Source organism: Pungitius pungitius, chromosome 16 (assembly GCF_949316345.1).
Source record: "Pungitius pungitius chromosome 16, fPunPun2.1, whole genome shotgun sequence".
NCBI lineage: Eukaryota > Metazoa > Chordata > Actinopteri > Perciformes > Gasterosteidae > Pungitius > Pungitius pungitius.
The window spans coordinates 16,682,926-16,753,725 of record NC_084915.1 but is presented as its reverse complement, the minus strand read 5'-3'; the positions used below and the strand labels follow the sequence as shown (position 1 = coordinate 16,753,725).

The 70,800-nt window shown below is 45.1% G+C and overlaps 4 protein-coding genes across 5 annotated transcripts; 1 reads left to right on the top strand and 3 right to left on the bottom strand.

The window, feature by feature from the left end:
- The first annotated feature begins 41,045 nt into the window (after positions 1-41,045).
- Positions 41,046-47,041, top strand: LOC119215673 (histone deacetylase complex subunit SAP30L). 2 transcript variants are annotated; one of them, XM_037468014.2, is made up of 5 exons: positions 41,046-41,849; positions 43,051-43,068; positions 44,313-44,435; positions 44,543-44,641; positions 45,158-47,041. In XM_037468014.2, the coding sequence occupies exons 1-5, from the start codon at positions 41,664-41,666 to the stop codon at positions 45,284-45,286; spliced, it is 555 nt and encodes a 184-aa protein (XP_037323911.1). In that variant the 5' UTR covers positions 41,046-41,663; the 3' UTR covers positions 45,287-47,041. The 2 variants fall into 2 exon arrangements, with proteins under 2 accessions (XP_037323911.1, XP_037323912.1); XM_037468015.2 differs by lacking the exon at positions 43,051-43,068 and having other exon boundaries at positions 41,051-41,849; positions 45,158-47,040.
- Positions 47,042-50,133: 3,092 nt separating this feature from the next.
- LOC119219932 (cytochrome P450 2K4-like) lies at positions 50,134-54,484 on the bottom strand. Its single transcript, XM_062558050.1, has 9 exons — positions 54,363-54,484; positions 53,474-53,636; positions 53,103-53,258; positions 52,857-53,017; positions 52,496-52,675; positions 52,248-52,389; positions 51,568-51,752; positions 51,184-51,325; positions 50,134-51,106 (listed from the first exon to the last, which is right to left on the bottom strand). Exons 3-9 carry the CDS (start codon positions 53,215-53,217, stop codon positions 50,904-50,906), a joined length of 1,128 nt encoding a protein of 375 aa, XP_062414034.1. The 5' UTR covers positions 53,218-53,258; positions 53,474-53,636; positions 54,363-54,484; the 3' UTR covers positions 50,134-50,903.
- A 3,512-nt stretch (positions 54,485-57,996) lies between these two features.
- On the bottom strand, positions 57,997-61,890 carry LOC119215213 (cytochrome P450 2K1-like). Its single transcript, XM_062558049.1, has 9 exons — positions 61,655-61,890; positions 60,921-61,083; positions 60,552-60,707; positions 60,307-60,467; positions 59,956-60,135; positions 59,710-59,851; positions 59,078-59,262; positions 58,694-58,835; positions 57,997-58,616 (listed from the first exon to the last, which is right to left on the bottom strand). Exons 1-9 carry the CDS (start codon positions 61,844-61,846, stop codon positions 58,417-58,419), a joined length of 1,521 nt encoding a protein of 506 aa, XP_062414033.1. The 5' UTR covers positions 61,847-61,890; the 3' UTR covers positions 57,997-58,416.
- Positions 61,891-64,720: 2,830 nt separating this feature from the next.
- On the bottom strand, positions 64,721-68,386 carry LOC119215215 (heart- and neural crest derivatives-expressed protein 1-like). The gene is made up of 2 exons (XM_037467177.2): positions 67,322-68,386; positions 64,721-66,412 (listed from the first exon to the last, which is right to left on the bottom strand). The coding sequence occupies exons 1-2, from the start codon at positions 67,799-67,801 to the stop codon at positions 66,317-66,319; spliced, it is 576 nt and encodes a 191-aa protein (XP_037323074.1). The 5' UTR covers positions 67,802-68,386; the 3' UTR covers positions 64,721-66,316.
- Positions 68,387-70,800: the final 2,414 nt, after the last annotated feature.

The following is a 70,800-nucleotide window of genomic DNA, read 5'->3' as shown; positions in this document are numbered from 1 at the left end:
TTTCATAGGCATGCCGGTTCCCCTTTTTGCGTCATGCCAGGATAATAATCTCCAGATTCACCGGAGGACGTCAGATTGAAGCCATTTAAAGCTAAAAAGTATTATTTGGAACAATAAATAAAAAATAAACCATCGGAGTGAGGGACGAGCAGATGGCTGAGCAGAGGTGATGAGAAGAGAGATAATAATGGACAGCAGGGAAAATGAGATGTGGGCGGGTGTGGGTGTGGGGGGGGGTGGGTGAAGAGGGTCGCACTATGGCAATCCTCATAATCCGTCCACAGTGCTGCCCAGGTATTAGCCAGACCCAGCCTGGGTTGAGTTTATTCTGGCTTGAGTTGAGGATGTCAAAGCTTTATAAGCAGACTTTTTCACAGATAAATAATGATCAGAAAACACAAGAGGAGGAAGAGGCCTCCAAAAAAAAACATTTTCTCTCTTATTTTCTTCTCGGAAGGCAGGACGTGATATCAAGGCTGATCTCATCAAAACACCACTCTCATTACTTGTGAAAATCCATTATTCGGGACTGGATGTTCACAGTTTATTTCATTAATGTAGTTGTTCATAATGATGAATCAAAAGGCCAGAGCTGACACACCGGGATGTGATCTAAAAGGGGATTATTTCATCTTTGTTCTGTGTCCTATATGTTTCTTATACATAGAGGCTATGAATGGCTCTTTTTATAAAAGAAACCTACCTTATAAAGTAGGGACTAAGAGTGTATTAAGAGCAACATGCCAAAAGACAGACAGACCAGAGAAAGTAACGACTTTTCCATTACATGTATTTAACCGAGGGAGAGGACTCTCATTAGGAGGGACGATCAAAGACAGTGAGCGTCCCGGGGAACAAAAAAGACATGTAAAAAGAAGACAAAGCAGAGGAGACGTGAAGGCAAAACCGAGGCTTCTTGATGAAAGCCAGAAGTGACAGTTGGATTATTAGGGGGAAAGATGGCGGCCACAGGTGGCGATCAGAGAGGGACACAGACATCCGAGCACATTTCAGCGTGGATGGAGACAAAGTAGGAAACGAGTGAATCTGCTCCAGGAATAAAAGAGGCTCTTTTTTTTTTTATTCCCTCAGCGGGGCTCGATTCGGAGGCACCGCTCATATCTCATTTCTGGGGACGACTCCTCACATCTGCATCAGGACGCAGCCGCGCCGCCGCGCCGCCGCGCCGATGCGAACTGACAGCGTGACAGCGACACGCGTGGGCGGAGCCACGGTAACGCGGGATGTCACATTCGTTTCTTGTAGCTTTGCGACCGCTCGTGTTTCAAATGCATTTCACCAGGTGAACGACGGGAGGTTTGGTCACGCCGCGCGGGGCAGTGGAGTAAAAGCTCGGCGTAGGCCGCGTGCCTCTGAATGCTTTTCCTGGGCCATGAATCAATGTTACTTAAGATCTCAGGGAAGGGATGTGAAAAGAAGAACAGGATTCAAGTTCCGAGATCAATGGCAATTTACTGAAAATAAATTTGCTGCAGGAAAAAATCATCGCCTTTATTCTGAAGGCCTCCTGATATCTGACACCCCAATAGGCCATGTTAGCGCGCTAACATTAGCATTTAGCTCAAAGCTGAGTCGTCTTTTAGTCTTGGGGGAGGACGGGTTCTCTGTGCCTGATTGCCACTGTGTGTGTGTGGGGTGGGGGGGGGGGGGGGGGGGATGATCACAGCGAGGGGGCGCAGCGAGGAGCCGACTGTCAGAAGGGTCGTGACCCTTTGTTTTCGTGGGACCGTCGGGGTGAAAGCCGCGCTGGTCGGACGATGATGCAAAAATATAAATATACACGTCTCATCTGCTTGGATCGCGAGCTGGGGGTGGCAGGGGGAGAGGGTGGGGGGGGGGAGGAGCTTCTACCCATCACCAATTGGGGCAGGAAACAGTCATTGAAATCAGTGTGTTGGATGGACACTGGCAGGACAATTACAGGACAAACCTAAGCAAAATTGCAATCAAGCCACTACATAGTCTGCTCCTCCCCCCCCCCCCCCCCCCCCCCCCCCCCCCCACACACCCGGACTCACACCCTGTTTCCGACCCTGCCTGGCCCGGTTCTAACCGCCGGTAACGTCTTTTGATGCTGACTCTGTTCTGGAAAGTTCCCAATAAAGGCCAAAAGGCCCCGGAATGTTGTGCCTTGCATTCGGGTCCAATGTGATAATTAGAAAATTATGTTCCTATTAATCAAACGTATTAGAGATCATAATTATATGACATCATCAAAGTACCCCCCACAGCCTCAGTTGACACCATCGAGCTCCTTGATCGGTCCCAGCGCTTTGTTGTACCTGTTGTTGCCATGGCTACAGGGCAAATCTCTCATCTGGAGCCTGATGATTTCACAAAGTAATGTGGAAAAGACTTCAATCCCCCGGCGGAGAAGGTAAACGAAACGCTGCCGTTGTCATGGTGACACAGCAGCCATGGAATCGGCTTGATGGCAGTCATCCCTCGTTAAATATCCGTATCATGTCTTTTTTTCAAATCTTAGAGATGTAACAAGAATGCTAAAACTTTCTAAAACCACTAACTTATACAAACCCTCGGGTCTTCGGGGGGGGGGTGAGAATAAGGCACAGCTGTTCACATGAATCTAATCTCTGATGTCACCGAGGGGGGGGGTCACACACTGCAGCTGTGACGAGGTAGGTGAAGACGCCGTTTGTAAGGATGTTTGTGATTCTGCATCTAACTTGATTATCCGAGCGAGGTTTACGAGGACCAGAAGAAGAAGAAGAAGAAGAAGAAGGAGAAGGAGATGTTCACAGTAAAGACCTTTGTCCCCTATTTGCGGCAAATTCAATTTCCCACGTCCTCCCTGAGCGGATCCCGGCCGGCCTTCCCTCCCGTTTTATTCACTCGTTTCCTCCCCGCCGCTGACCGAACATCCTCATCAGCCTCATGAGCAAATAACAGCGGCGATTGGGGGGGGGGGGGGGGGGGTTGGGCCGAGGCGGCGGCTGATGCCTGCGAGGACGTGCGGCTCAGTGACAAGTGGATTTTCAGGAGACGGAAGGTCGTCTCCTGAGCTGGAGGCAAAGCCGACGGCAAAACAAAAGAAACCTCCTCAGCACGGGTTTAGAGCAAATGTGATTTATATTTAATAAGAAATAAGACATTTCTACTCAAACGTAAAAGAATTGAGCAAACAGTCGCAGAATCATCAGCAGCTCTATCATAAAGTATCGGCTCTCAAAGATACGAGTGCTTTAATAATTAATTAAATCCAGTGTCCCGTTTGAACTTCAGTCTGTGACTTTGAGGGGTTTTCTGTGTGTGCAGAGTGATTTTTAGAAAGACGCAGAGTGGAAGCATCTCACGGTGAGGACGTTCATGACGTTTGATCGCTAAGTTGGAGCCACCGACAGCAGTTCAATATTGACGTTATTGGCAAATATTCACTCCGCTGAACAAAAATCCAAACCCAAAAATTTTAATCCGTTCAGGGATCCATATCATGACAATTTCAGATCTAGCTTGAATGTCCAGGGCTCCTGAACCTTTCCGTGGCCGGTATGTGCTCCGGATCCACGAGTATAGGAAGACATGTCTGAATACTTTATGAGTCACAGAGAGAGAGAGAGGGGGGAGGGACAAAGGGGGGGGGGAGTGGAGGGACTGATGGAACGAAGGGACTCGAGAGAAGTAGAGAGGAGGAAAGACGGGATGCGAGGACAGAGGGAGGCGGTGAGAAGAAGAAGAAGAAGAAGAAGAAGAAGAAAAATAAATAAAAGAGAGATCGCCCGAAGTCATATTGATGGATTTGAAACATTTTTTATTCGGCATGTGCCGTGGGAGGACAGGGGCCACGTGGTGCCCAAGTGCAAACCCGAAAGAGCTTTAAATTGAGCCGCTATCCGTTGCTCATCGAAGTCAAGTGATGCAGACACCCCCGCGCTGTGTGTGTGTGTGTGTGTGTGTGTGTGTGTGTGTGTGTGTGACCTTGTGAGTCATGTGATCGAGTTTTTTTTTGCTGCACTTTCTGTGTTCAAACAGTTCAAAGTGGTCTCTCTGTGTCTCTCGCGGGCCGAAACCGTCCTCTTCACCGTGGAAACCGCATTAAGCTGCAATATGAACTATCACACAGAGGGAAATCTGAATAAAATGAACTCATGAATAGAAAATATCTCACGAGTTTCTTCTCCCCACTTCCCTGGAGTTTTCAGCATGAAAGCTGAGGAAACTCCAGCCGGGGAGAGAAAGTACGAGGGTGATAATCAGATAGCTGCCGACTGTCTGATTGGTTTGATATTCAGCTTTAATCACGGAGAATGCCAAATTCATTATTTATATATTATTTCATTCTTTCCTTTGTAGTCATGGCCTGAGAAATATTGAACTTTGGGAGCTGTGTAATTAACGGATTGCACTGCTGTGCTCTGGATTCTGGAGAGAGAGAGAGAGGGAGAGAGAGAGAGAGGGATACCAACCGATCTTTCAAAAAAATACCACGGTGGGTTTTGCCTCCAAATCTCACGAACAGAAACTGAACTTAGAACTGGGGAGACCCGACAGATGTTTCGAAACACCCCCCCCATGACAGCGTCTCAAATTTAGACATTTTATTTGTGTCACATTACAAAAGAAAGTTGTGCCGTGATGCGCGTGTTACAGGACTGACATTTTCCTCTTGACCTCATGGGACGACTTGGGAATCCAAAACACCCGACCAGGTGATGGACAATGCGTTTATGATTGTGGCCAATTTTAAACAAAACATAACAAGTGGTTATGTTAAATTGATAAAAATCCATTTATTTGCAAAAAGAAGCCTGATGGTTTAGAAGTGTGTGATAAAATGGCTGCAGGAATCCAAGATGGTGACTTCCAAAAGGAAAAAACTCAAGGCTTCAAAATGTCAATCTAAAAAAAACAAAGGGTGACATGATGGAGATTTCATCTACTTCTCATGTACAGTCAATGGTTAACACACCTGGTTATTGATAATTATCCATGAAAGCCAAATGAACATGTGACCTCGACTGGATGCCAGGTGGACTTCTAATGAAGAAGACCTGACCCACGTGGTTGGACATCCAGGGTGGAGGAGGAGCCGATGAACCTGGTCAGTAGACCAGGAACATGGTAGATTGATGTATTGGACCCTCATATTCTATCGACCACTGAAAAAAAGTCCTATAAAGGTATGCGCACTTCGGATCTACTGAGAGCGACGGTCGTACAACATCTCAACTGAACCGTCTTGCCGCCCCCCCCCCCCGCCCGGAGGCGATGGCAAGAGCTAATCCTGGCGGCTGTGATGCCCCCATCATCTAAGCCTGGCTCAGTCAGAGCCGTTTGTGTGGCTCTGGTCACTCTGCCAGCCGCCTCCCAGATTGATGCATAAGCTGCCCTCCGGAACACGGACAGTCATTGTGGATATTAACGGGCGAGGGTTTTTCTGTTGTGTCTTTATGTCCCTCACAGCTGCCGGTAGGTCCTGAACCAGACGGTCCATTATCCTCCAATCAACTCCTGTTGTTGTACGGCAGCAGTGAGTTCTGTCAATGATGTGCTTATACTTTCTCCTGAATGTTCCATCCGCGCACCGTTTTTTTTCTCCGATGTTTATTGATAACGTCTAGAACCACAAATGACTTAGTTAAGGATCCATTGTCGTTGAGAGGCAATCAAAATGCTCCCGATCTCGAATCGCGTACCTTTATGGACCATCAAATACTGTGTTTGTTGATGCAAAACAACCTGACAATTAAAAAAAAAAAAAAATGTGCCGCTGTTGGATTGGCTGAGCACGCGCTTCCTGTTCAGCTGGGATTTGATTAATGGCTCCGTGCAAAACTATTCATAGGGTTTAGTTTTTTTCTGGATTACGTTAAATTACAATGTCCCTTTTGAGACGGAGATATTACGATTCTCAAGCAAAGCTTAACATCTGCCCGCTCTGACCCGCTTCTGACAACTATCCAGCTGTGGTGTGCATCCACCGAAGGATCAGTATTGCATCTTGTTATTCTGAGGCATTTCGGGGGGGTGGATGGGGGGATTATGGGCTAGTCATGTTTAAACATTGTGCTTCCGGCAGCATAATCCTCCAAGAAATATGTGAGATGACCACCACATCGGTCGCGGTGCATCACTCCCGATGTGTGAGCGCCATCAGCCTTCAACAGGCAAGAGCCAGTATGACTTATGCAAGGACAAACATGCAACATTAACCAATCGTGTGTGTGTGTGTGTGTGTGTGTGTGTTGGTGGCGAGACGGCGTTGTCGTCCACCAGATTATTACGTTTGCTGCTCCGGGCTGTTTTTTTCCAGAGGAGGTCGGTCCGTGGCGTCCCGGAGGCGTCTGTTGTGTTCAGGGCCTGCGTTAAATCAGACGGCACGAGGCGGTCCATTTCTCACGCTTTATGCAACGACTAACGTTAGATTACCAACCAGATGGGAGATTTTCGACGTTCACGAGATACGAGGAAAACACGGCGTCTTCACCTGGCTCCATGGGAAACGAACCGCAGTCACCGCCCATAACACAACCCAAACGTGTTTTGACCCACAGAACACACAAACCTTTTTTTTCTTTTATCTTAGAAGACAAGTAAAAGTGAAGCGAGCTTTGATGGGGAATCTTCCAGAGAAAAGAAGAGACAATGAGGCATTTAAACTTTGGTTTTGGGCCTCCGCGGTTTCCTTCTGGCCTTCTATTTTCCTGCTTCCTGCCTTCTCTCCCACGGCGCCGCGCCAAAACGGCCCGTTGACATATTGTGCGTGGGCGCGCGGGTGGGCCGAACCCCCCCCCCCCCCCCCCAAACCCAATGCGGCGCTGAAGAGAGAACCTCTGTAATTGGAGCTGATTGGCCCTCGATTAGTTTTGGGATTTGGCGCTTTCCTCTGAAGTTCGCCGCTCGGGTTTTTTCCAACGCGGCGCCCTGAGTAATGAGGCCCGAAACGTGAGCCGCGGAAATCGATAAGGAGACAAGTAGTTACTTTCTCTTCTTATTACAGTGAAAAGTCTGGCTGCTTTGATCAGCACTTTCACAACAACAACAACAAACAAACAAAAAAAGACTGTTAGGGAATAATGAATCACAGGGGGGTGCGTTCTGCAGCTGCTACTTAATGTCAGCAGAGCCGCCGTTAAAATGCTGCAATATGAATAAAACACGGACAATAACGTTAGAAAATGGATCTTAATGCATGAAAAATGAACTGTACTTCCACTGGAAGCAACGTGAAATATAACACGTAGACGGTGGCAGCGCAGTTTACTTGTATTAATCATGTTTTGTGATGCAGTCACATTATTATTATTATTAAGTTTAACATAAAAAAAGCTGTGTGTGAGTCTGTGAGTGTGTCAACACGTGTGCATTGTATATATTTTCACGACCGTGCAACATAGTAACAAAACAAGGTGTGCACGTACGAGAAAGAGACGCTGGGACGCCAAAGGACAAACCGTCTCTGTCTTTGTCCCTTTTTGTCTCAAGGACCTCAGTCTGGAATCAAATGAATTAGAAAATGCCGCATTGGATTTTCAGTCACTCAGTTTCTGCAGCAACTAATTACTTTCCCAAGTGCTCAAACTTGTATAATTTGTTACTAGGGAGGAGTAAGACAGCGGATACAGCGGTTATATCAAAACAAGAGGATCATATTCAAGGTTGTTTCCATGAAAAATATAATATAAGTTTGTCTTGTCTTCTTTCTAAAGACTTTAAAATATTCTCCATGATTCCTGAAAAATACAATAAAAACACACTTTAGTTACGTGTCTAATCATATATTATACCTACCTAAATCTAAAACCTAAAATAAACAAAAACTACACTTAATCAGTGGCGGCTTATGGAATCGGCACACGGCCTCGGTGTAAAGACGCTCCTTCATGTCCTTTATGTCCTTTACGTCCTTTATGTGCAGAAAACAAAGGTTCTTTGTGTGGGGACCTGGGTGATTACCTGCTTTACAGAGAGGGGCTGTCCTACCAGCTCAGGGGTCTGATCCTGTGCTGCTTCACCATCATCCAATCACGGCGAGGACGGAGACGAAAGGCACGCGGGAAGCCTTTGGATGCACAAATCTTACAGTCAAGACAGGTTATTGGTGCTTTGGGTTTCTGTGGAAGACGCGAATCTGCCGGATGGGGAAGATGATTAAGAGCGTAATGACAAAGGGTAGAAAGGAGGCCAATATTAAAATGCTGCGGCAGTTTCTTTCTCTTTGGAACTTCAAAGTGGGAAAAGAGACAAAAAGGAGGGGACGAAAATAGAGGGGAATCATTGGAGAAAAAAAAAAAACCAAAATGCACTTCAAGCACCTTGAAGTCTGGGAGTAATATGAGTTGTTGTCACAGGGAACGCATTCTGCAGATTGATAAGTGCGAGAAAAGACGAGAGGAAGAGATCTGGACCTTGGGCTTTGATCTTTAGTGAGGCACTACTTGTTAGACTTAAACATCAAAGCCACAAAGTGAGAGGATCTTTCAACGTGAGCCGCTGCCGCACAAAAACCGCCGGCTGAGTGACTCGCACACATCTTCAAAATTGGAAAATGGGGACATCCTTTGTAGTTTGTTTGGAGACAACAAGACGCTTTCAGGACCAGAGGTGTTCATTAGTGGAGCAGACGGAGAGCTCCGGATACTCAGCAATCCACTCCGAGGAGTGACAGCTCATGGGAGATTTATTCCTTTAATATATTTAGGAAAAGAATTAAGTAGAGATTTTAGTCCTTTGTGGAAACTTTTGAGGAGTGATCATAGGTCTCCCTGACAAGGACGTTGGTGCGTTTTAAAGCATCCACCTGCTATTTCCTTCTACCTGTGTTCAGAAAAAGGGAAAAAAAGAAGCCCACATTTTGAAATAAAATAAAAAAAACCTCTTCGTTATTATTGCAAATATTTGCTGGGATAAAAAAATCAATTTGTAGAGGTCCGATGGAATTGCAGAGAACGGTCGTGAACCTCTTGAAATGTCATGTTTTCATCATGTTTTCCACCTTTCTTTTCGTTACATCATCTCGCTCGGTCCTTTTCTCCTGCAGTGATTAATTGATGCCACCGCCGGATATTTACACGCACCCTTCACCAAAAACATTAGTTTAGTTTATTTTACCATTATCTTCAAAACCGAATCTTTGAAGATTACTCGTGAAATACTCTGTCAAACGGGCTTTGGAAGACAAAGACAAAGTGCCCAAGACAACACCAGGTTATATAGTTAGCCAATTGTTTTCAAAGATTTACTGAAAATATGTTAGCAACATTTCTTTTCTGGGAATGAGACACTTTGCCTTGGTGGGAATGGGATGGTAATGTTTTTATTTCTTCTCTTTTGGTTTGAATATGAATAAAATGGCAGAGGAAATGCTCACAGTAGCTTAGGAGAAAATCTATACTCCATCCCAGCAGTGAACTGGGACTGCGCAGGATTTCTAATTAGGTCAATGATTGGCAGGTGATGGCATTCAGTCCATAAATAATACGTGGCAAGCATTCTTCTCCAATAAAATGACTCAGACTGCTTTTGAGTTCTCCAAAACCGTGTTCAAATCAGATCCCTGGGACCACCTGAGGCTCCGAAGAGAGTCGGGCTGGTGCAGCGATGCTAATTGGACCTTGTCTGCCTCCCATCACCGAGCCGTCTTCTCTGAGGTGATCAAGGTCTCAGTCACAGCGGGCTTGTGGCGTAGCGGTTGGTGATAATGATGCTTGCATTCGTGGGAGTCAGAGTTCACACAGAAGAACCTGCGTCAGAAGAAGCGCAGAAGGCCGTTTGTTTAGGAGATTATCAGTCAGTTACACTTTCTCACGTTCCTTCATGAGTTAAGAGTTGCAAAATTGTGCGAAATGTGCCGCAGATGTCGGCGCCGTTTTATCCTCGGTGTCTTTTAGCCGCTGTGCTAGCAGAGCGATGCTAGCAGTGCTATGCTGCTATGCTACCAGTGCAGTGCAGGTCTGTCCACCGCTTTCATCCGGACTGTAATATCTTAACAGGTGCTGCATGGATTCCCACGCAGGCCTGAATGGACACGGACAGTCGGGACGGTGAACATTGGCCCCCGTGTTCATGCAGCTCCAACTAGCCGACGGCTGTGACAACAGCTGTCGAGGGGCTGAGGGCTTTTAAAGTCTTAAATGCACCTACTACGACCCCCCCTCCCCCCCCTGGGGGAGGAAGTGGATGTGAAAAGGAAAGGTACATGAGTATAAAGACCAAAAAAGACAAAAGTTAAGAAAAAACTGCGAAGCAGCATGCAGTTAATTGAACAATTGAAGAGGACACGTGTGTGTGTGTGTGTGTGTGTGTGTGTGTGTGTGTGTGTGTTTGTGTGTGTGTGTGTGTGTGTGTGTGTGTGTGTGTGTGTGTGTGTGTGTGTGTGTGTGTGTGTGATTTTTTGCTGTTTCCTCAGTCTTTGTCACATAGCGAGCGTGGGTCAGGTAACCTGTTCAGCTACATCGCTAGCTTGGTTGCTACATGAAAGCCTCGCGCGGTCTCATGCACGCGCTAAATATCCCTGCACAGGGGGGCTTCCCGGGCTACGTGCTAAAATACGGCGATTAAAAAAAAAAAAAAAAGATACCAGCGACGAAGAAGAGACGAGCACAAGACGTATCTGAGGAAAGAAGAGGCACGGCATCCAGCTGTGTTTGAGTCCTAACAGCTGTTTCTTAAATCCTCTAGACGCCTCTCATTAACCCCCGCAGTCGTCCTACGCTTTCCTTTACATCCATTAGGACCTCTTTGCGTCACCTTCCCTTTGAGGCCCAGGCACCGATGAGAGAGACGGATCAGGCAGGTATCAGAATAAATGAAGGGAAGGGAAGGAGAAGAAGAGCATGCTGACCAACGGCTCCGGGCGAAGAACTACAGTAGCCGTTTGAACCCGTGACCCAGAATAATCCCTTCAGCCGCCTGAGTGCGTGAAGATGGAGCTTTAGTTTTTTTTTCTCCCCCTCAACACAGATCTCATATCAGTGGCTGGTGTTATCACGGAGCACAGTTCGTCTTCGGGGCCCCAGCCGCTCATTGATTTTCATGGCGTTTTAAAGCGAACGCCTTGAAGTCCCTCCTTTAAAGTTTTGTGTAATTAAAAGATTTGCAGCGGTTGCCGAGCGACGGGCTTTGCTGCCAGAATAGAAGACGTTTACGGGGGAAAAAAATTCAATACAACTGTATGGGGCATGACATTTCATACAACTCATCCGAATGAATAATATAAAAGCTTAAAGTAAAGCACAAGATGACGCAGTCTTTGTCTAAGATCCAGATATAACTGCTCGATAGTTTTTTTTAAAGGTAAACATACCTCCACTGCTTCTATAAAAACGTTGAACCTCTTCTCAATCGAATCCCTTCAAGGGGCATTTTGTCAGACAGATCCACTGTGGATTTCCCTTTGTTAGGAATAATCTGCAGCTGTTCCGCATGCAGATGCTTCGGTGCAGGCTCCCCGGGTTGGATTCCCGGACAGAAACCACCCCCCCCCCCCCCCCCCCCCTTTTCCAGATGGCAGTGTTCATCAAAGCGAGGTCGGTCTGTTTGACTTCACATGATGCACATCGGAGATTTTAGTGGGTCAATAATTATTAATCATTTCCCCTTTTGCATTCATCTGACGCGAGTTCCCGTTGTCCTCGCTGCCTGAGGTTCCTACAAAAGCAAATTAGCACATGTGAGTGAGTATATAATTACCAACGCATTTACACATTTGAACAATACTCCACGAGGGGAAGCTCGGCGATTATTTGTCACATCGCGATAGACTCAACGGGGCCTGTGGGGTTCACGTGAGAGAAGCCTTCAAGGAGGAGGGCAACGTACTGCGGCTCAATGGGGCCATCAGTCACCACTGAGGTGTGTTTCCCTGCTAACATCCTCAGTGATGCGTTACCGGTGTTTTGACCCGTCGACGCGGCACCTGTGTGACGGAGAGGACAGGTGCGTGGTCCAGCAGGTGTCGATCTGAGCCGTGTCATATCGCAGAGAAGGAAAGGCAGGGACACTTGAGAATCACCGACCTGTACGATGCGGGTAATAGTTTCCAATCAGCTGAACCCTCCCAGGTGGTGAATAAAGCACCTGTGTGCCGCCGTCGGAAAAAAAAAAACACGAGAGCTCGTAAATCTGAAAAAAAAAAAGAAAAAAAGAAAAAATCCCTCCCCTGAAATTAGAATCTATTCACCAAAGAATAGAAGCATATTTTTTTTTTTCTCTGATTGGCAGAGTTGAACACGGGGCTCCGCACTGCACCACAGGCTGCATGTTTACGCCTGGTATCGCAGCCGCCACACACACACACACACACACACACACACACACACACACACACGCACACACACACACACACGCACACACACACACACAGGCCTTCCAATTGTCTTTAGAAAAAAAAGAACCACTGTTGTTTACTCCACATTTTTCAACCTGCGCCCCCGTGGGCTTGAACACACGCAGGTGTTGTCATTTACACACAGGTGCAGACCTGCTGGGCCCACGAAACGTCTCAGAAACAAACGGAAGCAGGATGTGATCAATGATCAGAGGCTTATGGGGAAAGCCTCTGAACACCGGTGCTGTGATTGGTTGGGAGCAGATATCTATGAAAAAGGCCTTATCTAAATGAATCAAAGGAAGGGGAAATCTTCTCTGCTTTATTGGATCATTCTAGGGATGAAATGGAGGGCGAAGCCCGGGATGGGATCGAAACCCAGTCATTCAAACAGCAGTTAACGCCGAGATAATGTTAAACGAGTCATGTCTCACGACCACGTTGAATGGAGGCGGCGCGATGGGGGGATTTCTTAGCTGTGAAGTTCACGCAGGGTCTATTAGTTTGCTCATACGCTTTGGAATTTAACTTCAGAGAAAAGTTGAACAAACTTTTTTTCCAGAATGGCTGCATCATTGTACACATCTCATTGTTTTATCATCATTTGACTAATTGATAAGTCTGATTTGGGACTTCCTATCGAGCTACCTGGCTAGAATCATAAAAAAGATTCAACACATATCTACCACTCTGCAAGTGGCAGCTAAAAACGGCTTCTTCCTATTACTGGAGAGGAGGATTATACAAAACACACCGCTGAGTGATGTGGGAAGTCGGAGTGCCCCCCCCCCCCCCCCCGAGTGTATTCATGGCTGTTTGTTTGTTGCCTGTTTTGCTCTCACATTGAAATTCATCCATCTCTCTCAGTGTTTAGCACAGCGCTGTGAAACGCATCATCGTGCGATGACATAAAGTGTAGTTCATTCACCTCGAATCCTGACCTGAAGCATCCGCGTTTTTTGATTTTATTTTACTCGGCTGCGTCGTCAGTAACTCTGACCCGACGTAAAGATCTCATAAGCACGGCGTTTTGAAAATGTGGTCGATCACTATTACTTGCTTACTGCTTGTTTAGGTGCAATTTGTCTTTGGATGAAAAATAGAGAAAACAGTGACATCTAAATGCACCCAAAAAGGAAATTGTGGAATCCCACCACAAAAGTGTCCTTCTTTGGAAAAAAAAACACGATCCTCCTGCCTTTGATTAAATAAACTCCCCCCTGCCCTGCCGTGCACCTTTTTCACATCCCTGATTACCAGCGGTGATGCACTGAGGCAAACAAAAAAAAAAGCACTCAGAGGAAAATAATTCATTTTGTGCGGGGGAATTTACAAGAGGAGGCTCTTGAGGCGCGGGCAGGCCTTTGAAGATACCCTTTGGAGAACACTCTCATCAGTGGGGATGCATTCACAGTTTACAGGCGCCAATCAACGCTCGCACAACAAGGCTCTCGCACCCCCACGTGCAGCTGATGTGCAGCTCCTGTGCCGTGCAGTCAAATGGCCCTGGTTTCAATTCTTTTTTTTTTTTCTCAGTGCCCTTCTGCTCTTCGAACCTCGCATTGACCTGGAGCTGGGGGGGGGCGTGGGGAACTGCGCCCTCGTGCACGTAGCCCGGCTCCACCGGTGTTTTCGTTCCAGCGCATTGAGGATTATCAACTTTGACCTCCAAACATCAGATGGCGACCTCACAAGCTTTTTCGAGAGAATCCCTGCGGACAGGTTAGATCTTTTTGAAAACCAGAACAATGTGCAACGACCAGATCACATTTGGACCTGTAACGTAAACGGATAGTTCATGATTCAAATTAGCTTGCATTGCAGATTTTATATATATATATATATATATATATATATATTTGGTGGGGGGGGAGAGAAAGGGAAGTAAAAGCTTCACCTGCTTCACTGGCTGCAGAACAGGACGTGCCGAATTGGAGGTCACAGGGTGATGAGGTCTGCGTTGTTGGAAAAATGTAAATGAGGGCAAATTGCAGACAAATCAGTGGCTGAAAAAAACACTGCGCGGTTGGTATTACGTCATCGGCTTTTTTTTACCAAACTAAGCGACTTTGTTATTTTGATTCATTTTGAGGGTGAGATGAATTTCAAACGGATCGACAATTGCATGTGAAGAATAGAAAGAAAAAAACAAAATGTTTACTTTTGCAGTATAATCAGAAACTAGAGGGCGCTATAGAGACATTTCTTTAAACCTAAATGTGAGACTAAAAAATGATCAAATTTTTTAACAGTCCGGATATCCATGCAAAATTTTACAACTTTTTGAATATGATAAAGGCCCCAAAAAGGCCCGCAGTTTGTGAGAATAATCATAATAATTCCTTGAAATACAATAGGTTCCTCTACGACTAGTTGTAGCGTGGACCCTAATAAATGTCAGATTTCAATACACATTGCTGTCTGCCTGTTGGCTTGTTTGTGTTCTCCTGCTCTCCATTTAATCATACATATATATATATATATATGTACCGTTGAGTTTATCATTGTTGCTAAACGTCCATATTTTTAACCTACATTTCGATTTGTACTTCTGTCCACCATGACAGAACATGAAAATGAATGTGAGCCCCTCTTTATCCAAAGCACCGTAGAAAACCAGAAGTGCACCCATTTCTAGCATTAGTGGTCACAGTGGGAACCCACCCCGCCCCCCCGACCCCCCCGGCAGCCTGAATGGCCGTTGGATGTCTGAGGAGGTAATTTTCTGGCTCCTTTGGTGTCGGCGATTCGGTTTCCCCACCCGACGATTTCCTCCACATTGCATCTGAAAACACCTCGCTGTCATCATTTCAACCCCCAGGTATTTTGTGGGACATAAGTTTCTTTAAATGTTTCCCAGGGATAGTGGAATCACACTTTTCAAACCGCTCGCACGCTTCACTGCGTCCATTTCCCAAATGGACGCAAACGATGGTCTGTCCCCCCCCAGCTCGGGAGCCAAAGCGACTCCTGCTGTTCATTCCAATGAGGGAAAAAACGGATCATGGAATTCTTCAAGTCAAACATTTAGAACGGGCCTTTGTGACGTGTTTCATGTCCAACGGGAACCAGCACAGCCACATGGGAACTGCACATCACGCTTTCTTTATCTAAGAGCTCACATCAGCCAGAGGGGAATCCAAAGGAATCACTACGGTTCTTTTCTCTTTTTTTTTTTTTTACCCGCTGGGTGCTGTGGAAAATACAATATAGTACAGGAAGCATTAAAGGCCAGATGCTTTGCTTTGGCAGCTTGACAGCGGCACTCAAGTCCTTTGGCAATAAATCCATCGGCGCGGCGTAGTGTTTTTTAATAAGTTTGGGCTTTATGAATCCCACCATCAGTTGTATTTGTGAAATACCAATTGTATTTACACAGATGGATGGATAGTTTTAATTCCAGTGCCTCTGCAGCAGCAGCAGCAGCTTTTTTTTTTTTTTAAATCGGTAGCAACAAGGTAATAATTCAGTCTGGGAGCTCACGGGCTCCGACAGATCCTTTGATTTTCACCCGGTTTCATTTCCCCTTGTTCATTTTCCAATTAACCAGTCCAAAGTCCACCTGCACTGTGGGACAACGGTTGTAAATTATTTCTACTTTCTCCCCAATATATCACAGCCAATGAAGGCTGAGAGACGGGGTGGATAATTCACCCACCTTAAGTAATACAATTGATGAAAATCCAATACTCTCAAGCACCTCATCTCATTTTCAGATCTCAACACAAACATCCTACAGTCAATAGAATAACAACAACCAGTGATTACTAAACAGGATTAGGTGGCAAATAAAGACCGGATTGGGCTTTGCAAAGTAAGAGCGGACTCTGTGACCTGGAATGGACATTCGTGCAGTGGAGGCGTGAGGTCATCGAACAGATAGAGCACCAAATCACACATGTGCGAACAGAATACTGCACCAGGATGGGTTAGTGTTCGGGTAGAGGTCGTGTGGAATGACCCCGAGGGGAGGAAAAGGTGCATCGCTGGCGTGGGACGCCTCTGCCTTCAAGGTCACAATAGTTTGAAACATGATGAAATCCCTTCCAAAAATATCCTCACTTCAATTCAATCTGTCTCTTTGACTGGAAACGCATGTCAGAAGACATGACTCAGTTTGATTTTTTTTAAAGGTCACAATGAAGCAAGAAACCTCCCTCTCAGTCAACCCCACTTTGACTTTTATTGTATCGTACTGCTGCGATGTTTGGGTGGAGGACACCTGTCTGCGTATGTTAACGTGAAAGAACGACTGGAGGTACTCTGCAAACGCTGCGGCGCAACATCAATGGAGATTTTAAGCTGACGTGCTTAAAAGGACGCACATTTTTCTAACCCAAGCCGAATCAGCTGCTGTCGCGTCAAACTGAGAGAAACACATTTCCCGACAAAACGCGATCGCTGAGGCAATTTCCTTTTGAAAACGATTCACTCGTCTCCTCCTTTTATGTTGAGTTCCCACTGCTTTCAGTTCTGTTTTATTAATAGAAGACAGAAGCCCGTGTATGAGTGTGTGTTGTTGTTGTTGTTGTTGTTAAGTGCACGCGACGTGTCTCTGACTGCTGCGCGTCCCGCAGAGGAGACACGTTGGCGCCTTTATTCGCGGCGCTTTGGACGCTGAGCGTTCGTGTCTCCACGCAACAACACATCCATCGCCTTCCCGCCGTCCTGCTTTCAGCTCCTATCTGACCGGAGAGAGAGGACCGGCTATGAAACAAACCCTGCTTCTTCGTCCCCACCCCCCCCCCCCCCCCCCCAGACGTTCTCGTGGATCGGCTTTTATTACGGAGTTCTTTCAAGTTTTGTTGCACTTCTTCAACCCTTTGTTTTCCCATCTTTAAGCCCCCCTGAGACCAACTTTACGATATATCGGACTCCACAAGAACAGAATTCTTTCGCCCCCACCCCCAGGAAACTCAAGTAAATTCACAGAGTCAAGAGGTGGGAGCATGAAACTGTTCACCACAGGCCAAGTGTTACCTTATATTTAACAGAAAGAAGAACTATGTCCTCTGAAGTATTGCACGTTGTCCGTAGAAGGAAAATCGTTTGTAGGGAAGAAGGCAATAACTGTTGCTTGATTGGCTGTAATCTTTAAGTCCTCTTGACTGAAAACAAAATGGAAGGTACGTGCAATAGAATGTAGACGCGGGTGCCCAGATTACGCCTGGAAAAGAATAATGAATGTTTACTAGAGCAGTCGACATTTAAAAATGCTTTCCGTAGCTATGGCCGACATGAGTAATGTCCGAGAACTAAAACTGTTTGAAAAAGCCATTTCCAAGGCCCCACCGAGACTAGTCAACCCTTTCTGGTCACAAAATGCTGTGAGCACAATTCTCCACCTTGTGCTGGAGATAAGCTCTCCTTGCTGTACAGCATCATGCCTGCAAGTGAGGTGTCAAATGTGATTTTTGCAAGAGCAAAAAATTCTCATCATTTTGATGGGGCCTGGGTATCAAAAAATGCAATTTGTAAGATCAAAAGAACGTCTTAATGTGTCCCATTCTGGAGAAGGAAAACATTCTGTTCATCGCCCTCCCATTACGGAGGATACCGGATGTCTGGCACGGATATCAAAAGAGGGATAAATGACTTTACACGCATCAAGAAGAGGCAGAGCCAAACAAACACAGACACGTGACACCTCCATCGCTGGAGGATGAGAGCATCCCTCAGGTGCAAGGGGAGGTCATGCTTGTTTCACCAGTACAAGCTCTGGTCAAAGCTGCAGCAAATGCTGTAATGGCCACGTGGGGAAGCGCACTAGAGTTGGGGTCACTAATATGTCGAGAGGCACTTTATCAGACGAAACGCTCAATCTGGAAGACTCTCAAATCTCTCATTGTCTCGGTCTCTAATAACAATGTTAACAACAATAATTATCCAGATCTTTTCCCAGTCCTGTGAAACCAAAGACCTGTTTGATGTTGAAATGTCAGCCATCGCTGTATGAACCGATCTGACTGTTCCAGCCCCTCGATGAATTTACCCTTTAGGCTCTGGTTTGGTCTCCACCGACTCTTTAACTGCTACGAAATGTAATATTCGGCATTTTAGATTCTTCTTCCGAATTGTGGACGGATGGACATTGTGTCGGGACACATCGATGCACCGGCCTTGCGTTTACCTCTTGTCAATGTGGACTTGTCTTCCTGGGAAACTTTCACCAACTATCCCCTCGTCTCTCAAAAATCTATCTCGGGCTCATTGCAGAAAAGGAAATGGCCAGATATTCGCGAGGGGCATTTGGGGTAAATGCAGCCGAAGACCCTGATGGGATCCGATGATCATGGTCAAGTGGAATTGCTCCATCCCGGGCGCTGAGCGTCCTTCTGACCACCAGACCCTCCACGCCAGACTCAACCCACGTCACTGGCAAGAGACGAGTGGTCAGATCTCACTTTCTGCCTGCGTCGCTTTAGTCGCTTCGGTGGATCGCAGTTGCTTTTGCGCCGTGGAATCCGTCCGTTTTGCAAGTTGAGTGCATTCAAGGCTTTTAAATCTGCGGCTCACAGGCGGCGCTTCAGGCACCAACTGTGCGCATAATAACACATTAAAGTTTCATCAGGAGAAGCTAATTTTCAAGAGGAGAAAAATTTCTTTGACAAGTTGGATGGTTTTGGGACATTAAATGGAAACAGGGCGAACATATTAAAACGCCATGCTGTATGCACACGTCCCCATGCGCCGCCGTTACAATAACAAAAGTGACATGTTCGTCCGTGCAGATTACTTGAGTCGCTGTCTTGGCTACACGCACAGAATGCCGAAATGCATGAAGGGAAGGATTCTTGTGCATTAACCAAGAAAACAAATGGGGGGGGGGGGGGGAACAAATCCCGGCTATTTTTTTCCGACAAACTAAAAAGCAGTCAATCAGTTTCCCTTTGTTCTCACAGACATTAGCCGTCGCCTTGTGAGCGACCTTTGAACTCGTCAGCCTGTTGTTTCACCTTAAGCCTCCTTAAGGTCACATGCAAGTAGAGATGATTAATTCATCAATTAACTTCATTAACAAGCAAAGACATTTCTTGTGTCAACTTTGCTCTCTAGTTGTTATATATATATATAGATCTACGTATATATCTATATATATATTTTTAGGGGGATGGCAGCTAGAGAATGAGATGATTTAATAAACTACAACACATCCATCTGGTGTGGAAGGTTTTCACCTCTGGAAGGGCACCTCTGCAGCGTACAATGTCTGTGATTTTTGACTTAACATATTTGCACTGATTTTTAATGACCTTTTTTGACTTTATATTTGAAAATGTCTGAACCAGCAAATTTAGATTTATATATATTTTACGACATTACATATTTGGACGTGGTTGGTTCCTATGCCAAAGGAGCAAATCAGGGAACTATTCAAGGTTTTTTCCAGCTCTTATCATGGCGACCACTTCGAATCCAGCCTTAATTCAAACATTTTTGACCGGATATTTTTTTACCCTTTTTTTCCCATGACATTTTTCAAACAAACATACTTGTACTTTTTGAATAACTTTAAAAAAAAATTTTTTTACAATCAGACTGTCAGGGAGGCTAGGGCCACAAGGACCTGGAATCAAAAGCAGACTTGACACGAGGTAGTTAGAAGCAATTCTTGTCTTTAATCCAGGCGGAGGTTCGGTACACGGGTAATCAGGCAGAGGAGGCAGATAAATCCAAGTCGGCAGGCAAAGGGTTACGGGTGGACAGAAAAGGTTCAAAACACGGGAAGGCACACTGGAGGATATCGCTGGTAAGCTCATGGGAGACAAGAGACAAACTGGCACAGAGCCATGTGTCGGCAAGGGCTAAATACACAGGGGAATGAGACACAGGTGTAATCAATAAGGGTGGGGCTTTGTAATCACGGGGGCGGCGGCATACAGGTAGGCGGTGTCTGAAATGAGAGAGAAGGGTGATTGACAGAAGATACACAGGAATCACTTTGTGGCCAAAATCCCCAGTCTGGGTGTTACACAGACGTGTATGAAAAAAGTAAAAACAAGCTCCCTCTCGACTGCACACGAACAAAGAAGCCACTTTGTTGTTGTTCCATGAGTCCTCCTCTGGAGTGGAGAACAATAGTGCCGCCCACTGCTGGCCACGTTCATTGTGAGGTTGAGAATATTCAATTTACTGTAATTAATGGGACGACCAGAGACTCACTTGTGAAAACAAAAAAAAAAACATGAATATGTCAAATTGATCCCGCTCAAGTTTGTTTTCCCTTGAGAATCACAGCATCCACGCGGTCTCTCCTAAAAAGTCCACTCTAACTCTAATGACGCGTTTCCACCGAGCGGTACGGTACGGTACGGGTCGGGTCGGTACCCTTTTATTTGTGTCTCCACTGAGAAAAGTACCAAAGATCCGCACCGTACCGTACCACTTTTTGGGTACCCTTCCATTGGGGTACCTGGCACAGTTGTTTGGTACCAAAGGGTGGAGCTAGACTCGCTGCAGAACGTTGATTGGTTGAAAGAGTGTCGTCATTTGCGGGGAAAGACAACACACGAAGCGCCGTTTTTAAACTACAACACCGTTGCAACAATGTCGCCGCGCAGCATTTACTTTAACAGCCACATATGGAGATGGCAAGAACAGGATCGGCTGCATGTCTCCATTGTTGTTTGCGGTTAGCTTTCAGTTTTCGCGCGATCGAATGACGTCAATCTACTTTCCGTCCAATACCGCGCCTATCAAGTGACGTTACTACTACTTTCTGGAATACACCACGCCTATCAAGTAAGGGTACTGTTGGCGGTGGAAACGCTCGCCAAATCATGGTTAACAAACCCGACCCGTACCGACCCGGACCCGTACCGTACCGTACTGCTCGGTGGAAACGCGCCATAACTGGCCTCGCTGTGTAACCGTGTGGATCGGAGGTCTTCTAAAGGGAAGGCCTGGCACACGGAGCTAAAGGATATGACCCCGGAAAAAAACGTCCGCCCGGGTCCCCCCCTGTGACTTGCGCACCCGCCACGGCCACGATTTTCCATTAGCGTGTGACAGCGGGGGCCGTTTATAGCCCCAAAGCCCTGTGGAGAAGCAGGTTAGCTGTAATTATTCAGCTGATGGCTTGTGAGCGGGTGCGGGGCCTGTCACACCTCTCCCGGCTCCCCCCTCTCCCCCCGGACTGAAGGGATCAGAAGCCAGGAGGAGCATTTTGGATATTAGTCAAGCGTCTCCCCGGAGGGAGGCAGAGAGAAGAGGCGTGTTAGCGCTCATGGATTACATACCCTCCGTGCGCATTTAATTCGGCCCCCGGACCCAAAGGCCTGGGGTGTGTGCGATAACCAGCCCGACCTTATCTCTCAACCCATGTGTTTGACTAATGGCGCTGAACTAGTTCGCTCTTAATCTGTTTGGAAATGTATTTTCCGGTAACGGACGGATGGAAGCGCACTTTGAGAACGGAACATCTCTTTTTTTTTTTCTTCTTCTTTTTTCTTCTGTTGGATTCACGACAGGCTGCAATTTACTTTCTATTTAATTTCACTCGGCAGGCTCCTACGTGTCGTTACATTTCATTCCTGTCTTTTTTTTTTCTCTCTCTCTCATCTCTTCTACTCTCTTTCTACATCTCACATTATTATTAGAGAACTGGCTTCACCTTGTTGGCTGATAATATCATGTAGGTGAACAGCTCTGCGATTCAGAAATAATGGGGTTGTCACTTAAGGTGCTCAGGGGCGGCACAGTGGCAGGCTTTTTAAAATAACGGTGAAATAAACAGAAGGGCTATCTTTTACTTTTACTGAGCACACAGCATGTGGGCCCGGGGGTTCCTGATTGGTGGTCTACAGTGGGATACCTGCTCCATTGAGAAACAAGGACACCTGCACCATTGTTCGTTAAGCATCAATGAGGAATTATTGTTATTTCTTAAATTGTGTAGTTGTGCACGTTGATGTGTGATGTACTGAAAGAATGACAGAGAGCCACTGAGCTTTGCAAGGTACACTGTATAGAAAAATAGGATTAATACAAAAAAAACTGGTTTTACAGGTATTTCTAGACCAAAAAGAAGGGTGAACACCTTCTCAACCCGTTGGAACAGTCAGAAAATCAGCAGAATTCAAAGAATGTAAAAGGTGCTGGAGACCAATACAACGCTTCTCTGTGGATTCTCCCCTCAGCTTGGAGTCATTTCTTTTCGCAATCGTGTCTTTAAATCCCGCGGCCCCCCCCCCCCCCCCCCTCTCTCTCTCTCTCCGCCGGGGCATCGTTTCATGGTCGCGTTCCTCGGCTCTCGTGTTCCTCTCTCTTCTCTTTATGTCCCGGCTTCAGTTCTGGCTGATGTCGTCGCTGCCAAGCTGCACAAAGTGTGCGATAGCTTCTGCTTTGTTCCCCTCCGCTTCTCCCTTTGGGGCTTGGAATTACATCTTGTGTGCTGTTCTATCAAATCGAAAAGCCCCCCCGCCCCCCCGCCTGTGCCCGCGAATCTGTCTCAGGCCGCGGCGTAACTAAGACAAATTCTCCTGAATTTACTTTTCTTCCATGAAGTATCTACAATTCTCTCTCTCTCTTGCTGCAGAGGATCGGCCTTCCGACGTCCCCCCCCCCCCCCCCCCGCAGAGAGTCGAGCTGGTAAATTATGATGAGTGACGCCGAGGCGCTTCTCGCTCTCCTCCATTAGTGGCTTTTTGAACGACTGCCTCTGGTCTACTTGTACCAAATCAAAAAAAAAGCCCCGACAAGGACAGCTGCCAGAGGGCCCCGTGTGATTTGCGGCTCCCCCCCCCCCCCTCTGGCAGCGAATGCAGATCGCAAAACCATGACAGAGATTAAGCTACAATTCATCTTTAGATTACGGCAATTAAACTGTCAGGGCTCACAGCTGCAGTATTTCAACTGTGGAGACCTGCGGCTCCTCAGTGCTGCGTTGTGACTTTAAACATCCTGACGGTGACATCTGGAACAAAACAGGCCTCCATTAGAACAACACAAATTCTACGCCGCGTGTGTGCGTCTGTGTGCGTGTGTGTGTGTGCGTGTGCAGGGTTTTTCTGGGTCGTTGAATGGGACCCGGGTTGACTGCCAGGGTTCTGACTCCAGTAAAGGCGTGGGGCCCGCGGGCCGAAGTCAGCTGCCCGTGCACCGTGGGTCCCTCTGACTAACGGCGTCGGTGTAAACGCCCCACGGGTCTAAAAAGAAGCGCTACCTGCAGCGTCCCGAAGGCGGCAGCTGGCACCCATCTCGCTTATGGACCACTTATAAATTATTAGTGGAAGTGTCAGTCCGCCAGCTGGTTGCAGGTCAGGTGCCGGTGGGGTAAAGCGTTTGTGGCGGTCCGAGTTGGGAGGTATACAGTCACATATCTGCAATGAAAAACGTTCCAACAAGTGTGTTTCTACTCACAAAACATTTGTCCTCTCCCCCAATGAGCTGCCTCCACGACAACCGTTCCAGGACGGCGCCGATCCATCCTTTGAAAAAAATTGAAATGACTAAGCGCCGGGTTGTGAAGCGCTTCGGGTTAATGAGTGAAAAGCGGCCGGACGCGGCTGATGCCTGGTGGTGATGCGACACCCCGCGTGTCGCATCACCATCACTGCCGCCAGCAGCCTCTCTTCGGGGGGGGGGGGGGACACACCGCCGACGGCTCCTTTAAGCACAGACAATTTCACACATGAGAGATTTACACCCCTGAGCAACGAGGGGGGGGGGGGGGGGGGGGGGAGATCCATCCATCTGAAGCCTTTGAGGTGTAAAGGAGTGAAATAACACACGCGGGCTGTCAGCCTCTGAGGTAAGGACGCGTGTCTGGGAATACCGATGGCGGCAACCTCGGAGGCACGGATGAAAACGCGGGGTCCAGCAGAGGCCTCGGGTACAAACGCACACGAGCAAACACACAATAAACAAGAACAACAGAGATGATGATGATGGTGATGATGATGTGGGTAATGGTTATAAAGAACAATGCAAATAAATTGCACTCAAGTAATACTTTTTTTATGATGATTTTACGAGCTTGCGGCCACTTCTCCTTGACACAAAACTCAAATTAAATTCCTTTTATTATTATCCAATTAGCCCAAAATCACAAAGTTGCCTCGGGCGGCTGAACAAATTTAGAAAACAGGTGCAGCAAAGACGGATGACTGCACATCCCAAACCCATTTGGACCAAAACGTTACAGTTATGAGAGTATTTGTCATCGTTCTTTAGGCGAAAGAAGACACGGGATGTCCCACGTGCATCGGTACGGAAACATCGTGATTTTGGGCTATTCCAAAGAATTGAATTGAATTGAATCAAACGGGTAGTTTCATGAGAACAGTTGAGTTTTATTTTAAAAACACACTGGAGACATGTAGTGAACCGGCGCATCTTTCCTTGCATGTGAGAACGTCTCGGCTCCATTGTGATCCAAGGCAAAAGATGATTTTATACTGTGAGAATGCCTGAGAGTGCATTCAAACACCAACAAAGAGCTCCAAGTCTCTCTGTAGCTTTTAGGCTGAAAGCTTTTTTAATGATCCGGCGATGTAAGCGTCCTGAAGAATGCCGTTACTTACAGAGGTTTTCACAATCACTTCCACTAAAGCGAAGCGAAGAAAATCTCTCACCATCAGTGGCTCGGGTCCAATCACTTTTTCTAAATCGCATGCGATTACGACAATTACACTGCTAAAACATTGGAGGAAGAAAAAAAAAAAGGACAAATTGACTTTGAGTTCTTATTGCTGAGCTCCAAAGATTGCTATATTAGCGAGAAAAATGAAAAAAAGATGGACGGCATAGTCCTTTTGTTCAGACCACAGGGCCTTTGGAAAGAGTGGAACGTGATGGAGTGAGGATATAAAAAAATAAATGCCGATGGTCCCACGAGGACGAAAGGACGTAAACGTGAACTTGCTTCCAGCTGAGCATCGCTAACAAGAGTCAAACGAGTTGAGCCTAAAACATAAAGCGTCCAGTCTCATGAAGTCATGACCACACGCGCAGCTCCTCAGTCAGATGATGCTGTTGTTGTGTTTCTTCTGCCCGGAAGATGCAGCGAGACACTTTTAGAACGAGGATTCTTTCTGGGCTTACAAACGAAGATAGCTCTGGAAGGCAACCCGGTCCGCGGCTGGCTGGGGGGTGTACGGGGGGGGGGGGGGGGGGGGAGACTATGGAGAGGAGCGGAATACCAAATTTAGATGTGAAGGCTCGCTTGATATGTAAATGGGACCCACTGTATGAATGTTTCATTCAGGCTTGGCTGAGGTAGAATGTGCTCGCAGAGTGCCAACAGAGCATGAAATATACATCAGAACTTTTGTGTGTGTGTGTGTGTGTGTGTGTGTGTGTACTGTAAGTTAATGAGTACGGGGTGGCGTGTTTTTTTTCCCACGTACCCTCTGACTTTCTTCTCCGCGATCCCTTGTTCCCTAAAAAACGTCTCACTTTACAGCCTTAATGGCAACCGGTATACATGTAAGCTACCAGGCTGAGGGGGGTGGGGGGGGGTGGGGGGGAGACGGAAGAAATACGTTTATAAATGACGTAAAGCAGAGAAACGCGGCCGATTGGAGAAGGTCAAAGTGGATTTATTTGTCACGTCGGTGTAAAACGACCAGAAACCGGCGCGTCTCGCTTGCTTTTGAAGGACATCGAGGTCAAAGGGCGCGTTGCGTCGTAAACACAGAGGGGGGGGGGGGGGGACACGCTACATCCATTTAAAAAAAAAAAAAAAAAAGACAAAATGCCAATTACGCCGCCAATTACTGACAAAGTGCTTTTAACTTATACAGCCGCTGTTAAAGGGTCTCCAAAAGAAGTTTGTATTCTAAATGCAGAGTTCTCCGTGTGAAGGGGAAAATAAAGCCAGAGATGAATAATGCAGACGACTGCATCCCTGCAGAGCTGTGAACATTGGTTTTATCGGCACGCTGCCCACCCGTCACGTCACCGAAGACATTAATTCAACTTGGCTCATCTGCAGCTCAGTGAACAAGCTAATCAGCCTGCAAGGAGTCCAGAAAAAAAACATCAAAAAATACACCATAAAAGTTCATTTTTGCCCAATTTAAATCGGCCTTTTAGTTCATTAGAGCTGGGAGGAAAAAATGCTTCCGTTTGACTCGGCCTGGTGAGCTTCAGCTCCGACACTGTTTGCCTGCAGAGCATCGTGTTCCGGCGCAGCGTGACGTCACCGCCTGCGGCGCTGCCATGACATCTCTGAGCTGCCAATCAGCAGCTAACAACCACTTGTCGCACCGGGAGGAGCCAGCCGGCGGAGCAGACGGGGCTGTTTGTGTTCGGTCCCCGGCCCCCCCCCCCCGGTCGGGGTTCTCAAAGAGGGAAGGGAGCCGCGCACAAGGCACCCTGCAGCTAAAAAAGTCCAGAGGATTCCCTGAGAGCTGGGGGGGGGGGGTAATAAATACGCAGATGAAAGCCACAGCTCTACGTACGATTACTTTTTCTCATCATTATTCTCACGTGCGTTAATGAATACAGCGTTTGTGGATGCGCGTGACTGCGCTCCATCGGCTTCGCTTGCAGAGGAGCCGATGGAGCGCGCGCGGATGTCGGAACCACTCATGCGCAGTGACAACATGTGTCATAACGTCAGCATGAAAGAGTGTGTTCGTGTAGGGACGTAGGACACTCGAGCTGATTGCTGCGCCTTTTTTTACGTGTCCTGGATCTTCAATTCTGCATCACGAACGAACTCAAAAACACACAAATAACAACGGAATGGCTTTTCGATCCCACTCGAGCAGGATCTCCGGGCCTTTCGTCCTCCGACCTCCTCTCGCCACTCGGGTCTAGTTCCTGTGGTGTCGGGTCATCAGAGTTTAGGCTACAAAAAGAAAACACACTGGAGCGACGGTCACTCCGTATCGTTAAGTGACGCAGCTTGTGGAATATGCCGCAGGAACAGAAGACACAAGACTCTTATTTGCTGACCAGATTGCAGGAATTCTTTTCAGCTGTGAAACGCAGCGGGTCAGAAGGCGGCAGAGAAGTTTGCATTGCACCTACTGAGAAAAGAAAAATGTATTCCATCTCATTACCTTTCATTCGTTTTTTTTTTGTTTTTTTTTCTCTTTTGATGGATTTGCACCAGTGCCTCCTGCAAATGAATCTCCACGCTGTGCAGCTAAATGAGCCTCTGAATATTTCATTAACGATTTACGCCACACACGGCCCTCAATGATGTCTGCAGAAGAGGAGGAATAATAGAAGAAAAAAAAAGCAAAGGTATCCTTGCGGAAAGAAATAATGACTTTCTAAATGCAGACTCACAGAGGACCGATATAAGGTTCTGGGGCTGCTGCGTCGAAACCTCGCGTTACAGGCAGTAAAGGAGTAAAGGAAAAGTGGAGGCGAGGCATAATGCAACCACACCGAAAAAAAGAAAGAAAAAAAAAACCCCTGTTCCACTCAAAAGACAATCAGGCGGAGCCCTCAACAAGCAACACGCCGCTGCTTCTGTTCATTAAAACACACACGCAGTCCCTTCAGAATAAAACCCCCCTCCTTCCTTCACAGGAAACAACAATTTGGTTATGAGTTGAGGGAAAAGTTTTTCATTGTCCAGATTCTGGACGCCCTCAGAGGGAAACCAGCATAATTCCCCCCTGGGTTAGACTTGATATGCTGTGCATGGGGGGGGGGGGCTCTCCTCATCCATCATACTCGGAAAAACATATTAGCTTATGTTTTTTGACTCGTGCCTCAGGATGAATTATTCAATGAGCTCTTCATTATCTCGACTGGACCCGTGCGTTGGAGGACGCTCCGAGACTTAAGCTCTTCTTCCTTTCGCTGGGGGGGGGGCGAAGCTCTCAGGTTAATTGAATTGTGGTTTTTAGGAGGGTTTAGTGTTCTCCAGCTGCTCTCGTCTGCCGTGATTCACTCAGAGGCCGAGGAGCCGATCGGGACCACGCCGGGGGGGGGGGGGGGGGGGGGGAACCACAGAATCAAATGTGCAGCCATTATGCAACGATATGATGTATCCATTGTTATTTCTTCATAAAACGTCCCTAAAGAACAATGCACAGTACCAACCAAAAGTTTCTCATTGGATTGAATGGGAAAGTGTCCAAACTTTTGACTAATACAAACAATATAGAATATATTTCAGGCTTAATCCCTCATGTTGACAAAGGTTATACAATACGGACGTAAAGCATCGTCATGTGTGAAAAAGCATGAATCCAAACGTTGTTGTGCAGCTCGATGGATGTGTTTCTGTGCCAGATTGAATCCATTTAAAACCACGTTCCATTCTCATGAGCCGAGCTTGGAGCTGATAGAACACGGTGAGGGACATACCATGCTGCTGTCTGAGGTCATTCAGCAAACGAGGCAACATGTCGGGACACAATGGAATGAAATTGTCACTGCGCCGCGTCGCGTCGCTGTCTCCCTTCGCCTCCGCGGCAGCAACGTCACTCAGACGGAACGAGAAGGAAAATCCTTTGTGACTCCAATTTGGTTTGCATTGATAAAAGGTCATTTCACTGGGAACCAACGGCAGACTGATTCACACAATAAGGATTGATTCTGGCCCTGATTTCCTGCTGCTGCTGCTGCTGCTGCTGCGGCGCTCCTGCTCCGCCAAAGTAATGATTTACTGTTCGTACACCGCGGGCCGTACTTCTCAGAAGTCCCAAACAATATTTGACGATCCTTCGGTGTGTGTGTCTCCTGAAGGACGTACGAAGAAACCCAAAATAATGGCAAAACAGTCTTGTATTTTAACACTGTTTGGTTTGTCAAAACTGCCGGAGAGCCGCGTCTTCTCAGTCCTCCGCGTGGTGTCTCTTCAGAGCTACGATTCACGCCATATAATCACTGTTCCTGATGAAATGGATGAGGTATTTTCAAAATAAACTTCTGTCTTCGCAGGAAACAACTCAGTTAGATTTAGGCAACAAAAAGAGGGAAAGATTGTTGTTCGAAGCTTCGTGTCCACATCTGTTCCCCTTTAAAAAGGAACCTGACAATTAAGTCAAAAAGTGACATTTGCAAATGGAGACGTTGGTGATTTAGGGTAATTATAAAATGTCAGACAGGATCTTTGCAGGCATTTAACTGTCCGGCGAAGGACCTGTGATTCTTTGTTAAATATATGCACTGTGGGCAAAGCAATGAAGGAGTCGTTTAATAGCTTTTTAAAATCTAATTTGTGAACCTATGAGAACGTTGTTTGCTTTACACTGACGGATGGAGAATGCGATACCCAGATCCATAATGGGATACGAACTGATATTTACTTGAAATGTCTTTAATGTGTCAGTGAATTCAAACAAGTCCAAGTCGCCGTTCCCCGCGAGTCTCAAATGACGCCACTTTGTCTCATTCATTTCACGGAAAAAGGCTTTTTATTTGTTGTTCAGGGACTCAGCGTCAATGACTGAAGCTGCGAGTCATTCCTTTAAACAAAAACAAACCCTCCACTGCTCCGTTATAATCCCCCCCCCCCCCCTGGGTTGAAGATTCAAAGCTGCTTTTTCTTCTCTTAAATGTCATTAAAGAAATGGTGCAGGCGGATCTGGAGGGGATTTGAACAAATGCTTCACTTCCTTTTCCTCGTTCTCTGTCTTTCTGTCAAACCTTTGGGATCCAGCTCACCTCACCCTCTCACCTCACCCAGCTCACCTCACCCTCTCACCTCACCCTCTCACCTCACCCAGCTCACCCTCTCACCTCACCCTCTCACCTCACCCAGCTCACCTCACCCTCTTACCTCACCCAGCTCACTTCACCCTCCCACCTCACCCTCTCACCTCACCCTCTCACCTCACCCAGCCCACCTCACCCAGCTCACTTCACCCTCCCACCTCACCCTCTCACCTCACCCAGCTCACTTCACCCTCCCACCTCACCCTCTCAACTCACCCAGCCCACCTCACCCAGCTCACTTCACCCTCCCACTTCACCCTCCCACCTCACCCTCCCACCTCACCCTCTCCCAAGTTAGTAGAGGGAGCGAATCATTCCCGAGACATCTCCTGACCTGCGACCCCCCCCACCCCCCCACCCCTCCACCTCCTCCTCCTCCTCCACCCTCTACCCCGGACACATCTACTAACTTTACAAAGAAAGACTTATTCTCTCATTGCTCTGCTGTCTCATCAGCTGGCAGCAGCAGAAAAAGACGTAATAAATAACTCGAGTGTCTGGAGATGGAAGGATTTTGCATCGCGAAACGAGAGGATTCCTTCATAAGACTTTTGTAGTGCAAACTAACGGAAGAACAGAAGATTCTATTGCTAATTCTGTAAAGGGAGTCATGGTTTTTCTCTCTTATTTTCCCAAATATAATTCTGTGCTAAACGAGGTGTATGATCATAAAATATCGAGTCAGAGACAGATAAATAGCATACATTTTGAAAAAACAGGCATCTTCAGATTGATCCGTAACCTTGGAAATGAAGAATGGGAGAAGAGGTTGTTGATGAGTGGAGAAGGGATCTAATTCTAATATTGCCAGAACAAACACCTGCGTATCGGCATGTGGCTCTAAATAGAAACCCTCCTGCTCCTGTGATGTCGCTTCCCTTTTAGCAGCAGGTCAGTGTGATGTTGCAGTACCACCCTCTGCTGGTCATCTGTCTTCACCAGATGTTCTCAAGCTGGAGACTAGATGCCTGAAGGACACCATCACTCCCAGCTGGCAGGTTCTTCGGGGCTCAGAACCGCCCCCCCACCCCCCACGGAGATGCACTCTGGAGTAAAAGATGATGTCACCAAGAAAAGAGAATTTAAGGGACTTCCTTAAGCTCTTTTTACTTTTTGGGCCTTTTATTTAGGAGCCGACTCAGTCAGCCCGTCCTTCCATTTGGGGGCCGTTTTTCTTTTCTTATTAGTTCTGTATAACAACAAAACAAAGTTGACCCACCAGTAGTTGTCACAGGAGGAAGTTGCAGAAGCAACAATGTGGGAACATTGCGTCCCTGCAGTGACCAACAGTGATGGCAGGGGGAGTCCGATTAAGGGAGATTTGACATCAGCCCCCTCCACATCGACCGGCACCTGCAGTGAGAAGTAAACAGGGGTCTGGGAGTCAGGTGGCTCACCAACGCACGAGTGGCTGATGCTATCGGGGGGGGGGGGGGGGGGGATACGATACTTGCCTGACGTCGTGCCGAAAATATCTTGAAATGTAGAGACTCTCGAGAATGACATTAATTTGTATCTGATGACAATTTAATGTGGCCAATTTCCTGACACACACTTTATTTAATGGCTGTAGTTATACCCACTGGGAGGGGAGGGTGGGGGGGTGGGGGGGGTAATGTGGCCTGAAAAGCATGTGAGTGCCTGAGGGGCCCATGTTACACAGCGAGTTGACATTTTTGGGTTACAAGATTGGCACGGAACACAAAATCACAGGAAGGTGTACGCATGCTGCATTCTCTGTGGAAATCATCATCATTGCGCAATACATTTCACGATGTGTGATTTAATGCCAGTGAAAGTTTAAGTTTGAGAAGAACAACAGGTTTGGTAAAAGTGAAAGCAGGGGGATGTTATTTGGGCAGCCGATGATGGAATATAATGATATGGGTGTGTGTGTGTGTGTGTGTGTGTGTGTGTGTGTGGGTCTGATGATAATTACCATCTATAGATTCCCTTAAGACTCCTCACAGAGACAGACAGAGATTAATAGAAAGAGACACGAATAAACTGAAATAGATAAAAGAATTCAAGACGAACGAAGGGGAGGGGGGGTTGGGGGGGGGGGGCGGAGGGAGAGAGACGTCGGTGTTAAGTGGCGAGGTGGTAAGTTTCATTACGCCTTATTAAAAGAGCCACGTATTATCCAGGTCAGGGCAGCGGAGAGCTCAGGCTCCTCCGGGCCCTTTTAAATTTAAACGGGCTGCTGGCGGGTGGCAGGAGACGGGAGAGGAAGAGGAAGAGGAAGAGGCTTCAAAGGCCGCGCGAGAGACTCTGGGGCCGTTGGTCTGTGGGAAGAGCGAGGAGGCCATGTGAAAAGAAAAGGGCAAGATGTCTCACCAGGGGCTTCTGATCCGACACCAGCACGGTATGCCCGCATGGAGACCCAGTGGCCACGGGTTGTTGGGACCTTTAAAGAACTTCTTTTTGCCACCAGAAGACTCTCCTTCTGTTTAAAAACCAGAAGATACGACGGAGAAGACCTCGTCTGCTTGTGGGCCGTTTCTTTTCGGGGGGGGGGGGCCGAGTCGTCGCCGTTGGTTTGGACGTCCGGTCTCACTCATCTCAGATCCCAGGAGCTCCACCTGCAGCGTGAACTTCGAGCCGCAGCCTCCTGCAGCACACGAGCTCAGAGGCGACTGGATTTCACCCGTCCATGTCTTACGCGAAGGACGACGCCGTCCCCCGCCCCCCCCCCCCCCCGTGCCCGAGGAAGGTCACTCGCCTGGTGCTGGTGGCCTTTGGACTCGCCCTCCAAAGCGGCCCGGGGCGGATCCCACCACATGGATCCCAAACAAAGAGCGGCTCATTTTAGAGGAACGCGGTTCATTTATTAAGGTTCATGAGGCGGCGGATTGTCCATCAGTTGAGAAAAGAAGCTGAATAAAAGGTTAACTGCAGCGGATTAGTTGTGCTTATTTATGGTCCACACAGCAGTTGTCAGAGCATTGATTCACACGGCTGCAGGAGGAAGGTAAAGATGAAGTGTGTATCTCATAGTTGGACAACACTTCACACCGGATGTCACCGTTTGTTTTCATCTTAACTTGAAATACGTTTTTTTTTTTTTTTTGTTGGGTTCTTTCAAATCATCAATTAACAGTAAAGCCATTTGTCATTTGCCTGCAATCAATCCAAAACGCGCCGAGCGCCATTAACAGAGCTCCACGTGAACTTCGTGGCTCACACATTTCACCGGGATGACACTGCGTAGCCTTGCCACGTTTATACATTTATACATTAAAAATAGCAAAAGTAGCCTAGTTATTTTTTAAAGGTCTCGTTTTAATCACTTTCACAATGACGAAAGAGCTCGACAGAAAAAGACAATTAGTGAAATACTTGAAATCCCATCGACTGATTGCACCAAAGACTTCCTCAATAACAGTGTGGTTGTGACGTTGAGACGCTCCGCCCGAAATGTGAAAAGAGTCCTGTGTGCGCTGCGTTTCACATCCGTCCCCTTTTGGGACTTTTTGAAAGTGGAGCAAATGTCCCACCCGAGACGCCGGAGGACCACACACACGCACATTTAACGAGAGGACGTCGCCTGCTTCATTTCTCAGTTGGGCCCAACGTTGCCATCTATATAAAGTCATTCCACTCACACGGGTAACTGATGATGATTCCCTCTAAGGGTGAAACATGTGTTGCACTTTTATATTTGTCACCCCCCCCCCCCCCCCCCCCCCCCAAGATTAGAGAACACAAAGCCAGAAATGAGGATAAAGCTCTGATGACACCGAAGGGAGGGGGAGGGGGGAGAACCAACAACAGTCTGTGTCTTTGTGTGTCTGTGTCAGCGGTTCCGCACACAGCGGCGGAGAACAAACTGCGGGGGGGGGAATTTAACTCCCAGATAAGCTGCCCCGTAATTGCTCTCTGGCTAATAAGCAGGAAATGAAAGTGGACACCGCATTAACCCGGGCGCCACTCGGGCGCTCGCTCAAATGGCCACATTAGTCCTAATGGTCATGGACGGTTCTGCTTTGACTCCGAAACCTCAAACGGTCCAACCGCAGCAGGAGAGGAGAGAGGCGACGAGTCAATTTTGTCTTTTGACTTTTAAAAAGTCGGATCTTTTTCGGGTTCGCCGGCACGAGACGAGATGCATCATTGGCTGTTCACGTGACAGACGGCCCGGTGCCATTCGGATTTCCCGGTGACGCCGTGGGGAAGGTCAACGAAACGACAACAAGCGAGAGACAGAAGTTGGCATTTAGTGAACGGCGGGTCGTGTGCCAGCCCGGGCGCTCCTCCAGAGCCAATCAGAACACGGGAGCCGATGTCATCCCCCCCCCCCGGGCCTTCTGGAGCTCGGCTCCGGATCCGACGGGGTCAGAAATACCAGCGACGGCGAAGGGCCGACGGAGGTCGAGCGGGTTGACCCTTCGACAGAGTGGAGGGCGGCTGTCTTCGGGGGGGGGGGGGGGGAGGCCATATTTTGGCCATAACTACAATTCCTGCGCGTCACTTTTGGAGTCGAGGGCTCCATCGCCTCTGCTCCGCTAATCGCCGCTTCAAAAGTCCGTGTCACGTGCAACACCAATATATAACATTTAATTTAAGGGCAATTTCACAAAAATATATAACTATTTATCTAACTGCTGAAGGATGAAAACTTGTGGCCGAGCAGTTCCTAGCCACCTGCGTTCCGTGAGTAATATGTGCAATATCCCGTTTTTGAACCCACATCTGTCCTTGTTACTTTTTTTTCTGAGAGTGCAGTTGGAGCTGCAGCCGGTGGGAGACCATCTCCAATAAAGTCTTAAGTTCTTCTATTTTCCTCCCGGGCCATTTGATCCCAGGCTCACTTCCTCTCCGGTGATGAAGTTCAATATTTTGCTTTTATGAATCACTGACTGAGCTTCTTATCCCGACGGACTTTCACACTTTTCTCACTAAACCTCCAGAAAGTAAATCTAATTTCCTTTTCTGCAGACATAGCAGAGCTGTGTACACACACACACACACACACACACACACACACACACACACACACACACACACACACACACACACGCTTCTTTAGACCTTTCTGTTTATCCAGTAGCTTCACTGAGTATAGAAAAAGCACGAGTCTCAGAAGTTCTTCTTTTGTGTATTTCTGAGCCAAATTGGTAAAACTCAAGACATTTCTTCACAGCAACAGAACACGTGGGCGGGAAATGGCTTTAAATTGAGGGAGGATTAGAAAAAGTGGTTTCAAGCAGAGTTGGTACAAGAGCCTCCGAGAACATAGCGCTTTAATTCGCGTGGATACGCGTGATTACAAAAAGGGAGATCTTCCTTCACACGCGTGATGCCCTCAGCAGCAGAGTCACTGCAGGGAGACGGTTCAATCAATTCCGGGTCTCTAAATATTTACCCGCAGTCACAAAACCCTGAGCCATCGTTCCCTCTCCTTCACATGAGTGATAGCCAGGCGAAATGAGGTTTTCTCCGCCTGAATGAATGAATGAATACCAACGAGACGCAGGGGAGAGAGAGAGAGAGCATCCGCTTTGTCTGCACCTACATGGAATTTGACATGTCACAAAAACATTCAATAACAAGGAATATACAAAAGAAAATAAGAGAAAGGGGAGCGTATGTAAGAATAAAAACAGGAAGTTCAACATCTGCTGGACCTCCGAGAACTTCGGATGACAAATGACTCTCTCGCTTCCCCCTTTTTTCCGAGGATTTCAGAAGGACTTTTGAGTGACACTTGGATTCAAAACTTACTTTCACGGCTCATCGGTGCCCCGGGAGTCATGTGTGATGTCGGGAAGAAAAAAAAACTCTCAAACTTAAAAAGCCCCGGATTAAGAAAGTGGATTCTGTCGGTTCCCCCGACTGCTTTGAAGGGGTTAAATCGCGGGACGCCTTCACGTCGCGGCGACTTTTCTGCCCATGAATAATTTTTTTTGCTTTCGGTTGTAACAGCAAGATATTTCAATGTCACAGGCTTCACGGCGCCGCGCTCCGACTGCAGCTGGAAAGTTGTGGCAATTCAGATGTTTTTACTGGTCTGACGTCACCTGTCATCATGGAGTGTTTTGCATCAAAACGCCCGAACGGCAAAAACTGTGAAGGTGGCGAAGATTGATTGATTCGTTTTTTTCTAATCTCGTATCTGGAGGAAACGGTGTTTGTGTCACTGAATAAAGACTAAGATCAAAATGAATAAAATAATGTATTTCAGTTGTAGATTCCTCTCTGGGATACTGAGCCAACGTGTCCGATTTTCTTCCGCTTTGACGCTTTGTTGCAAACAACCTCGGTGTTTTCATTTTTTATTTATTTTATTTATTCGGTCCGCTGTCAAATCCACACCGAGGATGCACCAGACGGAGTCACGGAGCGCAGGTCTGCTTGATCCACGAAAAATCCCCACAACACGCAGAAGGTCGAGGGGGGGGGGGGGGGTTTCCTCCATAATTCATGCGTGAGAGCGGCGAACAGATTGAATTGTCACAACTCAGGCTGCTGCAGATGGGGCGAGCGAGGGAGGGTTGAGTCTCTCTCTCTCTCTCTCTCTCTAAAGGAGGAGGGGTGACGATGCTGAATCGTGTCCGGATCATGTTTGCTGTCCCTGACCTTTGACCTCCCTGTAGGAAGAGGGATCTATATTTAACAGTGCCATATCGACTCAAAGGTCAACATGAAGCATTGAATCAAAGTATGCAGATTACATTCTATTCATTTTAATCCTGATAATTACATCATGAAACGTACATGAAGAATGCAACGAGTACCTGGCGCAGAGTGGTTGGTCTTTGCAGCACGATGGTGGGGAAATAAATAAATCCCAAACACTACATCATCTCCCGGGAAGACATGTTGTCCCTCTGGTTTATCTCCATCAGTCAGGTGATGTGCACAGAGCTGGGGTGAAAAAAAAGAGCCTTCCTGTCCAATAGAAGTAAAGCAATGTGTTTGGAACGGGATGTTTCCTGCAGACGAGGACCTTTGCACACAAAAGGTACCACGTGACCCGCCGTGAAACCTGTAGCCCGTTAAACAGAACGAGTGCCAACGGAGGTCAAGGGTCGTTCAGGCGCCGGCACTTGACCTTGGCGGTGAATGAATGGCTAATGGCGAGGCGGACGGAGTCCCATTGGCGTCCGGGGGGGTCACGTGGAGAATGTACTTCCCTCTTCTTGAACTCAAAACAACCCCCGCGAGGGACTGTGAGTCACAGGCCTGACTTTGCACACTTCCCTTATGCATCGGTGGGAAGAAAAAAAACCTCACAGAACCACAGAAATCAATCTGGGTTTAATCAGTCCGTCGTTCGGACGTTTCCTCGCCGCCGGTTTGATTTAAGAGCGGCGGCGTTTTAATGCACAGCACTCACTGGTGGGGGTGGGGGGGTGGTGGACTCGGGCTTTCAGACAAATATTGACGCTCTCCGTTTAATTTATTTCTTTATATTCCAATCAATATGGGGGGTGGGGGAGCAGTGTTTTCCGCCGGAAAGGAGCTTTTGAATCCGACGGGGAGGGGCTCCTGAGCAACTTTTAGGAATTCATGAACGTGTGCTGCAGCGCCTGTAGCCTACATGTCAATGAGAATCAGGTACGTTCGTCACCATTTGAGCAGCTGCTGCTGCAGGTGTTCCCAGGTCACATGACACCGGTGCAGTGAGCACGCTCCCCCCCCCCCCCCCCCCCCCCAGCCGCCGCACCATCTCAGGACTTTAATAACGGAATCATCCCATTAATGTTCCACTGGATCCTGACCTTCCGTCCGTCCGCCATGTCCCGGGGGGGGGGGGGGGGGGGGGGATGTGGCGGACGGATAAGATGTGGTTTTACAGTATCTATAGTGGGGGGGGGGGGGGGGACACACTATCTTTTGAAACATAAATGTGTGGTTTTCCAAACGGATTGTGACAGCTTAATGTCGCTCCTCGCCGCTGAGTGCATTCATTGTTTCCCAGTCGCTTTGTCTCTGTCCGTCTTTGTCGGAGCGGATGTCTTCATCGTTGGTCTGAAACGCTGAGGCAACGATTGAAACCCCCGAGAGCCAAGAATCGCTTTCTGTAATGTCGGCAGTTTTGGGTCTTTGGCTTTTCATCCGTCCCGTGGGGTTTTTTTTTTTTCGTCGCGTGCTTCATGTACCGTCAGGAGGACCGCAGCATTTGAGAAAAGGATGCGTTGCTTACCTCGTTTGGGACAGCTGTGCTATGTTTAATCGGCCATTGAAAGCTCTGCTTGCTAATATCTGACTGCTTAGAGACTGCCATCAAGTCACCTGTCACAATGTCTTTGTCAGTGACGTAAAAGTTCCTGCGTTTGTGCAGGAGAGGAGCAGCGGAGTCACGTTGTGTTGCAGTCCTCCTTTTTTTTTTTTTTTTAGAAGCCCATGGTTTATCAGATTCGCGCATGCAGCAGAGAGTTTCCCCCCCCCCCCCCCCCTGCAAAAAGCGGACCTGTTTGTCCTTTCACGTTCCTCGGAGTGTCAGAAAATGAGACAGTGGGGGGAAAATTTTCCATCGCCGCCCCGTGACAGGCGGGATAATTGGCTTTCAGTCACATTTACTCTGCTGGAGGAGCAGGTGCTTTTTTTTCGGAGGCCGAGGTTTTTTATAAAGTGCTGGCACACAATCAGCTGAGGACAACGCAAAGCTAAGGGGGGGGGGGGGTGACTGGGTGGATTTTCACAGTGCTCCCTTTTTTTGCGAAGAATAGAATAAACCTTCAAACTGCGGCGGTAAGACGAGACCTGAGTTGACGCTGGGAGCGACCTTTTGATTGACGGTCTCATGAGGTCACAGGGGTCAACACTCGGGTTTGTGAGGCCAGGCTTCCACACAGTGAAGAGTCCCCTCAAACTTAAGCGTTCTCTCTTGATGAGATTGTATAGACGTCCAGTGAGATAAATGCCTCTCCATCCCCACTGGATTCGTAGCATCAGTAAAACGCTGTGAGCACCGAGTTCATGGTCACAGTCTCTACTCTCAAGTCTTCTTTAAAAACAACTGCATGATTTTTTTCATGGAGCAAAACGAAGGCAGCGACAATCTTCAGTGAAAGATGGAAACTGTCCCCCCCCCCGCTGCAGGAGAATTTGTTGCTGCCGCAGGACCGTAGCCCGATAATTTCCCTCGGGCCCAAATTAAATTATTGGAAGTTTTAAGGGGGGTGTGGGGGGGGGGGGGTTAGTGCTGAGAGTTGGTAGCGCTGGGCCGGGTTTTACAATAAAGGGCAGGCAGCTCATTCGAGCCCTAATGGTTTCCTCCGTGGGAGCCTTCCGAGGCCTGGAGCCCTCTCATCCGACTCTCTTGTCACCTCCTCTGTGTTTCTTTTTTTTTTCTTCCATGACTTTAATCATCCCCGTGACTGATGGCGCTAAAACACACTCTTACTAAATGTTAATCTCATAATCATTTCATCTGACAACACACGAGCCGTGATAGCTTTTAGCCAGCAGTGATTTATTCATGGCTGGAGTAATGTTTGCTTCCTCGGCGCGGCCCATTTCCTTGAGTCTCGGGGGACGTCACATAACGCCCAACTTATCACGCCGGCTCCTGAGAGGGAGACAAAGAGGGAGGGAGGTGCAGAGGCAACTTTTGAATTACATTGAGGGGGGGGGGACCACTTTACATGTTATGGCCTCTCAGAGGCATTTCTCCGATGATATAAACCCCCCTGAAATTGCAGAGTGAAAAAGCCGTTAATGTTTCGGCGCTCCATCGTCGGCCACTTTTAGAGCGAGTCAGCGTCCAATCAGTATTCCCCTCCACTGGGTGAGCCACACGTGGGTGAGGAGAGACTCGCGTTTCCACAGTCTCCTGTCAAAGAGACCCATTAAAGGGTCTTTATTGAGCCAAGCACCATTACCAACAAAAAAAAAAGGTAATCCAATTGTCCCTCCTCCTTTTTTTAGTATTGCTTTTTTTTCATGGTGTCCTTTCTCTCCATCTCTCCGGCGTTACTCGTCCTCGACGAGCTATTAGGCGAGCGGGTTTGCACACGAGAGACAATATCACATCAGACGAATGGCAACAAACAAAGAGCATCATTAGTAAACCCGGCGTAATACGGACGGCTTCACGTCTAAGTGGGCCTTTAAAGCCTTCTCTCGCGCGCTTAAATTTTGCTGACTGGCTGCTTCCCCAAATGAGCTCATAATGTGGCCGGTCCACTCTGCAGTAACGGCCTCCACTCTTCGGGTTTTCAGGCTTCCTGCTTTCAGAACCATAACCCACTGCAGGGATTTGTGTTAGGCAGGTTGGAGGCAGATTTTGATTCCCCTTTTCCATCCAGTAAAAAGCTTTGCATCTACTGGAGAATATGCCTTCTTAAACTATTTCAAATTCTTCTTAGAGCAGCAGGAAAATGCATCGTCATCGTAGCTGAAAACGGGGGCGTTTTTAGAGATGCAGGATTCTCACAGAACAGCAATGCAACAAACAGATATGAGGATTTTATAGAATATCATGCAAAGCTGTAGATTCAAGAGAGTTTGTAAAAAAATTCAAATTAAGTTAATGCAATTTTGTCCTGGTTATCTTTGAACCTGGAGACTTAGACATGAAGTCTGAAAGATGATGGTATTTTGATTCAAAATCATCAGGAATGTTGATTTAAATCACAACTGCAATACTTATCTGGACACATTCGGGTGTAAATATCATGTGTGGTCATTTGTCTCCCCCGTGCGGCTGAAGTAAGAATTGCGTGCCTGTTGAGTTCTTATGATCAATAAAACATTTCAAACAAATTCCCATCCCATCGATGTGTATGACGTATCTCCGGTCGCAGCGAAGAGTTCACCTATCTGCGCAGTTTTTTTTAACTTTGTGAATATGTATTTCGCGTTAATACGTGCACGTTTTGAGCGGCGTATGACGCAGACGACATTCAAGCAGTTTTTACAGTTCGTTCATTTGGGATGTTCGGATTAAACTGTGACCGGCTAGCGCGGGTCTGCCCTCTGTTTAAAAGCCCCTTCAGCTGACGGCGACGCCACCTTTTTTTAACTCTTGTTCGTAAGTAGAAAACAAGACGCCGACTGTTACAGGAAGAACCGCTAACAGATGGAGGACCCGTTTAGCCAATGGAACGTCCGACATCGCACGCAAAGCCCGCCTCCACGCAAAACCGACCAATCGCCGGCATGTACGGGAACTTCCGCCACGGAGACGGAGCCTGTCCATTGTACGAGCCGTTCCGAACGAGTGCCGCGATTGTTGAGCCGCAGTCTGATAAATCTGTGGTTTCTACCCAAGTTTGTTTTCGTTTGACGTAGCCGGTTGTCTTGTTCGAGTTCGAAACTGCATGCGATCGTTCTGGTACGTGAATTTCACGGGGTGGTAGCGGGTTGTTTTACGGGGGGAAACAGCGGTGACGGTCTCACCATAGGAATTTGTCCGTTAACAGCGGCTCAGCCACCTTGCGGTCTTGCTAGCACTTGAGCTAGCCGATGTTAAACATCGTTGTGTGGATCCGCCTGGGGATCCGGGATCTAGCATGTATCTAACCAGAGGGCATCATCTTTAAAAACAAGTCGCCGGTGTCCAAATTAGCAAGGGCACTGTTAGCTCGAAAACTAGCCACTTAGCACAGCCAGCTAGCTAACGCTACCGGATAGTCTTTCACAAAAGGGCAACCCGTCAACTACGTATTTGGTAGCCAAACTAAAGCTGTTTAGTTTTTTTTTTTTTTTTTTAGTTGTCCTTTATTTATTTTTTTGCTTCCATCGGGCTCCCGCACCGAGAGTACAACAATAGTACAGAATGAATGGATTTAGCACCGAAGAGGACAGCCACGATGGACCGCAGCCGCTGCCGTTTTACGGCCAGAGCTGCTGCCTGATCGAGGACGGTGAGCGCTGCGGCCGGTCAGCTGGAAACGCCTCCTTCAGCAAGAGGATCCAGAAGAGCATCTCGCAGAAGAAGCTCAAGCTCGACATCGACAAAAGCGTGAGTGGACTTGTGTGACCGCGTCATTCTCTCCAACTTAACGTGAACTGGTCTGTGTGTGTGTGTGTGTGTGTGCGCGTGTGTGAGTAGGTACCAGACGGTAGCTCAAAGTTAGCTAAGCTGTCAGCTGTCAGCTAATGCTAATTAACCGGCAAGTTGACGAAAAAAATAACAATGAAACAAAACTGAACAATGGTATGTGTTCGTTCGCTAGAAAACGGTGATGTGGTTCGGTTTCCGTGACTCTCACTGAGTCGCTGTTTGACTCCGTCCGGGTGTCGGGCTAGCGTTAGCATTGCTAGCTAGCCGGGACTACGTGCAGGACGGCGAGGTCCTTCCCACATCAACTTGCTGCTCATTATAACAGTTTCCTCAGAACACGCCTCTCCTCCTGCCTTCATAAAATGGCTGTCAGGGAAAGCCAGCTCTGTTGTTCGGAAAGTAAACCTGGCCTCGTTTTTTTTTTTTTTTTTTTTTGTTAAAGGGGGAGAAACGTCCGGCAGTCCAATGCCGGTTGAGATACCGCGACACTTTAGCTGAAAGTTCCCGTTAAAGCCACCTCCTCGACTTCTTCCGGCAAATCCAGCGGGGCGGCGTGTGTGTAGTTTTCGATTATTATTTTTTTTTTAAACATTGTTTCACTGCGTTCTTGTGCATCTGCAAGTGAAAAACGTGCAACCAAATGTTTGGGGAGGGAAACGCGTGGAGCAAAAGACTCGTAACCACAACGCTGGATCATCATCATCATCATCCTCCGGGGCCTCCCGTTCATTGCAGTGCGTAGGCGCCCCTATGAATGTCCGCGCACGTCCAAAGAAGCACACGCACGTAGGCCAACGCAGATGAACACAGATTTCGATTTAAGTTTCCTTTTTGAAGCCCCCCCCCTTCAGATAATGTTGCACACACACAGCAGGCTGAGCCCCTGCAAGGCCACGTGCAAAGCTCATCGTGGATATCGATGCATGGAATAAAAGCTGATGATTAAGTGGTTTATTTTTAAATGTAAAAGCACGCGTCCCCTCCTCGTGTTTCCGTTGACGTTCCAGCGTCACAGGTGCAAATGGGGAGTTAGGTGAACACGGTTCATCGACTGGTGTTTTAACTTGGACTGCTAGTGATGATATGGAGTGATTGTGCGAGAGCGGCCACTGGCTTCCTTTTGGAACACTTTGCTAATTTACACAATCCTTATGTGCAGGTGGAGACGATTTGCCAGGTGAGATGACTGGAGAAGGTGTGTGACTGTCACCACGGTGACTCCTCTGCTCCAATGAGCTCTGATACTCGCACCGGATAGCCCTTTACAGTTTGTCTGAGTATATATGCTGCATCTGTCACTATGGATGAAAACCGTAAATTGATAAAGTCATGTTCACTGCAGCCATTTTACTCACAAACGTTATTAAAATTGAGTTTTAGACGATCATTCCTGTTATGCCTTTTAACACTATTTGAGATTATTTCACATCCTCATCAGCTGCTCCACAGTGTCCGTTGTCCCCCCCCCCTCCCCCCCTGCGATCCGGTTGCAGACGTCGCCGATGAAATATTAAGCGAAATTTGTTTTGGTTTGTATCTTTTCCAATCTGAAATGTGTTCACTGGCACAAATAATGTTGCTTGTTTGACTTGTTTGTGACAAAAAGAATAAGTAAGTACAAATGAACGTGTGCTATCAAGTGAAATTGAACGTGTGGGAGGCCACGTTACTTTTGTATTGATGCCTCTCGCATGTAATCTCTAAAATCAGGCCACCTCACGGTTTGCGTCGCCAGTTCCCCTGCGTGTCAGACTGTCCGCGCCCATCAATCAGAGGCTCCACGCATGCTCCCGTCAGGTTTTATCCCGTAGATCACGTTCGCCGCTGCGGTGTGAGTTGATCTCTTTGTTCAAACTTAACAATGATCTTGACCAACAGGAAAATGCGACGAGAACAGCGCCACAATGGAGCCACTAAAAATAAAAGATCCAGCTTTCGTGTGTCCGGATGCCTTTGCAAATAGCGCGTTGTGGCTGGGACGAGTTGACGCACATTTACCAGGGGTCCAGGACGGACTGGGCCTTTTCCCGCTGAGGCGGCGCAATGAACATCAAAAAAGGCTGCTTTCATTCCGTTATCGACATTACAACCGAGCTGCAGGTAGAGCTGGGCATCCAATCAAAAAGCGTCCGTAGCGTCAACAAACATTGTGGATTAGACGCTTCCTGCTTTGAGGTTTAGTCCCAGATCATATCGGCATGGAAGGTGCCGCCTGTGACGAGACGCCACGAGATAAGGAAAAGATGAATACTGTTGTAACGTCTTGGGTGTCACAGTGGGAGGTATTGTTGGGCTATCGTGGAACACGGGTGTGTTTATCGAGGCTAGTGGCGTGCCGCCCGCTCGCCCCGATGCTGCGGTACGAAGGGGCTCCGCACGTGGCAGACCGCCCCTTTTTACTACTCGTTGATGTCGTTGTAGGTGAGACACCTCTACATCTGCGACTTCCACAAGAACTTCATCCAGAGCGTCCGCAACAAGAGGAAGAGAAAGACCAGCGACGACGGCGGCGATTCCCCGGATCATGACGTGGAGGTGCCTGAGGTAACGGGGACTATGTGTTGTGTAAAGATTCGTCTCCCCCTTTTTTGAAAAGCTCAACAGGTTGCCGCGACCACCGAGTCACCGCTCTGCTGTCTGGTTTCTCTCAGGTCGACCTCTTCCAGCTGCAGGTGAACACGTTGAGACGCTACAAGCGACACTACAAGCTGCAGACCAGGCCCGGACTCAACAAGGCCCAGCTGGCAGAGGTAAACCGGCACCGCGACCCCCCCCCCTCCCCCGTGTGCCCCGTTCGAAGCGTGAACACACGAGTCACCATGTGCAAAGCTTAATGCTCAACCTAAGAAAATGTAGGTTTTGGGCGAGACACTTGAATGAAGTCAGAGGGAATTTGGAATAATCGACCAGCCTGCAATGAATGGAAGGCGACTGCAGGCTGATTGTTTCATTGAACTAACAAAGCAATGGTCCGCAGCACAGTTCAACAACCGATAGCAAGTCTGCATTATGTGTCTCCCTCTGGAAAGTTTTCATTAGGGTTTTTTTTAGAAGCATCTCTTAAATAAAACTTAAACTAAGCTAAAACATCAGAGGATTAACAGTAAGCTGTGGTTTTGTACGAGATGTTACCTGCGGTATGAATATGGCGTCGATTATTTTTAAAACAAGGGATACATTTTGGTTAGGAAGCGCTTAACCACCAACGACTAGCAATGCCTCGTGGGTGAACGTTCTAACCCCCCCCCCCCGTCCCTCCCCCGCAGACCGTGAGTCGTCACTTCAGGAACATCCCGGTGAACGAGAAGGAGACGCTGACCTACTTTATTTACATGGTGAAGAGCAGCAAGAGCCGCTTGGACCAGAAAGGAGACGGCGGCAAACCACTGGACTGAACTCCTCCTCAGCAGCAACAATGAAAAACCCACAATAACACCCCCCCCACCCCACTCCACCCCACCCTCCCTCCCCCCAAAAACAGAGAAGAAACTGGACACCACTAACAGCAGCAACAACAACCCGAACAGCAGCCGTCGGACCGCAGCTCGAGCTCTTATTGTCCTGAGAGGAAGAGAATTTCAAGATGGGGGGGTCGATCGATTGATTGATTCTCTCTCACTATTCCCTCCTCGCATAAACACTGTCTGCGCATGCTGTTACAGCAGCCCGTTCCTCTACCTCTCCCCCATGGAAAGCCTGTGGAGGACCGGGGGGGGGGTTGTACGTGGTGATGCTGAGGTGTAAACTGTCGATATGTAGAAAGCGAAACAGCGTCGGATCTTTCGTGAGTTGGTTGAATGCAATGTACGATAAAGCTGCCTTAAGAGCGAGAAGATGTCGGGTGATGGGGAGGAGTCGTTATTTAGTTTTCTGCTTGTGCCAAACAAGTGTTGAATGATGAAAGTGGGATTGTCTTTTTATTCTTTTTGTTGCGTGGCCTTTCGCCAGAGTTGCGTTCTGCGTGCCGGGGCTCCGAGTCGCTTCAAATGGCCCTGAACTCTCATGGAACCCCCCCCCCCTCTTTCTCACTTATGTTCAAAGAAACAAAACTGATATTTAACCCTCCCAACGTCAGAGGAGCGATGGTGGTGAATGACACACACTTTCAGTTCATTTACACCCCCCCCCTTCTTTGCTTTAGAGTTTGAAACAAATGATTTTGAATTGATATTTCCTGAAGGAGAGCGTCTGTGTCCGATCAGGGTGTGAGATTATTAGCATCATTTTAACATGTAAGAGCTGTGTTTATAATGGACAACGTCTGGAGTCTCGACTTAATTCTTCACATACCTGGGTTGTTTTTTTTTTAATCTTTTGACTCATTTAAATTTCGACGATTATGGATTCCTTTTTCGTCTTTATCTGCCTGCAGAAATACCAGTTTCATCACGAGGAAGATGGCTTGGTGGTTGAAAAAAAAAGGGGGTTGAAATAATGCGCTCACCACCATCTCCCCTGCTGCCGTATCTGTACGTTACCCTTGAAGCGCTCTGACTCTGCACTTTGGCGATTGTTGTCTTAACGAATGTGTCCAAGCAAACGATGGAATTAGTGAGTGAAATGACTCGGAACTGAACGGGGGGTGGGGGGGGGGAGGAGGAGATCATTATTTGTCGGATTGGGTGTTATGTTTCCAGGATTTACAGCCCTGATGGGGAAAGTAGCACTTTGGCCTTTTAGATAGCGTAAAGCATTTGTGATGATGATGATGATGATACCAACGCGGCTGTTTATTAACGCCTACATGTTTATTTCACTTCTTTAAGCACTGCTGGAACATTCAGGCAATGAACAAAATTGTTTTGTTTTTTTCCTTCATTGTGGTGACTACCCAGTTTCTTTCTTTCTGCATCCTGTCACATCTTATTTAAGTTTGCTCACCATTGGAATCTCTACTTTCAGCAGGGAACTTCTTCTTCTTTGTTATTTTTGATTTTTTAAGTGTCTGATGTATTTTCAGTTTTGCTTGTAGGTTGTTGTTTTTTTTTTTTTGTTTTTTTTTTAGTGCCATGTAGATAACACCCATCTTAACATATAGGCCACGCCACATTAACGTAATTGTATTAGAAGAAAAAAAACTATTTAAATATGGCTGCTTATTGCTCCTGATGATGATGATAATAAATGTATTGTACAGAAAGAAGCAACGTTGTCGTCCGTTCACAGTTCAAACACAGCACCGGTGGTTTGCATCCGTTTTTAGATTTTAAATATGAAAAACATCTTAAGGATAAATAAAAACAAGAATTGTGCAGCCAGGTTGGATGAAGTTTCACGAACAGCCATCGGCCACTAGGTGTCGCTGTGGCTCCTTCGCCAAGAGGGAGAGTAAAAATATAAATTTCTACTTTTAAAATCAAAGACTTTTCTAATTTTTTGAGAAAAATTATTCAAGAGAAAAAACCCTCAAATATTTCTTCATCCATAACACTTTTTTACTTTTAAGGGGACAACATTCAGAAATACAGTCCGTGCTGTTATTCAAAATATTTTGTCTAGCGCAAATCGTGGAAGTGGCAACTCGCTGAGGCACTTCCTGTTGCAGGTTACGGCGCCGCGGCGAGTCGTGGCAACCCGAGTTCAGGTACTGGTCCCTCGGTCGAGGGAGCTACATGGACCGGGGTCTCGAGTTAAAGGCGCATTGCCACGACCTCGGCTGGTCGAGGCACATGGAGTTTAATTGAGAGGTGCCACGGCTGCTAAAGGTAACGGTGCTACGGAGGGTGAGGGTGCTGCGATTGTTTGGGAGAAGTGCAGTTTCAGTTTCCTTTTTGTATTTCAACAGTATATCAAAGTATATGTTTCGCCCGGCCTAGCCGGGAGCCGGAGGGCCGCATACACGAGTCTCCCCACCTCCCAAATTAAGACCAATGCTGCAGCGTTCTCGTTCACAATGGTTATTTATTACAAGGATGAGGTCATGAACTCTCTTCAGGGTGAGCGTGTCCCAAAACAACAAACAAAACAATTTGTGCAGGTCCCCTACCTTCCCTACAACACACAAAGAAACAAACCAAAGTACAAGTGTCTTACCCGTCTCCCTAGCCAAAAACAGGAGAAAACATGAACAAACAAAAATGGCTTCTCACCCCTACTGACCTCCTTGCTAACCCCACCATCCAAACATCCACGAGGTGCACCTTCGCCCAGTTGGAAGCTGGAGAGACGGGCAAAAGAGCGCGGGCTGGCGCCCACAAGATCCCTGTCATACACCAACGACCAATCGAGTACAGGGAACACAAAGGCACAGAGCAAGGCAAAACATAACAGCAACCCCCTCAGGCAGAGAGGTGAACTGCAACTTTAACATGGCACTCTGGGTCGTAACAGTATAATACACTTAGTATGACTGTTATCCGCAAGTTTATGGGGCGCCGTTTGTAAAATGTTGCATATTCTAAAATCCTGCGCAGTTTTCGTACATTTAGCGTTATATGAATAAAAAAAGCAGGACAATATTCACATGTCACTTTTTCATACATTTAGAGACAAAATCATGTAAATACTATGGCCGGGACTTTAGCGCGTTAATTACGATTAATTAATTACAATGTGAATTAAGATTAATTAATTACACAAAAAATAACACATTAAACATTTTTTACGCATTTTTACACTTATTTTTTGCACCGCGGAACGTTTCTCACTGGATGAGTTTTGGAGGACCGATTATACTGGAGCACCAACTAGCGGTCATGACTTCAGACAACAACAAACCACAGTGAACATGAACGAAGAAGCTGACGAGACCGTGTCGGTTGGCCCCGTGAATGGGAAATCTTATTATAATAAACACAGCGTCGATAAGAGCGTGGTTGTGTGCAAGCTGTGCAACAAGGAATTCACATCGAGCCTCAAGTATCACCTCAACGCAAAACAATTAGCAGCTAGCGTGGACGTTAGCCCGACCCGAGTACAAGGACCCACACCCAACCCACACTGCACCAGATGACTAGTTTAAGGACCAGGGTAACTAAGTCCACGTCTGAAAAAATAACCAATGTTCTAAATGTACTTGAAAGTATTGGTCTACTTAAAAAAACATAGTTTACACAAGGTCTACTTACCTATAGGCTACCTGAATTTCTGAAAGTACTATATTTCTAAATATGCTATTTCTACACTTGTCTGCTGGAATTGGTTGAACAAAAATAAAAATCCATGTGAAAAAAATTACTTCTCACTGTTCTCAGGTCAAATATTTATGCAATTAAAATGTGATTAATTTCGATTAATTAATTACAAAGCCTCTAATTAATTAGATTAATATTTTTAATCGAGTCCCGGCCCTAATATAAATATAAATGTTAAATGTTATATATAAATGTTAAATGTAAATGTTAAATATAAATATTAATGTAAATGTAAACATTGTAAACATTTTACAAACGGCGCGCCATACAAGTTGAGTTGCCACAACATCACGACAGCTGCGTCGACTTTGCGGTAATTGTGGCTTGACTGTTCTCGTTTTCATTTCCTATTTTGACAATACTATACGGCCATTGAGAGTATTAGTATTGTTAGTTGTAATTGGTTTAGTCATAAAACGCCGATAAGTGATACAATGTCTTCCCGTTTAAGTCCAGCTAAGATAGTATGTTACTTAGTAACGCGTCACTCTAATATGACAAAACATGACAAAAAAAAGATGAAATGTGTACTCCCTCTCTACAAGTACATGACACTGTGTAAACCAAAAATTTAGTTATATTAACCGGCATCTGTTAGTTCACTCTGTGTTTTTCTTTTTGTTTGTGACTCCTGTGCAGTTGTGGAGTATTTTACATAACAAACAAACCTCTCTGATATAAATTGTATGGTGTAAAGGGAAAGTGAAGATAAAAAAGGCATGCAGATTCCTGAGTCTTCTGTTGTTCTTTTCAGATGTTGCACTGCTTAACTCTGGGTATTGTGCGCATGTAGACGCTGCAGAAGCAGAACTCGTTATCAAACAAACGTATCATATGTTTGACTTGCGGTAGTTTCAGCCTGACAGTTGAGAGAGCTGACAAATGAACCCTTTCTCGCAACGTCAAGAACATCAGCACTTTCCAAAAGCCTGGGACGGGGCCTCGTTGTCTTTGCTCCTTTCGAGAAAGGAGAACATCAAGTTCATTTCTGACTGCATGCTGTTCACTCTATTTGAACTCTAAAGAAAAATAACTCTCAAAAGTGCTGTCTACCAGGAGACGTCTCATCCATCAACACAATACAAAAAATCATGAAAAAGGACAGACAATTTGAAGTGGTAAAGCGGTATTTACTGACACAAATTCACAAGGGTGGAGTAGGACAGGTGTGTTGGATCAATGGGAGTTGGGCCAACCTGGCAGCCTGCTGGAGTTTAATCACACCAAACCCCAGCAGACATTGAATCTCACCTGGGACGAGTTATTGTTTGTGTTTACTGACGGCCGAGGACCCCTGCTGTGTAAAGCCACACTGTGTGAATGAAGCCTGTATTGTGTGCCTCAACAAGCTCTGAAATACATAGACCCTCGCTGCCAGTTTAGTGTATCATTATCATGTACACTATCACAAAGGCCATTTTTATTTTTATCTAATCCCACACACTTTACAACATTAGACTTTCTGTATTTACTTTGTGCAATATATTGTGATGTCTCAATTGTATAGCCTGTGTTCCAATTTTGTGAAATGACTAGTGATACAATTATCAATGAACCAGAAACAATTTTCACAGAGGAGAGGGTGTTGAATCTTAATATTCATAGTCAATAATAAAGCACTAAAGTACAAGTGTCTGTACTTTATCTTCAATAATGTGTTTGAGGCAACCCTCGGTCACTGTGAACAGCAACTGTACATTATTGCTGATTACATACATTGACGTATGTCAATAATACCAAAAAACATGAATCAATATCTTTCTTAACCCTGTGGTGACTTCTTTTAAACACATTGATGTTTTGCCTAATGAATCAAAGTAGAAAATAGCTTTTCTAACAGCTTTCAAATAATTGTTATCCCATTTACTTATTAAATAATCTAATAATTTTGAATTCCCCCACGACTGATGGCACACAACTCATGAGGTGAAGGCGTGCTGGTGAAGCTCAGTGCTGGAGTCAGATCCAGATCATCCTCTTTCACTCCAGGTGGAGGAGTGAAACTGAAGCGCTGTACGAGGGAAGTGAAGAAGAGAAAGAGCTCCATCTGGGCCAGACCTTCTCCGGGACACGCCCTGCGTCCTGTGAGGGAACACGCTTTAGACAATCTGAAAGGTGTATTTTGGTGTTGGAAAGACGTGTTGGCTTGGTTCACTTACCTGCAGAGAAGGCCATGAAGGCGTCTCTCTTGACAAATTTCCCGTCCTTGTCCAAGAAATGGGCAGGATTAAAGGTGTGTGGGCTCTCCCACTCACTCTCATCCCACAAAACCGATGTCAAAAGAGGAAACACGGGGGTCCCCTTGAGAAAAACACATTGATCATGATTACAATGTTTTAAAATGCATTATAAACTAGTTTTTATTAACAGCTTTCAAGATGCATAATTCAGCATTACAATGGTTGACCTTTGGTTTTGTTTTGGGGTAAAGAGGGTTATGGTATTGTCTGATCCACATTCAGGACCAGAAGGTGGCGGTAATGCACCAATAAGATGGATGCCAACCGCCGTAAAACAACAAAAAGAAGAAGAAGACTGATTACCTTTCTTATAAAATGGCCCTGAAAAGTCACATCTGTGCTGGTTTGGTGAGGCATAGAGATGGGAAGTATATTAGCAAATCTCTGGGTCTCATGGATGACAGCGTCAGCAAAGGGCAGGTTCTTCCTGTCCTCTGCCCTCACCTGACGGTCTCCAACCACCCTGCTCAGCTCCGCCTGGACCTGGTCTGGAAATGATGAAATAAAAAGAAAAGACACAGTGACTAAAAACAAAGAAGCAGTTAAGAATTCTTTGATCACCAATTTTGTAGAAAGCTTAACGTGATCATCTTTGACCAAACGTCAGAGAACCAAGTCCTTTGCAACACGTTGCTATTGCTCCATCAAAATGTTTGTCCCATGGTTGATAATTACCACATCAATGCTATTGTGTAACTCTCAGATCAGTAGAAAAATTCACTTTGGTAAAGAAATTAAGGCGTTATTCCAATTTGGCCAAACATTCTTTTCCGAGGTGTAACAGCATTCAAATGAGGATTACATCATGGGCAGAACGAATTCAATCTGTCATTTATTCTGCAGTGAAAGTTTCAAGTTACTGTTTGAGAGTAAAAAGCAGGGCTGCCATCGTAAAAAACTACACTATATACACTGTAGTTTAAGTTGAAATATTTCAACTTTACAGTTGGGAACTGCATCTCAGGTCTAAGCATATTACTTACCTTGAATTTGGGGATATTTGGCCATGAGCAACAGAATCCATCTCAGTGTTGTTCCTGTTGTATCAGTACCAGCCACAAAGAGGTTGGCAGTAGTCGACACCAGGTTCTCAATGTCATAGTGTGCATCCGTAATCTTCAAATCCTTAACAGGGAAGAGATTACATTTTTTTGTAGGAATATATTGGGGATGTGTTGTATATGTGCCAAGAAAAAAACTTGTATCAAGATATCACGCTTGATTTGAATACCTCTAGCTTCTGTTTGTGTGCTAGGAACGTGTCCACAAATCCTCTGCACATCTCAACGTTCAAGGTTCCTTGTAGACGTCCGATCAGGCGTTTCATTTGTTTTCGGTTTTCAGCAACGTTCCTCTTGAGATGCCTCCTGTTCCTCGCCCATTGAAATATCCACGGGAACATATTGTACAACTGATGGATTTTAAAAGAGAATAAAACATTCAAAATTTTATTTTGTTATATTTATCTATCTATTTATCATGAAGGTACAGTTAAAAAAAAGGTCAGTATGCCCCCCTAGTCTGTAATTCTCATTATATCCCACAAAGAGTACATCTTAGAGTTAATTTAATGAAAAGAAACAAAGTGGTACCTGTACTGAAGAAGAACCTAAAAGCCGAATGTTGTCATTTGCTCGGGTTATCATGAGAGTGAACTCTTCATCACTGTATTCAAATCTGCTGCCAAAGACAATTGAAGAGATGATGTTGGAGACTGCATTATTTATTGACTTGGCAGTACTGAAGGGTTGACCTATGAAGAAAAAAAGAATGATGACAAAAAAAATACCAATATGAAATTCTTGAGAAGACATAATGCTTTAAAGGAGACCAGTTACCTTCATGTCTTTCAACCACATCGATCAGATACTGAACCTCCTCAATGATTTTATTCTCTCCTGCTTTTTTGCCCATCCCAAATTCTCTCAGGTTGATCAGAGCAAAACGCCTCATTTCTTTCCATGAATCTCCATTGGCAAAAATGATTCCATTTCCTAAAAAAAAAATGGTAATAATCGTGAGACATTATTTAAACTATAACAAATTCATGTTTCAATATTCAGAAGTACAGAGGGTCTATTATATTCCATCAAAGCTGCATACTTTCAGCTGTGAGATGTTAACATTATGATTGAATCAAATGTGGGTGTCCCCTAAACCATCTTATAGTATGAGTGAGTATTACTTCAATCAGCAAGGTTATATTTACTTTGTTCACCACTTAAGTCATGGATACCCGGACTGATATATCTGTCTCCAAACTCCACAGCATGGTTGACCAGTGCATCCTTCACGGTCTTGTATCCAGCCAGAATCACCACATTCTGAGGTCCAAGGTAAACTGTGAACACCGATCCATATTTCTTGGAAAGCTATGAAACACAAGAAGCAGTAATTATAACAATTTTAAAAAGCCATATTTAAATCACTACGACATTACTCTCAATTGCACCACAGGTAGAAACACATTACATCAGTTTCAAGTGTACTTATTCCAGTACTGCCTTAAAAAAACTGTCATACATCTGGAATAAGATCTAATATTACATACAGTGTGATTCTTTCATTTGCTGCAAAACACAAACCTGCTGTCGACCATTTTTTACTTTTAACCTTTGCCTGTATAAAGGTAATAATAATATCAAGCTGCAGTAAATTGACAAAACATGTTTTATCCAACATTACAATCATCAACTCTAATCAAATATAAATTAAATATCCCATTCCTAAAACAATACATATACAAACATTTCTAAATGCCTTCCAAAAGAGATAGATAGCTGAGAGGACCACTCTATATATTGAGTGGTCTTTCATGCTTTTAGGCAAAGGTGTACTGATTTAACTTTTCAGTCCCAATGCTGCCGTCTATTTAATAAGTTGAGACTGGGATAAAATCATCAAATCCATGGGGGATTCCACACTTTCAACAGCAGTGTATATACAGTATGTAGCCAATTTTGCATCGGTTTCTTACCTCATAAAGTGTACTGTGAAATGACTTAGGATTTATCTGAAATAAATTGCCAAACAGGGGCAGTGGTCTTGGTCCTGGAAGGTCCTTTCTCTTCCGATCAAAGTTGGGATAAAATACATACCAGACAAGTAGGATCCCAGCAGTTATCAGTAGAGTAGTTGTACTGGTAGGCTGCAAAAAAAGGTTTTCCATCACAGCCACACAAAGAGAATCCTTTTTCGTTCTATAAGTGTGAGAGTTGAGGTGAAGCTTTGCTCTGTTTTGACTTGACACATTGGCATATATACACCCCCTGAGTTTGCTAGTAGTTAATGATCAACTGTTAAATTCATTGCAATACACTCCAGGGGACTGTTGGTAAAACTGCAATAATCTTCTACCTTAGGATGGTAGAGTGAGTGCTCTTACATAAGGGAAACATGGTGTTCTGGGTCATCTGATCATGGTCTACATCCAAGGTCAAAGACCAGCACCTGGGTTTTGCCCGGAGGCATATATATGGAAGTACATCTGTTCCTCCATCTGTGTCATTGGGTTTTGAAAGAAAAACGTGATTGAATTTCTAGCACTGAATATTTATGCATTGAAATTATGTATCTGAATGTTTTTTAACGTTAAAATACTGCAAAAAATTCAACCGCAAAAAATTCAACGTTAAATTAAAGCTGCAAGCATCGTCGGTCAGTGGTCGTTAACCGCGTGGACCAAAGCCAGGAATGCCGCTTTGCAAACTTTATCTTTGACATTATTATGGTCTTAAGCCTTTTTTGTCAACATATAACCAGGAGCTTCTGATGTACCATTAAAAATCAAAGCCTCTCAGAATACCATAGATGAGCCAAATTCCTTCATAATCTCAATCACCATGTCACAGTTTGGGTCTGCTTGTCTTATTTTGTAGCTTTCTCGTGTCTCTGGGTTAGCTTCACTTCCTGTCCTGTGATTGCCTGATTGCTTCCACCTGTGTCCAATCACCTGCACCTCCCTTGTGTATTTAAGCCCTGTGTGCCTGTTGTCCCTTGTCGCGTCATTGTCCGTGTTACTTTCCGTTGGTGCACGTTGTCGCACGTTGTCGCACGTTGTCCTGGTTTTCGAATAAAGAGCACAGTTTTCTGGAAGAACCTGCATTTGAGTCCTGCTTCCGCCTGCACCAGCACCCGCCGTGACACACCAGACTACATTTTGTCATTGTCAGGGTAGATTTCAAAGGAAACAATCAATACTTTTATGACCACTTCAGGCAGAGTACACATCACCATGGTGTGACTTGGTGATAACCAAGACATTCTGTTGTACCAGTCCAAAATAAAAGCCTCTCAAAATACCATAGATGAGCCAATTTCCGTCAAAATTCACCAGACTACATTTGGTCAGTTTCAGATTAGGTTTAAAAGAAAACAATCAATACTGTCATGACCATTCCACTTCAAGTTGATAGTTCACATCCCCAAGGTGACACTTACGGATAACCAGGACATTGTGATGTTCCATCCCAAAATAAAAGCTTTTAAAATACCATACATGACCCAACTTCCTTCGAAATCTTTTAAAAGGTGTTTTTTAAAAATTGCGCCCTACGCACATGGTTTAATATTTCTTCCGGTAAAATGCAACTTTTAGAAGCCAAGGTCTCAAGAGCACACTACGTGAATTTGAAAGGAATCGGGTTTAATCCCTGGGAGGAATTTGGTTTATACAATTACATGTTATTTAGCTGACGCTTTTATCCAAAGCAACTTACATTGCATTATAACCCGCACATCACATTTAGCCAGGGGAGCAATTAGGGCTAAGGTGTCTTGCTCAAGGACACATTGACATGGCACATGGGGCAGCCGGGATTTGAAGCACCAACCTTGCGGCCCACAGTGCCCTGCACTAATCCATGCGCCACCATCGCCCCATACAACTGTAAGAAATTATGAAAATATGCCATAAAGGCACATCTTTAATGATTAAATGCAGCGCCCCCTAATCTTTAAAAATTATGAAGAAATTAGGGTCTGTTCAGGGGTTCAATGTTTACACATCCTGCAATTTTGGTGAGGGCAGTCCCAGCCAATTGGAAGTTATAAATCTTTCCAAATTTGCCACACCCCTTGCAAAGTTCATTAGCCGTAATATCTTCTTAAAACCATAAGACGGGTTAGAAATAATCATATGGATGTTTAAAGGGTGAGAAGTTCATGCTATATGAGAAATATGGAGCAAATTAGATAAAGTATGGTCGAGTTAAAACAACTTCAACGTTCGTGGCGGATGGTGGTTTTTTGAAAATGCTCCCTACACACATAGTTTGGAAATTCTTCTGGCAAAATGCAATTTTTAGAGCCTAAGGTCTCAGGATCACACTGCGCGATTTTGAAAAGAATCAGGTTTAATCCCTGAGAGGAGTTCGGTCTTTTACAACTGTAAGAACATTTTGAAAATAGGCCCAAAACAGGCCCAAAAGGCAGATTTTCAACCATTAATTACAGCGCCCTCTATTCTTCAAAAGTTATGAAAAAATGAGGGTGTGTTCAGGGCTTCAATGTTTACACATGCTATAATTTTGGTGAGGGCAGTCCAAGTCATTTGGAAGTTAAAAATCTGCCAGTTTAAGCCACACCCCTTGCGAAGTTAATTAGCCCATATCTCATCAAAACAATGAGTTATCAGCACCATTCTCATATATCAAGGGCACATTGACCCAATAATGATCCACCGACGGTTTCGTGACAATCAAACTCAGCGTTTAGGAGAAATTGCCAAAAATGTGTTTTTCGTTCAATTCAAAATGACGGAAAATCTAGTTAGGCGCATTTGCATACCATGATTTACTTTTTTGTAGAGCATGACGAAGAGCACCTGTGTTCCAACTTTCAAGTTGATCGGACATCGGGAGCGGAAACTGGCCTAGTGTGGTCTTTTTTTAATTTCTAGAGGGCGCTATAGAGACATTTCTTTATACCCAAACATGAGATCCAAATATTATCCAATTTTTTAACAGTCCGGATATCCATGCCAAATCTAACAACTTTTTGAACATGATAAAGGCCCCAAAAAGGCCCCAAAAGGCCCCAGGTTCCTCTACGACTAGTCGTAGCGAGGACCCTAATAAAACATAATTGCGAACTCTTGTAAAAGGGCGGTTTAAGTGCGATGAGTTGATCACACAAACAGATTACTGGACCCTTTAGTCAGCTTTGTATTTGTCTATTTGAATTCTACACATGACGATAGCAGAAGGATGAAATTATTTGTATATTACTGTTTTACAAATGCAGAAAATGTTTTATTCTGGCTTCGGTGAACCGTAGCATTAGAAAATGGCACCAAAGAAGTCCGACAGCAATTTCACACTTTACTTTAGTATTGGAAATGTGTATAGAAAATTAGAAAGGTAAAAGTTCCAACCCATAATCCTGTGTAAAACCATATAAAATGTTTTTTTCTTAAGGTTTCAGACTGGTGGAGCAATTAAGTAACTGTCCTTTAGATCAAACATATCATCATGAATGAGGAAGAGGAAATAACTGTAGTGTAGTTAGGCCCGACGCACAGGCAACCCTCGATCCCTGTGAACAGCAACTGTACATTATCGCTGAATAATGCACCCCCACCCATGACTCGCTCTCAACCAATCAGAACGCTGGATTTCATCTTCCCTGTGTTATAACACTGCATACAGCTGACAGCAGTAAATGACAGCAAATTAAATGATTTACAAAAACAATATTGACAGTATATGCAACAAGACTAACTAGATTTAAAGAAAATATGGCTCCAAAAAAGTGTTTTACAAAAAGAAATCAGATGGTTCAATGTCAAGTTTTAGGTTTTAAATTGTTTGTTTTCATTTTATTTATTTTTTGGATCACTTTGTGTTCTACTTCCAAGTTTTCTGAATAGCTAATATCCCTCAAGCTAGAATTGGAGAGTTTTACCACTTTGTTTTCCCTTATCACGGCTGAATAGACACCCAGCAGCCAATCAGAATCAAGTCTTCTTGCAGAGAACAGTCAATACGTACACTGTATGTCAATAATACCAAAAAACATGAATCAATAACTTTCTTAACCCTGTGGTGACTTCTTTTAAACACATTGATGTTTTGCCTAATGAATCAAAGTAGAAAATAGCTTTTCTAACAGCTTTCAAATAATTGTTATCCCATTTACTCATTAAATAATCTACTAATTTTGAATTCCCCCACGACTGATGGCACACAACTCATGAGGTGAAGGCGTGCGGGTGAAGCTCAGTGCTGGAGTCAGATCCAGATCATCCTCTTTCACTCCAGGTGGAGGAGTGAAACTGAAGCGCTGTACGAGGGAAGTGAAGAAGAGAAAGAGCTCCATCTGGGCCAGACCTTCTCCGGGACACGCCCTGCGTCCTGTGAGGGAACACGCTTTAGACAATCTGAAAGGTGTATTTTGGTATGGGAAAGACGTGTTGGCTTGGTTCACTTACCTGCAGAGAAGGCCATGAAGGCGTCTCTCTTGACAAATTTCCCGTCCTTGTCCAAGAAATGGGCAGGATTAAAGGTGTGTGGGCTCTCCCACTCACTCTCATCCCACAAAACCGATGTCAAAAGAGGAAACACGGGGGTCCCCTTGAGAAAAACACATTGATCATGATTACAATGTTTTAAAATGCAGTATAAGCTAGTTTTTATTAACAGCTTTCAAGATGCATAATTCAGCATTACAATGGTTGACCTTTGGTTTTGTTTTGGGGTAAAGAGGGTTAGGGTATTGTCTGATCCACATTCAGGACCAGAAGGTGGCGGTAATGCACCAATAAGATGGATGCCAACCGCCGTAAAACAACAAAAAGAAGAAGAAGACTGATTACCTTTCTTATAAAATGGCCCTGAAAAGTCACATCTGTGCTGGTTTGGTGAGGCACAGAGATGGGAAGTATATTAGCAAATCTCTGGGTCTCATGGATGACAGCGTCAGCAAAGGGCAGGTTCTTCCTGTCCTCTGCCCTCACCTGACGGTCTCCAACCACCCTGCTCAGCTCCGCCTGGACCTGGTCTGGAAATGATGAAATAAATAGAAAAGACACAGTGACTAAAAACAAAGCAGCAGTCAAGCATTCTTTGATCACCATCTTTGACCAAACGTCAGAAAACCAAGTCCTTTGCAACACGTTGCTATTGCTCCATCAAAATGTTTGTCCCATGGTTGATAATTACCACGTCAGTGTTATTGTGTAACTCTCAGACCAGTAGAAAATTCACTTTGGTAAAGAAATTAAGGCATTCTTCCAATTTCGCCAAACATTCTTTTCCGAGGAGTACATCATGGGCAGAACGAATTCAATCTGTCATTTATTCTGCAGTGAAAGTTTCAAGTTACTGTTTGAGAGTAAAAAGCAGGGCTGCCATCGTAAAAAATTACACTATATACACTGTAGTTTAAGTTGAAATATTTCAACTTAACAGTTGGGAACAGCATCTCAGGTGTAAGCATATTACTTACCTTGAATTTGGGGATATTTGGCCATGAGCAACAGAATCCATCTCAGTGTAGTTCCTGTCGTATCAGTACCAGCCACAAAGAGGTTGGCAGTAGTCGACACTAGGTTCTCAATGTCATAGTGTGCATCCGTAATCTTCAAATCCTTAACAGGGAAGAGATTACAACTTTTTCGTAGGAATATAATGGGGATGTGTTGTATATGTGCCAAAAAAACTTGTATCAAGATATCACGCTTGATTTGAATACCTCTAGCTTCTGTCTGTGTGCTAGGAACGTGTCCACAAATCCTCTGCACATCTCAACGTTCAAGGTTCCTTGTAGACGTCCGATCAGCCGTTTCATTTGTTTTCGGTTTTCAGCAACGTTCCTCTTGAGATGCCTCCTGTTCCTCGCCCATTGAAATATCCACGGGAACATATTGTACAACTGTTGGATTTTAAAAGAGAATAAAACATTCCGAATTTTATTTTGTTATCTATTTATCATGAAGGTACAGTTAAAAAAAAGGTCAGCATGCACCGCTAGTCTGTAATTCTCATTGTATCTCACAAAAGGTACATCTTAGAGTTAAATGAATGAAAAGAAACAAAGTGGTACCTGTAATGAAGAAGAACCTAAAAGCCTAAAGTTGTCATTTGCTCGGGTTATCATGAGAGTGAACTCTTCATCACTGTATTCAAATCTGCTGCCAAAGACAATTGAAGAGATGATGTTGGAGACTGCATTATTTATTGACTTGGCAGTACTGAAGGGTTGACCTATGAAGAAAAAAGAATGATGACAAAAAAAATACCAATATGAAATTCTTGTGAAGACATAATGCTTTAAAGGAGACCAGTTACCTTCATGTCTTTCAAACACATCGATCAGATACTGAACCTCCTCAATGATTTTATTCTCTGCTGCTTTTTTGCCCATCCCAAAGTCTCTCAGGTTGATCAGAGCAAAACGCCTCATTTCTTTCCATGAATCTCCATTGGCAAAAATGATTCCATTTCCTAAAAAAAATGGTAATAATCGTGAGAAATTATTTCAACTATAATAAATGAATGTTTCAATATTCAGAAGTACAGAGGGTCTATTCTATTTCATCAAAGCTGTATACTTTCAGCTGTGAGATGTTAACATTATGATTGAATCAAATGTGGGTGTCCCCTAAACCATCTTATAGTATGAGTGAGTATAACTTAAATCAGCGAGGTTATATTTACTTTGTTCACCACTTAAGTCATGGAAACCCGGACTGCTATATCTGTCTCCAAACTCCACAGCATGGTTGACCAGTGCATCCTTCACGGTCTTGTATCCAGCCAGAATCACCACTTTCTGAGGTCCAAGGTAAACTGTGAACACCGATCCATATTTCTTGGAAAGCTATGAAACACAAGAAGCAGTGATTATAACAATTTTAAAAAGCCATATTTAAATCACTACGACATTACTCTCAATTGCACCACAGGTAGAAACACATTAAATCAGTTTCATGTGTACTTATTCCAGTACTGCCTTAAAAAAACTGTCATACATCTGGAATAAGATCTAATATCACATACAGTGTGATTCTTTCATTTGCTGCAAAACACAAACTTGTATAACGGTAATAATAATATCAAGCTGCAGAAAAATGACAAAACATGTTATATCCAACATTACAATCATCAACTCGAATCAAATATAAATTAAATATCCCATTCCTAAAACAATACATATACAAACGTTTCTAAATGCCTTCCAAAAGAGATAGATAGCTGAGAGGACCACTCTATATATTGAGTGGTCTTTCATGCTTTTAGGCAAAGGTGTAATGATTTAACTTTTCAGTCCCAATGCTGCCGTCTATTTAATAAGTTGAGACTAGGATGAAATCATCAAATCCATGGGGGATTCCACACTTTCAACAGCAGTGTATATACAGTGTGTAGCCAGTTTTGCATCGGTTTCTTACCTCATAAAGTGTACTGTTAAATGACTTAGGATTTATCTGAAATAAATTGCCAAACAGGGGCAGTGGTCTCGGTCCTGGAAGGTCCTTTCTCTTCCGATCAAAGTTGGGATAAAATACATACCAGACAAGTAGGATCCCAGCAGTTACCAGTAGAGTAGTTGTACTGGTAGGCTGCAGAAAAAGGTTTTCCATCACAGCCACACTTGCAACAAAGAGAATCCTTTTGTGTTCTATAAGTGTGAGAGTTAAGGTGAAGCTTTGCTCTGTTTTGACTTCACACATTGGCATATATACACCCCCTGAGTTTGCTAGTAGTTAATGATCAACTGTTAAATTCATTGCAATTCACTCCAGGGGACTGTTGGCAAAACTGCAATAATCTTCTACCTCAGTTTTGCAGAGTGTGTGCTCTTACATAAGGGCAACATGGTGTTCTGGGTCATCTGATCATTATGAGGGGCCGTTCAAGACATTATTCATTCTGGTACTCTCACATACCTACTGTATATTCTCACTCTTATATACATATATTCTCCTTTTACATACATATATTCTCACTCTTATATACATATATTCTCATTTTACATACATATATTCTCACTCTTATATACATACATTCTCCTTTTACATACATATATTCTCACTCTTATATACATACATTCTCCTTTCACATACATATATTCTCACTCTCACAAACAAATGTATGTATGTGTAAAGAAAATATATGTCTGTAAGAGAAGAATGTATGTGTGTATAAGGAGAATGTATGTGTGTATGAGGAGAATGTATGTGTGTATGAGCGAAAGTATAGTGGAAACTGAAGGCATATAGTGGAAACGGAAGGCAGAACATTTCTCGCGCTGTGATTGGCTGTCAACCTACCCTGTGATTGGCTGAGACTCGAGGCGGGTCATGTTCAGGTCGCGATCAGCATGGACGGAGAAGAGACCGCTTTGCAGCAAGCCATTGGAGTTTTGAGAACTATTTTAACATCCTCTGACACAATTTCTTCTATTGAGCAACAAAGGGCATGCTCATCTGCACCTAACGTTGTTCACAGAAATAAATAAAAGAACATACGTTTATTAAAAGATCGCCACAATCTGGATTCGAACCCATGCAGTCGAGCAAAATAGCAAAACTTTATAAGACGGCGTTGGCCAACCGAGCTGTCAAGTGCAACTGCTGATTTCAATACTTGTCATAAAATTGCACATCGTCAGTGGCAAGAAAACCTTTTGGTTCAGGGTGAGCCAACATCTATGGTCAAAATACCATAGATGTGCCAATTTCCGTCAAAATGTATCACCAGACTACATTTGGTCAGTTTCAGATTAGGTTTAAAAGAAAACAAGCAATACTGTCATGACCATTCCACTTCAGGTTGATAGTTCACATCCCCAAGGTGACACTTATGGATAACCAGGACATTCTGATGTTCCATCTCAAAATAAAAGCCTTTTAAAATACCATACATGACCCAACTTTCTTCGAAATCTTTTAAAAGGTGTTTTTTTGCAATATTTCTTCTGGCAAAATGCGACTTTTACAGGCCAAGGTCTCAAGAGCACACTGCGTGGATTTGAAAAGAATCAGGTTTAATCCCTGAGAAGAGTTCGGTCTTTTACAACTGTAAATGCAGTGCCCCCTAAGCCTGTTCAGGGGTTCAATGTTTACACATCCTGCAATTTTGGTGAGGGCAGTCCCAGCCAATTGGAAGTTATAAATCTTTCCAGATTTGCCACACCCCTTGCAAAGTTCATTAGTCGTAATATCTTCTTAAAACCATAAGACGGGTTAGAAATAATCATATGGATGTTTAAAGGGTGAGAAGTTCATGCTATATGAGAAATATGGAGCACAACTTCAACGTTGGTGGCGGATGGTGGTTTTTTGAAAATTCTCCCTACACACATAGTTTGGAAATTCTTCTGGCAAAATGCAATTTTTAGAGCCTAAGGTCTCAGGATCACACTGCGCAATTTTGAAAAGAATCAGGTTTAATCCCTGAGAGGAGTTCGGTCTTTTACAACTGTAAGAACATTTTGAAAATAGGCCAAAAACAGGCCCAAAAGGCAGATTTTCAACCATTAATTACAGCGCCCTCTATTCTTCAAAAGTTATAAAAAATGAGGGTGTGTTCAGTGCTTCAATGTTTACACATGCTATAATTTTGGTGAGGGCAGTCCAAGTCATTTGGAAGTAAAAAATCTGCCAGTTTAAGCCACACCCCTTGCGAAGTTAATTAGCCCATATCTCATCAAAACAATTAGTTATCAGCACTATTCTGATATATCAAGGGCACATTGACCCAATAATGAATCACCGGCGGTTTCGTGACAATCAAACTCAGCGTTTAGGAGAAATTGCCAAAAATGTGTTTTTCGTTCAATTCAAAATGGCGGAAAATCTAGTTAGGCGCATTTGCATACCATGATTTACTTTTTTGTAGAGCATGTCAAAGAGCACCTGTGTGCCAACTTTCAAGTTGATCGGACATCGGGGGCAGAAACTGGCCTAGTGTGGTCTTTTTTTAATTTCTACAGGGCACTATAGAGACATTTCTTTATACCCAAACGTGAGATCCAAAAATTATCACATTTTTTAACAGTCCGGATATCCATGTCAAATTTAACAACTTTTTTAATATGATAAAGGCCCCAAAAAGGCCCGCGGTTTGTGAGAAGAATAATAATTCCTTGAAATAAAATAGGTTCCTCTACGACTAGTCATAGCGACGACCCTAATAAAACATAATTGCGAACTCTTGTAAAAGGGCGGTGTAAGTGCGATGAGTTGATCACACTAACAGATTACCGGACCCTTAAGTCAGCTTTGTATTTGTCTATTTGAATTCTACACATGACTATAGCAGAAGGATTATAGTATTTGTACATAGCATTGGAAAAGGGCACCAAAGAAGTCCGACAGCAATTTCACACTTTACTTTACTATTGGAAATGTGTATAGAAAATTAGAAAAGTAAAAGTTCCAACCCATAATCCTGTGTAAAACCATATAAGATGTTTTTTCTTAAGGTTTCAGACTGGTGGAGCAATTAAGTAACTGTCCTTTAGATCAAACATATCATCATGAATGAGGAAATAACTTCACTGCAGCTGATGTGACGTAAAATAATTCATTTATTTACGGAACTAAATATAACATCACAGCCAATGTACAACTCCTTCAGCATTTGGCACACAAAAAAACGCTTTAACTCCTTTAAATTGTTGTGTTTATTACGTCGAGTGAAATATTGGCGTTTACGCAACATCCGGGGTCTCTGAACGGACGCTGACGTTAATTTTGAGGTAGATTCAGTAAATTCAATAATTTCCTACAAAGAAACGTCAACAACCATCGCTATATAATTAACAGTCAGGTCTCCGTTTGACTTGTTTTTTAATTTTTCTTTTACATTAATAATAGTTAAAATATTCTGTGTGCGCCAAGTTCAGCGGGAAGAAACGGTGACAAAAAAAGGTTTCCCCTCAAAAAAGCGTCTCATGGGAGATGAGCTTTCCAATAAGGACGGGAATTATTTTATAGGTTATAGTTTGTTATATCTTATTTCACTTAATTTCCACACATGTCACGGAAAATGTCAGATTTTTAATTGAATTCATAAATATTTAAAAATGAATATATATCTCTTTTGGATTCACACCATATCATTCCGTCTCATATGACGTCTGGTCTGTAATACTTTTGCAGCCAAATATTAAGACGCTAAACAGGTGATAAAATTATGAAAATCATTTCATGCAAAAAAACATGATATAATTTCCATGGGGCACTAAACCAACTCACAACGCGCAGGCAACACGTCCAAAACTTTTTAAAATTATGCCATATCAGTTTTTATTGAAGTTATAATTAGTAATATAATATATTTGGGTGTCAATCGTTTATCAGCTCCTGTAATCTTTGGGTAACTCACTATAATTAAATCTAATTTTGCATTGTGCGGTCTGCAGCTCGTGAACTGTGATTTGTGATAAATTACAGCCCCCAGAAGAAAAACAAATCCCGGGAAAAAATAGGAAATAGAAATAATCCCATTTTCACTCCTGCAACGGATACACACTGTGCATTTACACCACGGGGCATGTGTTATAAGGTATTTATTTTCGGATCCAGCCCTATCAGACGTTGAAAACACCACCGCACGACGAAAACACATTTTTAGGGGGGACAGATGTTGCTTTTCTTTTTTTCTTTTTTTTCTCTTGACACCGTGGCCACATCTGGTCTACAGCACTGGAAGGGTGGAAACATCAAAAAAGCAGAAATACCACAACTATCATACAGTCCGGCGCGCGCGCGCGTGTGTGTCTATGTGTGTGTGTGTGTGTGTTGATTTAGAAGCTCCAGGAGAGGAGAAGACCAACCGATTGTCCATCGTGTCCTTTGTCCTCCGCTGCTCACCTTGATTTTTCCTTGCCCTTTAATTCTCTCTCTTTTATTTTCGCGCGTCATTGCACGTGCACAGCAGTGTGTTTGGGTTCAGTTACTCAGTGGTTGGTGCTTCTTTTTTTCTTTTTCTTCTTCTTCTTCTTCTTCTTCTTCACGATTTCAATCCAGAGTCCGATGATTTTTGTCCCCCGCCTAAAGGTGGAGGAAGAGGAAGAGGAAGAGGAGGGGGGGGGGGGGGGGGTGTCACTGGTTGAGCTCCAGAGCCCAGACCTGCTGCGGCCACCCGGTCCGGCCCTTGGCCTTCTTCTCGGCTCCTAAAGACTCCTGCAGGCCGTCGGTCTGTGACACCGGGAAACACCACACGGTCAGCGGGAGGAGGGGGGGAGAGGGAGGGGGGGGGCGAACACAGCGACCCCAGACTTATTCACATCACCTGAGAGTAAAGGCCTGTAATCTGGAAAGACTCTACATGGGCACATGCTGCTTTTCGTCACAATGTAACTAACGCCGTGATTTGGGGGCCTTTAGTGACGCAATCGGGGTCATGACTTCACGTGCAGGCTTTCATTAAATGAGGGTCATGATCCAGAGACTAAATCCCCAAAAGATTCAACAAGTACGTCAAATTATGAAATTATGTTTTATTATTATTATGAATATATATATATCAAATTAATTAAAATGATGCAGATTTTTAATGATATAATCTACAATCTACACATATTGTGAAGAAAAGTGTTAGCTCTAAATATAGATATATAGAATAGAACATATAAGTGTTCGGCTTTCACTACATATACTGATGTAGCCTTAATATTTTTTTTACTTTTTACATCATTACAGTCAAAACGTGTGCATGAAGATTTAAGGGTCCAAACTGAATTTAATGAGGTGAAGTGTTGATTGTTTGAGGTAAAACCCAAATTGTGAGTAGCCTCCATCAGCCTCGCCTTGTTATTATGGATCACATACAAGCTATTAAAGAAATACCATTAAATGAAAAGCTTTAGTCTTAAGGATGTTGGCAAAGGAAGATCTTTTTAAATACTTTTTCAGTTGGACATTTTTATACCACCCAAATAATAACCAGACTGAGACTGAGGTTAAACTAAATTCAAAAATAAAAAGTAACGTTAAACTTTTGCCTTGCTCCAATCAGAGCGAATCTTTAATCTAATGTGTCCATTTGCTACCAGGTTTGACTTTCTTTCTGCTGCATTTATTTCCACCAAGCGGGCTTCTACTCACCGGCTCCCGTTTCCTTTTCATGTCCCGGTTTTCAAATTTCTTAATTTCGGCCTTAAAGCCCTCCGTCTCCCCGGTGTCTTTGGCCAGGACGTCCATCAGGTAGGCGATGTAACTGGTCGCCAGGCGTAACGTTTTGATTTTAGACAGTTTCGTGTCCGCCGGCACGTTGGGGATACACTCCCTGAGCTCGGCGAAGGCCGTGTTGATGCTCTCCGTCCGCCGGCGCTCCTTCTTCGGCCCCGACGTCCTCCGCTTCCCCATCCCCGCCTGGAGCCCCTCCAGCCGGCCGTCGTGCGTCGCTCCGGGCGCCCCGTGCTCCGCGGCCGGGTACGGCGCCTGGATCTGGAAGTCCGGAGGCACCTCGCCGTGGTTCACCACCCAGCTCTGGAAGTACGGCGCATCCTGGTGACACCGCTGGACGAACGGGAAGGGCTCGTGCATCAGGTGGTGGTGATGCTGGTAGCCCCCGATGAGGTTCATGTCGAGCGGGGGGATAAATGTGCTCGTCGGCCTCTGTCTCTCTCTCCGGCACTGCTCGGGAAACGTGCTCTGCTCGGGGTTCGGCAGCCAACGGAACTCATTCAATTCTTCGACGCGTATTCCCTTGGATTCATTAATGAGTCGAGCCGCACGCAGGCACCGACTTGTGCGTCGTCGTCATCCCGCAAGCGGCTGAGGCGAAAGAGCCCGGCGACGAATAATAAAACCAACTTTATAATTCCAGAGGACGAGTGTTGCCGATGTGCCTCCACTTTGACTTTTGCTTTTTCTCCGGCGGTGGCTCCCCGAAGAGGCGGCTGCTGCTGCTCTGATTTGCCCAAAGAAATCTGACCCCTCTGAGGAAGGTGTGAGGCCCCCAGGTTTATATGATTTGGATGTCAGCGTGGAAAGGAGGCAGCCAATGGAGGACAGCGCCCCGGATGGGAGGAGAGTCGAGAGAGACGTTCGCAGCAGCAGCAGCAGCAACAACAACAACAACAACAACATGCGCCACGGGGCCACAATCTCACGGCAACACACACGCAGCGAGTCTATCTGCGTGCTGTTGGAGTTGGTTTCTGGCTACGCCGATGTGCACAAATAAGAGAGGAGGGGGGTTAATAAGTGGTTAGACTGTCTTCAAGTATGTTGGGGGGGGGGGGGGGCGTTTGTTGTCAGCTCGAGTGGTTGGAGAGGTTTTACGCGCGTAATTTACGCAGCGTATGTTTGGCCGAGCATGTTTATTGGGTGTGATTTTGGTCATTCAGTGGTGAAAATAATTCCTTTGTGCACTTGTATTTGTCAACTGGTGGTGAATCGTGCAGGCGGGGGATTGAACACAGCGGTGGCTCTGAGTTTACCCCTGATTAAAAAAAAAAGAATCCTTTTAATCCAAAATACTTTATTAGGCATTTGCATCGAGATATTCCTCCTTTAAGAACACACCTTTTCGATGTATGAATGATGAATTAAACCACTTCCCTTAAACAATATTGTTGTGTCTATAAAAACTATTCGTCGTCTTTCACTTCGATATATTAAATTAACTAAATATTTGATTAATTGTGTTTTTCCGTTCCATGCTCATTCACCCTCTTCCTGTAAAAACACTATTCTTCATATTTTATTTTCTTTTAATTTTGTAATTGCTGTTTTCTGCGTCGTTAGTGAATTATCTCCATTTCCAGCAATAACTTTCCCGGAAGTTTCCCAGTTTCATGAATAATTTGATGTCGTTTTTTTTTCTGCACGGAATCAATGCGCCGCGTTGTTGTCACCATACTTCAGCAATAGCGGCTTTATCTCCGCATTAATCCCCCCCCCCTCAGCTCCTTACGCACTAAACACATCGTTCTGTCTCCATCGCCTGAAAAACATTATCCCATTACATTACATGACCTTGACGCTATTTGGAAACCATTTACTGGCCGCGTCTTATCTAAATACAGCCATAAATCAGGAGGTGTCACCGTGCAGCGCGGCTACATGTATTCCATAAAAGCTCTCGTGGCCTGCTCACTGTTTACACGCCGCGTGTTTCACCGTGAAACCCGCTACCGGCACCACGTCGTGTCACGCGCGCCACGCTGCCGCAGGGAAACGCGCATCGTGGTGTTTAACGAAATGAGAATTCAGCATTCAAAATCGTCAAAAACGTTGTTGCAGTTTTCCTATTGTATTCTCTTATATTCTTAAAACATATTGACAATGTTCCCAAATTAATTTCGACCATTAAAAAATTGAGAAAATAAAATAAGTTGAATCTCCTGCATATTAACACAGACTTTCTCTGATATTATTAGAAATAAAGCTCGTTTGCTCAATAGATTTGAATGCAGGTTAATGTTGTTCAGCTTTACATATTTTTTTTATACAACTTCCAACTGCGTGGATTTATGAGCATTTTTGGCTGTCAAAACCTGTGACAAACTCATAAAATGCATGCAGTAAAACGTTGCACACACTTTAATGCATCATTAATTTAACACCCCGAAGGAAGCCATTCCCAAGAAACACTAATGTACACTGCTTGCCTTAGTATTTTATTACATTCTAACCTTTTAATAAATCATCTTTATTTGTGAATAAAATTTCAGTATACAGTAGAGGGGACAGTAAAGAAATGATTTGTTAAGAAAAAGACCAACAAATTAATTAAGAGTTAAAAGAACAAAAAAGGAAACACGTTTATTTCAACTTTTGCTTGATTTATAAAAAATAAAAAAAATCCAACTCTGAATAATAAATAACTAACTGTATTTCTACAACAGCCATGAAAGCGCGTGCGGTGTCCCAGAGGTGCTTTACTACCTTTATAGTTTATGTCTGTATCTGGCCTCGTAACTAAAACCTCACCACAGAAGCATTTAAAGCTTCTTTTTTTTTTGTTGCATTCGGTTCACTGTGTGCAAAATCCTAATATAATCCCAAAGAAACCCCCACCAACAACAGCTTCTCGGCTTTTGTTGTAGTCAGTCACAGAGTATACGTGCGCCGTTGTTCTTGTTGTCGTCGTTGTTATTATTATTGCTGTTATTATTTGGCTGCTTCTGCGGCGTGGAGGCACATCGTCCTCCTCCTCTCCTCCGTCCAGCTGTCACGCTGAAGAACTCCATGCGGCCTCCTGAAAGAAAACCTGACAGTGTTGATTAAGACGTCCACTACGCAGAGATGAAATACAACCCTGGTCATACTCCCATCCCCCCCCCCCCCCCCCCCCCCTCCGCTCTTTCTCTGCATCACTTTCTCCTCCAGGTCTCCCTCCGTTCTGTCTCTCAGGGCCTCACAATTTAACCAGAACCTTCCCTCTTTTTGATCTGCTCCTTCTCCTCTTTTCTCCCTTCGCTATCGCTGGAGGTGCTGAAAGACCTGCAATAGTCTCCTCATATTTTGCTTTCAACCCGGTCATCTCTCTCCCCCCCCCCCCCTTTTCTCTCTCTCTCTCTCTCGCTCTCTCTCTCTCACGCTCTCCCCCCCCCCCCTCTGGCTGCTTTGCCGTG

Coding starts and splice junctions, on each gene's coding strand:
- LOC119215215 (XM_037467177.2), bottom strand. CDS start 67,801: ATGAACCTCATCGGGGGCTACCAGCATCACCACCACCTGATGCACGAG. Junction 66,413..67,321: donor TGAAAAGGAAACGGGAGCCG/GTGAGTAGAAGC, acceptor CCGGTGTCACAG/ACCGACGGCCTGCAGGAGTC.
- LOC119219932 (XM_062558050.1), bottom strand. CDS start 53,217: ATGAGGCGTTTTGCTCTGATCAACCTGAGAGAATTTGGGATGGGCAAA. Junction 51,326..51,567: donor AGGGCCATTTTATAAGAAAG/GTAATCAGTCTT, acceptor GTTTTTCTCAAG/GGGACCCCCGTGTTTCCTCT. Junction 51,107..51,183: donor CTTCATGGCCTTCTCTGCAG/GTAAGTGAACCA, acceptor GTTCCCTCACAG/GACGCAGGGCGTGTCCCGGA.
- LOC119215673 (XM_037468014.2), top strand. CDS start 41,664: ATGAATGGATTTAGCACCGAAGAGGACAGCCACGATGGACCGCAGCCG. Junction 44,436..44,542: donor ATGACGTGGAGGTGCCTGAG/GTAACGGGGACT, acceptor GGTTTCTCTCAG/GTCGACCTCTTCCAGCTGCA. Junction 44,642..45,157: donor ACAAGGCCCAGCTGGCAGAG/GTAAACCGGCAC, acceptor CCTCCCCCGCAG/ACCGTGAGTCGTCACTTCAG.
- LOC119215213 (XM_062558049.1), bottom strand. CDS start 61,846: ATGGAAAACCTTTTTCTGCAGCCTACCAGTACAACTACTCTACTGGTA. Junction 60,136..60,306: donor TAGGTTCTTCTTCATTACAG/GTACCACTTTGT, acceptor AAAATCCAACAG/TTGTACAATATGTTCCCGTG. Junction 58,836..59,077: donor AGGGCCATTTTATAAGAAAG/GTAATCAGTCTT, acceptor GTTTTTCTCAAG/GGGACCCCCGTGTTTCCTCT.